This window comes from Aegilops tauschii, chromosome 5, assembly GCF_002575655.3.
Source record: "Aegilops tauschii subsp. strangulata cultivar AL8/78 chromosome 5, Aet v6.0, whole genome shotgun sequence".
Taxonomy (NCBI): Eukaryota; Viridiplantae; Streptophyta; class Magnoliopsida; order Poales; family Poaceae; genus Aegilops; species Aegilops tauschii.
The window spans coordinates 160267835-160339923 of record NC_053039.3 but is presented as its reverse complement, the minus strand read 5'-3'; the positions used below and the strand labels follow the sequence as shown (position 1 = coordinate 160339923).

Genomic DNA, 72089 nt, shown 5'->3' with positions numbered 1-72089 from the left:
CTATTTAGGTACTAACAATTGGAGAAAAAGGTATAACCAATCGATGGCCGACGAAGCACAAGGATTTTCTCAGATCTCATGACATTCGTTTGATGATAATAACGTTGGAAGGATATGCATCCAACCATGCAGACACTAGCTTTGTCACATTCTTCATGTTGAATGCGAGGGCACTATTGTCCATGAGGATTGAGTTTTTTGACAAAAACTTACTCACAGGTGGACATGTTCAACAACATAAAAAGAAGTTTCAGGTGGACATAAGGGCTTCTGAACATGCTCGGCTTCTATGTACAACAACTTGTCGTCATCATGGACCAGTAGAATTTTTGTCCGATATCTTGATTTTATGGATCAAACCGATCCATTTGATTGATTGCCCAAAACTTCGGTGTAGTTAGATGTTATTTCCCTATTCAATCTGGGTTTTGTCTAAACCTGATGAACAATTAATCCTCGTGCTTTTGTACCTTATGTAAGCTGGAGTTAGATATTGGTGCCCTTTTCAACTTGGCTTTGACCCATATTTTCTTTCATACTTGGCCAATGGATTACCATTTCTTTAATTAAGACATAAATATTATAATCAATCACAACATAGGAAAAGAACATCACTCTTGCGAGATCCTTGAGATCATTGTTCATTATAGAACCCACAAGTTCTTAGCGCCCGCCAGCACCCACAGACTTATTTTTAGCTAGCGCACCAAATGGGATGTAATTCTTAATAAGAAAAGCTGCATGGTAGTGATAGTTTTGGATTCTAACATTTGGGACCCACGAGGAAAAAGCCTATCCAAGGTGGTGTCGAGTAGATAGTAAACATTGATAAACGTGGTTTTAAATTTACTTTAAATCCAAAACTCGCTTGAAAATCATGAAACTTGGTATTGTGTTATGACATGGCAACAACATGTTGTGGTAAAAAAATTAGTCCAATTTGGGACAAGTTTTGGTATAAACTTCATACAAACCGGAGTTTCTCTCAAGAAGCCTCATGGTTCGAGAGGGAACTTGTCACCTATGTGTGCAAAACGACATACGATGTCTCTTCCTGCCTTGATTTATTTTACAAAGGCAACATGCAACTATAGGAGGGTCTTCCTAAAAATATGAAATTATTCGGGGTTTGTTTTGCCTTTTTATACATTATTTTAGTTTTCTAGGCATTTTGGAACATACTTTGGTGTGTGCAAATGTCATGTGTGTACTACCCACCGTTGTAATTGGATGTTCAATTTGGGATCAAGTGCTTATAAGTTATAAGTACATATGTTGCTCTCTATGCAATGACATCCCACACGGACCATACTAGGGAACCCGTCGATGATGAATTCATCAATCGTTGACAATTGTATACCAGCAAGCGTTTGCCCACAACACACACAGCTTATTAGCAGCAATCGTCTATGTTATCGGTCTTCGCACACATTTCTGATTACGAACCTGTTTGCCACGTATCACAAACATCTTGTTAAGTTGAATCGTTTCTGTTGTCTCCACTCATGGCAAATAGTTCATCCGAGTGAAATGTATGCCGTCAACCGCACACACACCTTGATCTACCTGATCGTTTCTATTGTGTTGCCTAATCATAAACAGTTCATCTAGGTGAACGGTATTGCCGTATATCGCACACACCTTCATCTAGTTGCTCGTTTTCTGTTGTTAAGCTCATCGCAAATAGTTCATTCGAGTGAACTATATGCCACACATCACACATGCAACTATAATCTGAAACGTGTTTGTTGCCTCCGCCATCGCAAATGTTTTGTATCTTTTTTGACGGTTTTATTACATCGTTGTTTGCGATTAATGCATCGCACACAGTTTCATCGAAGGGTCTCTGATTGCAGTGTCGCATTTGGACCATCCTGCAGTATTGCATGACATCCTTTGGTGAGGTAGCATCCAAATTCCATCCATATCCATATCAATCTCATAGAGGAGTGAGTTCACCTCATTTTCGATGGCACGTGTGCGAGCTCTTGTCATAGGTCTAGTGGTGCTTGATGAGTCGGTGTAGTGTCCATGGGGATGACCAAAAGATGCTCCGCATCAACACGCGAGCCAGAAGATGGTGTCGCGAGATGCAAGAAGAGTGTAGATGGTAAGCTTGTCGAACTCATTTCTGTTGTCACTTTGCAAAGCATGAATGGATCATCTAAACTGTGTAGACACATAAGAAAAAATATGGTGAGTGTAGACGGAACATCGGATTTTTTGCAAAGAGGAAAGATCCACACAAAATGGAAAAAACCATCCAAGATCAGAAAGATAATGAAGATAATCAGAATTGGTGGGAATAGGTGAGGTCCATACATCACTATGAATTAACTGAAATGGAAAATAGGCAACTGTGGAAGATGGACTAAATGGAAGATGAACGTGCTTGCCGACACGACATGCATGACAAGTGTGGTTGTCAGTTTTATGGCAAGAGAAAGAAAATCCTTGCATGATTGTACGAAGTGCGGCGGATCTTGAATGGCCAAGGCGCGCATGCCAAAGATCAACCCCGGCGGAGAGAGCGTCATGTCCAACGGTGGAAGATGATGATGGTTGGACGGGGTATAGATCACATGGACTGTCACATCGGTGCAGAACCATCCGAATACGAGCATCCTTAACAGAGAAACCAAGTTTGTCAAATTCCATAGTTACGGGATTGTCACGAGTAAAGGAATGGACGGAGACTAAATTTTTGATTAGGGCTGGTGAAATGACAACATTATATAGAGATAAGGGCATGGAGTTAGAAGGGAACGGAACGGAGCCGACATGTGTGATAGGGAGAGAGGAGCCATCACCTATGATGATTCGGATAGTGGTGGTAGTGCGGTAGGAAGATGACAAGTTATCAAGATTGGACGACATGTGAGCGGTCGCACCGATGTCCATGAACCAGTTGCTACCGGCACTGCACGAGCTCAAAGGTGGTGCGGCCTAGAGCGTCGTCAGTAATGTGGGACTCCGTAGAGATGGCACTGGGTGACCCAGCGGGCCAGGGGTGTAGGCGGTGGGTCCTATGGGCACATCGTATGGCAGCGGCAACGGCGCTGCGAAGAAGGCCTAGGGCCCCGCCGGACAGGGCCATGGACACCAGCGAATGGCGCGCGCGACACCGGCATAGAGGGGTCGGTGGTGGTGGTGCTCCACGGGCCGTTGCCCCCCGCTGGTGTTGTCGGCTACGGTCCAGGGCCACCGCGGGCACTAGGGGTGCAGGGTAGTGCGGCAGAGGTGGCGCTGTGAAGAAGAGGCCCCGCGTGAAATCCCATTGGTGAGGACGGTGACCGAAGAAGGGGAATAGGCGAACTAATGGGTGTGAGTGCCAGAAGGGTAGGAGACGGGGAAGTCCGTGTAGTGCATGGTGGGGACCGGCAGCCGCCTAGAGAAGGAGGTGGATGCGGCGACGGCTACAAAGGGTGGTAGCGGTGGCGGCAGGGGGTTAGGGTATAGGTATATGGGTGGTGGGAGAGAGAGGGGGGAGAAAGCGACAGCGGCGAGGGCTAACAACGGCGGTGATGGTCAAAGATGATGGCGGTGGCGAGGGCTAGCGACGGTGACGACGGCTGCCAGAGATGATGGTGGTGGTGGTGGCAATGCGTGAAGAGGATCGAGAGAAGGCTGATACCATGTAGAGAAAATATTTGATGCAACACACTTTGATTAATCGTATGCCACAACATATATAGAGTACAAGAGTCGGCCAATATCTCAACCGTATCCTCAATACAAGGAAGATATCAGGAGATATGGCATGCTAGGAAAGAATATGAACAAATCCTAACATGCCTAATGTACATGCGATACATATATATTCAACATGATGTCGTAACAAAAGTAGGGTAAAGTTGAATATAGATTCCAGCGGAGTTTACACTTGATAGCAACACATGAATATATCACCTATCTTATTTACCTAAGAAAATCATCTCAACTAACTTATTTATCTCAACATGAAAGCATGACACCTCACCATATAATTATGAATGGGATAAGACCCACCCCAAGATGCAGTCATGCATCGAAAAAAGACCCATCACAACATTCAACCATGGATGGTAAAATGTTTTCATTCAATTATTCTATACATTCAATAAATACCGTTAGAACTATACATAATCAAATATATAAATCATATGTATTATTAACTTTTGTCTTCATGCTTTCAAACCAAAATTTCATCAGTCAATTCTAGCAGGAATGAGTGGGGTACTCTGGTACATATAAATAAGTGTTCCCCATTCGAATGCTCGGGTACTCATCCAGTGTATATACTAGTTAAATACATGTGTGTTACATGATGAAACAATACTAAAGAGTGGTGATGTGTGACCAATTGTCCCCAGCCACGGTGGCATCTACTGTTGTGGGATCAAAAGGGTAGGTCTTGAGGGGGTGAATAGACTAGAACAAGGCCAAACTAGCAATTTTAATTCTCTTGAAGTTCTAGGCAGATTTTAGCACAAGTTAGGAAACAAGGAATGCACCCTACACATGCATATCTAGAGTATGGGCAGCAGAAAGTAAACAACATGCACGTGCGAGAAAGTAAGGAGTATAGTTTAGGAGGTTTGACAAACGAAGGTTGACACAAAGATTTTTCTCGTGGTTCCAATAGGTGGTGCTATCGTACATCCACGTTGATGAAGGGTTCAATCCAACGGGATAGCGGTTCTGCGAGTCCACAGAAGGCTCCACCCACGAAGGGTCCACAAATAAGCAACCTTGCCTATTCCATAATGGCTTACATCAATGAAGGACTAGCCTCACTCGGGGTAGATCTTCATGAAGTACGCGGTGTCCTTGCCCTTACAAATTCTTTGGTTCACTCCGTAGGATTTGGAGGCTCCCAAGTGGCACCTAACCAATCCTGGAGACACCACTCTCCAAAGGTAATATTTGTTGTTGATGATGATGGACTCATTGCTCTTGTGCTTCAAAATATAGTCTTCTCAACACTCAAACACTCTCTCATGGATTTGGCTATGTGGTAGGAGAGTGATTTGGGTGGAAAGCAATTGAGGTGGCTAGAGATCAAAATCTATGGTTGGAGTGGAATCCCTTTGATCTCAACACAAGGTTTTGGAGTTCTCTCTCAGAAAATGGATATTGGAAATGTATGCTTCGCCCTGGTTGCACTCCGAAAGTTGGTGGAATATGGTATATATACACAACACCAACAATGCAGTCGTCACACACCTTTATGCACACTTTGGTGGGACTGGGTGAAACCACTCGATGAGACCGACATGTGCAAAAGGTTTGAATTTTAGGATTTTCGATGAGACCGGATAGAACCTCTCGGTGAGACCGAGTCGTTTTGACCTAAGCACTCTCAACACTTCGGTGAGACCGATTGACACTGATTGAAAATTCCGAGTCAATTTCAATTGGCCAAAGGTTTGCCAATGCTCTTCGGTGGGACTGAAGGGTCAACTCGGTGGGACCGAGGTGCTAGGGTTTAGGCAATGACTATGTTGAGTGTATCTCGGTAAGTCCGAGTGTAAGCTATTCGGTGGGACCGAGTTTTGGACATAGTGGAAATGAGAGTCTGACAGAGGTTTTTGGAGCAATATCTCTAAGCACCCTAGAAGTGAACTCATATTCAAAACCTCTTCCCCTTTTAATAGTATTTGCTTTCCTATGGACTCAATGTGATCTTGGATCACTTAAAGACGGATGTAGGGTCTTGAAGCTTTGCCAACACTTGTCCTTCGTATCATGAGGGGTCCTCTCACATTCCAAAGGTTTGCCTAACTTGAACTTATCCTAGAATACACTCAAGGAAAATATCAGTCAAACAACATGTATGTTGACATGAATTACCAAAACCACCAAGAGACTGGATGTGCTTTCAACTGTGTTGTTAATGACCTTGATGGCTACCAGCTTCTGCTCGGCATAGGGTGGCGAGATGAGAGGTGAGGTCGGGTTTCAGATCCTATCCTCGATGGTTGTCGTCCGACCTAACTACCCATGTCTCTTTGGGCTCTGTCGCACGCCAACAACGGATGGGGACGCTACTATGTCATGTCGCCTGCTCATTGATGGATAATAAACCCGGCCGCGTGAATAGCACAACCGCCGACGTAGGTGGCAAGGACGTCACGTATACTCGTCGTGGGGATCCACCTTTATGTTTATGGTCGATGAGCAATCAATGTATCACCTCTAGAGCCGACCGGTGACCACAGAATAGAGGGAGATGGGGTGGCTGCGTAAAAGCCCTACCCTAGAACCCTTGCTACTGGTTGATCATTTGATTATTTAGCTGGACAACTTAATTCTGTTACAAGTAAACAAATTGGTTGACATATTTGTGTATGTAAAGAAAATTATAATCGGTAAAGTTGCTCCCTCTGTTCGGCTTTATAGGGTCGGCGAGCCACGAAACATCGTCCCTTTTATTAGATCATTAGAAAAAAAATCCCTATTTAAACAAACTTAATTAATTGCATCACTAATTAATCGTGTTAATGGCTCGATTTTCAAACTGATTTGGCGTGAAAAAACCTATTTAAACAGACATCATTAATTACACACCTAATTAACTCTCTGACATTAATTGCAGAGGACGAAACAAACACGTAGATACTCTTCTAAACATACTATGTTACCATATGCCTCTCTTTTCTCATTACTTACTTGCCACATCACCTATTTTTGTTTAGATATGTATGATGTTATCATTTTTATACTTCCACTATGGATAGTCTTAACACTTCAGCCGTTTCAAAATAGCTGGAGTTATAGGATTGCTCTAAGTCAAACTTCATTAAGTCTGACCAAGGCTATATAAAAATATATTTACATTTACATAACCAAATCTATTCCATTAGATTCATTATGAAATGAATTTGAATACTATATATTTGATATCATAGATCTTTTAGTATTTTTTATAGATTTAGATCAAACTTAAAAACAGCTAACTTAGGAAAATCTTTGAATTTCAATTCTTATGAGATGGAGGGAGTAGTATAGAGATACATAGAGGGAAATACCCCGTGTCAGCGCACCGTATCTGCACAAAATAATTTAGTAGTTGCAAAAAAGTCAAAAAATATTCGAAAAGTTAAATATGAGCAAGTATTGTACTTGATGTAGGGTGGAACCCTATAAGGCCGATCTTTCACGAAAGGAGCGGATCCCACGATGAACACGAAGAACACACGGAGAAAACACGAAGGGAAACACGAGAGAATCACTCAAACCAACGAGATTAGGTCACACATATGCTAGATCCTCGAAACACAAAGAGATACATGATCTGAATCCAATAAAGGATGATACATAGGTAACCGGTTATTCTCCGAGAGGAGGTCTTGAGGTCTTCCCGTTAGGGGTCTTGAATCCAAGTGGATCTTCTCCGAAGAGGTGACGGTCCCTCGCGATGGAGTAGATCCGGATGGATGAGCGAAGCTCTATCTCATATATGAGCTAACACAACGCTAACCCTAGAAAGAGGGAGGAGGAGGTCTATTTATAGTCTATAGTCACGAAAGGGTAAGTGGGCTTCGGCCCAACACGCGGGCGGCATACAGGCGTCGGACGTCCGACGGTCACCGGTCATCCGATGGCTCGCGAGGGTCCGGACGTCTGGTGCTCATCGGAAGTCCGATGTTTTGGCTCGGGTGTGCTTTGGTCGGACGTCCGGTCGGGGTCAGATGTCCGTGTCGGCATTCTGGGAACGGGGGTCCCCAGACTTGCCTGCCTACGGCCCACGGCGTGGCTTTGCTAGCAGGCCTGTACGGCCCATCTTCATCAACAAGGCGTACAAGACCCTCGCGAGGGGCCAAGCCTCGCGAGGCGGGCAACGCAGGACCTCCTCAGGAGCGGCCTCTCCAGGCAGGCTCGCGAGGAGCGGAGATATCAAGGCGGGGCAAACCTCACGAGGCTCTTGTGACGTGAGCCATGACGATCGACACCAGGCAGGCGCTAGCGCGCGCAACATCCTTGTTTCCTCTTTGGTGCCAAGGGGGCAAGCGCAGGCGTGGAGTACCGAGGCATCAGGCAAAGGTTTCCATATCAGTGCAACGAGACCAAGACCAGCAGGCCAGCAGGACGGGGGTCACCGTGGAGCCCAAGACGGCGTCATCACCAGAGCCCTTTCGCAGGCGAAGACTGCTTTTGTCAGGATAGCTTGTACTAGCTGTCCACTTTCAAATTGGCCGCCGTTGTTGGCTCCCTTCCCGCTCAATATTTGGGAAGAGGACCAGGGCCTCTATAAGTAGAACTAGCCACCACCAAAGGAGGCAACTTGATCTCATCTGATCGAGAGCCAACCCTCAGCCACACCGAACACAAGAACACCCCAACCTCAGGAGGCTATTCTTCCCCTTGTACTGTTCTTCATCAGCCCAAGAGGCAATCCACCACCACACTGGAGTAGGGTATTACACCAAGACGGTGGCCCGAACCAGTATAAATCTTGTGTCTTTGTGTTGCTAGTTCGTCGAGTTCGTACGCAAGATCTTAGCGAGCTAGGGCGTGGATCGGTAGGAGGGAAAGAGCTTCACGCGCGCCCCAGAGTTCGAACCTTAAGGGTTTTGCCGGAACCCTAGATCCGACAGTCCATGACGTCGGTCGTCCGGTGATCTCCATACTTCCGATGTTTTGGCTCGGGTGTGGTGATGCCGGGTCGTCCGGTGTTGCTAGGTCATCCGGACGCTGGGAGGTGTCGGTCGTCCGATCGGCGTCGGTGACCCGAACGCTGGAGCGTGTGCGGGCTGGGACTTGGCTGGCTGGTTGGAGCCTCCAGGTGTCGGACGTCCGATGACTGGGAGTTTCAAGCAGTCCTTCTTCTTGTCCCGGCAGCAGGCAGGCGCCAGCGCACGCAACATCCTCGTTTCCTCTTTGGTGCCAAGGGGGCAAGCGCAGGCGCGGAGTACCGAGGCATCAGGCAAAGGTTTCCATATTAGTGCAACAAGACCAAGACCAGCAGGCCAGGTCACCGTGGAGCCCAAGACGGTGTCATCACCAGAGCCCTTTCGCAGGCGAAGACAGCTTTTGTCAGGATTGCTTGTACTAGATGCCCCCTTTCAAATTGGCCGCCGTTGTTGGCTCCCTTCCCGCTCAATATTTGGGAAGAAGACCAGGGCCTCTATAAGTAGAACTAGCCACCACCAAAGGAGGCAACTTGATCTCATCTGATCGAGAGCCAACCCTCGGCCACACCGAACACAAGAACACCCCAACCTCAGGAGGCTGTTCTTCCCCTTGTACTGTTCTTCATCAGCCCAAGAGGCAATCCACCACCACACTTGAGTAGGGTATTACACCACGACGGCGGCCCGAACCAGTATAAATCTTGTGTCTTTGTGTTGCTAGTTCGTCGAGTTCGTACGCAAGATCTTAGCGAGCTAGGGCGTGGATCGGTAGGAGGGAAAGAGCTTTGCACGCACCCCAGAGTTTGAACCTTAAGGGTTTTGCCGGAACCCTAGATCCGACATTTGGCGCGCCAGGTAGGGGTGCGCCGGAGCCTCTTCGCCGCTGATCGATCCACCGACGCTCCGCGCCCCGATGTCCGGCAAGCCAAGGCCAGACTCCGACCGCTGGGCAGCTTGGCCAGCCCGAGCAGTGTCACCTGCCCATAAAGACCTCGACCCCGCGTTCCAGGCGGCGCGAGCGCCGTCCAACGCTGCAGGGCGCGGGCGGTGCGGCCAGGCATCGTCCACCCTCACTCCACGGCAAGTGTGAGCCGCTGCAAGGGCAGCAAGCCACGCCGCACTCACGGCGGGAGCAGGCGAACATGAGGGCACGCTCACGGTGGCACGAGAGCTGCTGCGGTGCCGGCTGATGGAGAGCGGCCGGGATGCACTGCTAGAACGCGTCCCCAAGCTGCTGGATGCGACGGCATCGGGAGCGCCGCCCTTCTGCTATCAGCTTCCTTCTCAGGCCACTACGGGGTCTCACGCCGGGCCTCGCCGCAACCACGCACCATCGGGCGTGCCTGGGGGCTTCGTCAACACCAGCACAGCCGGCGGCGCCGAGGGCTCCATCGCCCCCATGCCGCCCGCGGCAAGCATGGGCACGAGCGTCGCCTCCCATGGTCCCGGTGAGATGCCGCGCTACCATCCTCAGGACGCCACGCTGGGCCGGGCAACATGGAGTGTGGGGCACTACGGCGAGGTGTTCGGGGTAACAGCCCTGGAAGCCTACGTGCCCCGCATGATGGACCAGGAGTACGCACCGGAGGACGACCCTGGCTCGTTCCTCAGAGAAGATTGGGGAGAAGGGACGCTAGAAATTGAAGCCTTCCAGGAACCGACGGAGAACCGCAACGATCGTGCCAGCAACAACAACTACAGGGTACCACTAATCTCTCAGGAGTAGGCTGACGCTAACCGTGGGCTACAAGTGAATCAGGTCACAGCGTCGGTCGACGACCCCGCGCAGCAGCATCCCTTCCGCCGGGGGAAGCACACTCGGGGCCACGAGGAGGGGGCCAGGAGCAAGGCCCCCCACTTCGCGCGAAGCCAGGCAACGCCCAGAGGTAGGCACCCTCTGCCGGGGAGGTGCCGGCGAGCCTTCCCCCGGCAGGGGACCCGTGGTCGCCGAGGGCAGCGTTGGCGTCCCCTTTTCCCCCTTTGTGTCGTCCAGGTTGCCGATCGGCTCAAAGGTGGCCGAGGGTGGCGCAAGGCGGGGCCCTCGTCTGGCGATATGAAGCAAGGCCGGTTCCTGTGAAGAAGGCCCAGTGCCTGTGAAGCTCGCCGCCCGTGACACTCTCACGTAATAATGAGTGGGGCTCTACACGCCCCGGAGTCTCAGGGGTGCCGGCCTCAGGCCTTGGGGCTCCCTCCCACGCCTAGCGGCAGCACTTAGCTCCGCGCTGGTGAGAAGACTCGAAGACCAGAAGACTAGACTAGGCACCGGACGCGGCCATTTGCTTTGGAACTCTTCTTCTGTAGTCTTGCTTTCTGGATTTGGATTTAAGTCGAAGTCGAGCTTTTGTCGATGCGTGTGGGGGGTGTATTTTCTTGATTCAAGCGATTTCTTGCCATCTGGTTCTTGCCTTGTTCTGGAGCTCACGCTCGCCGCCTCCCCCTCGCGGGCCCCTCACGAGCGGGGCTGGGCACAGCACGCGTGCCACTCGTGCCGATCGGCGCAGGAACCTCGCGAGGCCCTCTCGGGCGGGTCAGCAAACCCTTCAGGAGCCCCGTGGCGACTCTCGACCTTACAACCCGATTCAGGGCCCGCTCCAGCTAAGGTAAGCCGCAGTGGCAAAACTTGCTGTCAGACTCATGACTGGCCAAAACGCACCCTCGGTTCGGCATAAAGGAGTAGAAATCATGATTTGCTTACATGAGGGGCTCCCCCTCCCAAAATTCTCTCACAATCTTTAGAGGCCATGCCCGAGTTTTTGCATACAGGGTGAAGCAGTAAAGAGATCAGGAATTAGCCAGATATGTCGCTCGCCGCGTCCTCAGCGTTGTCTTCGGACGCGCCGCTCGCGTCGCTATCACCATCGTCGGTGTCGCCACCACCGTCATCAGCGTCGATGTCCCCATCATCGACCACGTCGCCTCCGTCTGTAGCGACCACCACCGCGTCGTCCTCTGAAGTGAAGGCCCTGACCAACGCGTCCACGTTGTCCTCTACCCACCGCGCCAGGTCATCCCGGACGACCGTAGGTACGGGGGCGATGGCGGCGTCAAAATCGAAGTCGGGGTTGGCGTTCAGGAGATGGCTGAAGACACGGGAGAAAGCACGCTCGAGCAGGCCGCGACTCCTCTCTTCCACGAGCCTGCGAGCTTCGTCAGATCAAGCCTCCTGGCGTGTCACCACGTCGGTGAAGAAACGGAGGTGACTGGCGTAGTCATTCACCTGAGGATGGGGGGCGTTCGCATCACAGACATGGCCCAGGGCAGTGTTGGCCCTGTTCCGAAGATCCTGAAGCATGGGAGCATGAACATGCTCCAGCATCCGCCTCTCCAGCACCTCCTCCCCACTCTGCCGCGTGACGGACTCGGCGTCATCAACCCACCTCCGGAGGGAGAGCAATTCGGCGCGGGCGGAGGCCAGCTCCGCCTGCATCGCATCCAGGGCGACGGTCGTGGCCTCCGCGCGCCTCTCTGCATCAGCGAGCCTGGGCCTGAGGGTAGCGGCCCTGCCCGCACCCTCCGGTCCCGTGAGCTTCAACTTAAAGTCATACCTACCCTCCAGATCTGCGCGAGCTTCGGCCACCCGACGATCAACCTCCTCCTGAGCCTTGGCCTCGCGTGCGCCGACGGCATCTTCCGCTTGAGCAACTTGGCGCTCCCTCGTCTCCAGCTGCTCAAGCTCAAGGCTGCGCTCCACGGCCTCCAGAGCCAACGCCTCCTCGCGCTTCTGGACCTCTTCTTCCTCGGCGGGCATCCCCCTCAGCGATGCAAGGGCGGCTCTGCGTGCCTCCACCTGCTGCTCGAGGGACGCACTCCAGGCCTGGTGCTCCCACGTGCGCTTCTCCGCAGCCTCGCGACAGCGGTCGGCCTCGCGAGCCTCCTCCAAGGCTCGGGAGCAAGCTTCACGGGAAACCTTGAGGGACGCCTCGACCTTCGCATTGTCAAGATCATGCTGGTAGCGGCCCAGGTTGACGGCCACCCTCAGCTTACGCCACTCCTACGCCGGCCGAAGACCTTCAGCCTCAAGACGCGAGTCGACACCCGCAAGTTCGAAGAGCTCATGACGAACGACGCTCCGCCCGCGCTCGGACTCCAGCGCACGCCCCACCTCGTCCTTCGTCGATGGGGCTGCGGAAGGGGCGTGCGGTGGCGCCCCCCCCCCCCTTCTCGGCAGGGGCTGGTGCCGCTCCAGGCGCCGGCCCGACCTCGCGAGGAGCCCCGGCCAGTCGGGGCCCGCCGCTTGAAGAAGAGCTGCAGGCCGAAGCCAACCAGCTGCCGTCCATGACCAGAGGAGGGGTCCGGGGGATGCCCGCCAAGCTCCAAGCTAGACCGTGAAGGAAGGACCATGGGGCTGCAGATTCAAGGCACCAAGAAGGCGAGCGCACCCCCTCGGCCGGCCCCGCTCCGGGCACGACGTGCAAGCTCGGGGTACTCAAGGCCGGCGGGGGTGCCGAGGAAGGCGGGGATTGCTTCACGAGGGACCCAACGGCCCTGGCAGAAGGTGTCCTGAAGAGCTAGCGTCAGGAAGGAAAACAGCAATCAAGAAATCGCAAGGTGCAGTACTTACTCTTCGACAGCGAAGTACTTTCGTCGCTTCAACGGCCCGAAGATGCTGTTGCCGCTCGGGGATCCTTTCCTCTTGCGGAGCTCCTCGAAGTCCACGCAAAGCCGACCGAAGCATTGGACGTGGCAACCAGCGCGGGGCGAGGCCGAGGAAGAGCTTGGAGGGACAACTTTAGGGGTGCCCGGCTGCGGTGAGCAGTCGGACGCCGTCTCACCATGACCTCCCGAGTCTTTTGGGGCTTTGACCTCGGGAACCGCATGCTGCGTCGCCTCAGTAACCGACGCCCCAGGGGAGGGATCGCGAGCTCCCAAGGATGACGCCCCAGGATCACCACCCGGCATGTGCTCCTCAGCACTTGGGCCACCGGCCTCCGTCGGAGCTCGCCCTCCTGCACCCTCACTTGGGGCGAGCTCGGCACCGGCGGCGAGGAAGGGAACCACATCGATGGGGTTCTCGCGGGGCCCCACCAGGCCGATCGGGCGCAGCCCCCACTCATCAAAGGAGGGCATGCTCTCGGCAAATTCGGCTTTGTTCTCGCAGCGGTACAACAGACAGCTCTTCCTGGGCATGTCGTCCGGCAAAGGGGCACCCGTCAGGACCGCAAGCACTGTTTGCCGCGTCTTAAGAGGAAGCCCGTCCTCCTGAAACCTCATATGGTCCTGACTACTGAGCAAGGCCCACATCGGGCGGGAATGGCGCTGAAGCGGAGCGACTCGGCGCTTGACGAACTCCTTCACCACCATAGGCGCAGTCACGCCGCAGTCCTTCAACCTCCTCAGCCTGAGCCAGACGGGGACGAGACGTGGGCTCGCAAGCCTCTGGTGGCCCCAACTGGAGTTGGGAACAGCAGGCCCTGGCGGAGCATGGAGCAGGGGGCTGAGCACGCCGGCGTCAACAAACACCCATCATGTTCGAAACTCGCTCGTGGATGGAGGAAGCTCAAAGTCGATCCCCGTGCCCGCTGTCGCGGCCATGGCCTGGAAGCTCACGCACCCCGAGCTCTGCCAAGGGTCAGTCAAATGCAATGAGAAGAAATGGCGGAAGAGGGCCACCGAAGGAGCAATGCCCACCATGGCTTCGCACACAAAGGCGAAGACGGCGAGAAGAGTCACAGATTGAGGGTCGAGATGTAGCATGTGGATCTGATAATGCTCGAGCACCGCGTTGAAGAAGGCAGAGAAGGAAGGAATCAGGCCAGCCCAGAGGGCATCTATGAAGATTGGGACCTCAGTGGCTGCCCGGGCAATGCGAGTACGAGACGCGGGCCAAGCCACTGTCTCTCCCCACTCATTGAAACTGGAAGCAAGCATGGGGCGCACCTTGTCCATGGCCTCGTTGTTGAGCACCAGGGGTCGGCCGAGCGCAGGCTCGAAGGATGGAGGCGCGCTTGGCGAAGGCGGGGGCTTCTTCCCCTTGTCTGCTTGTCCCGGCGCCATAGCGATGAGGCAAGCAGGGCGCAGATCAGATTGGAGGGGAGGAGCAGAGTCTCGAGAAAGCAGAGAGATTGGGGGAGCCAGGCGAAGGAAGAATAACTGTGTGGGCTATGGGGGTCGCATAGCCAGGCGGATTCAAAGGCATCGTGGGGAAGTGGAGACGCCCACGTCCAATCAACCGCCATGCGTCAACTGAGGCCGCAGGCTTTTGGGGCCCGCGGCACTCCGCGCTTGACCTTTAGCTTCGCCTCGAAGCCAAGCCCGAGCGCACCTTGGGCCCGGGGGCTACTGTCGGCGTTCTGGGAACGGGGGTCCCCAGACTTGCCTGCCTGCGGCCCACGGCGTGGCTTTGCTAGCAGGCCTGTATGGCCCATCTTCATCAACAAGGCGTACAAGACCCTCGCGGGGGGCCAAGCCTCGCGAGGCGGGCAACGCAGGACCTCCTCAGGAGCGGCCTCTCCAGGCAGGCTCGCGAGGAGCGGAGATATCAAGGCGGGGCAAACCTCACGAGGCTCTTGTGACGTGAGCCATGACGATCGACACCAGGCAGGCGCCAGCGCGCGCAACATCCTTGTTTCCTCTTTGGTGCCAAGGGGGCAAGCGCAGGCGTGGAGTACCGAGGCATCAGGCAAAGGTTTCCATATCAGTGCAACGAGACCAAGACCAGCAGGCCAGCAGGACGGGGGTCACCGTGGAGCCCAAGACGGCGTCATCACCAGAGCCCTTTCGCAGGCGAAGACTGCTTTTGTCAGGATAGCTTGTACTAGCTGTCCACTTTCAAATTGGCCGCCGTTGTTGGCTCCCTTACCGCTCAATATTTGGGAAGAGGACCAGGGCCTCTATAAGTAGAACTAGCCACCACCAAAGGAGGCAACTTGATCTCATCTGATCGAGAGCCAACCCTCAGCCACACCGAACACAAGAACACCCCAACCTCAGGAGGCTATTCTTCCCCTTGTACTGTTCTTCATCAGCCCAAGAGGCAATCCACCACCACACTGGAGTAGGGTATTACACCAAGACGGTGGCCCGAACCAGTATAAATCTTGTGTCTTTGTGTTGCTAGTTCGTCGAGTTCGTACGCAAGATCTTAGCGAGCTAGGGCGTGGATCGGTAGGAGGGAAAGAGCTTCACGCGCGCCCCAGAGTTCGAACCTTAAGGGTTTTGCCGGAACCCTAGATCCGACAGTCCATGACGTCGGTCGTCCGGTGATCTCCATACTTCCGATGTTTTGGCTCGGGTGTGGTGATGCCGGGTCGTCCGGTGTTGCTAGGTCATCCGGACGCTGGGAGGTGTCGGTCGTCCGATCGGCGTCGGTGACCCGAACGCTGGAGCGTGTGCGGGCTGGGACTTGGCTGGCTGGTTGGAGCCTCCAGGTGTCGGACGTCCGATGACTGGGAGTTTCAAGCAGTCCTTCTTCTTGTCCATTGAAGTTGGTGTCCTCGTCGTATTGTCTGTTGGGTGTAGCTGATCCGTGGCTTTCCTCCAAGTACCTGATCACACATAGGGTCTCCGCATGAGGTAGTAGCCATGTCTCATATGTAGGAAGTGGAAGTTCGGAGAGGAGCGAGTTCACCTTATCTTGGATAGCCTTTGCTCAGGCTCTTGTCATTGGTCCAGGTGGTGTCATAGGAGACGTAGGTAGGTCCATGGGGATGACCTTGGGATGCTCCGCATCATCTCCCCCCCCCCTTGGGAAAGATCCGACCTCGGATCGAAATCTTCATCACCATGGTATGGCGAGAGATCCTTGACATTGAAAACATCGCTCACGTTGTACTTGTCGCGGGGGAGGTCGATCTTGTAAGCGTTGTTGTTGTAGCGTGCGAGCACCTTGAAGGGTCCATCGGCTCGTGGTAGAAGTTTGGACTTACGTTCGTTGGGGAAGCAGTCCTTGCGAAGGTGTAGCCACACAAGATCTCTAATGTTGAATATCATGGGTTGCTTGTTGACGTTGAGCTTGGTCGCGAGTCATTGTACTTGGTGCTCGATTGTGTGCCTTGTATCTTCATGCATCTTCTTGAGATAGTTCGCTCGTGCACTCGCGTCCATATTGATGCGCTCTTGTAGTGGTAGAGGAAGAATGTCCAATGGGGACAATGGGTTGAAACCGTAGATGACCTCGAAGGGGGACTTGCCGGTAGTCGAATGTCTTGCGCGGTTGTAGGCATACTTGGCGATCGGTAGGCATTCTTCCCACTCCTTGATGTTCCTCTGTATCAACACGCGTAGTAGAGTGGAGAGCGTTCAGTTCGTCACTTCCGTTTGGCCATCGGTTTGTGGATGGTACGCCGTGGAGAATAGTAGCTTGATTTCGAGCTTGGCGCATAAGGTCTTCCAAAAGTAACTCAATAACTTGACGTCGTGGTCCGAGACAATCTTCTTTGGTACTCCATGTAGGCGTAAGATTTCCCTACAAAAAAGGTTTGCAACATGTGAAGCATCGTCTATCTTGTTGCAAGGAATGAAATGAGCCATTTTTGAGAATCGGTTCACAACAACAAACACAGAATCTTTGCCATTTCTAGTCCTAGGCAAACCAAGCACAAAATCCATGCTAATATCTTCCCATGGGTGATATGGAATTGGAAGGGGTGTATATAGACCATGGGATTGAGCTTTGTACTTAGCTTTGTGACATGTCGAACATCGGGTGGTGAAGCGTGAGACATCGCGGAACATCTTGGGCCAAAAATAGTTCTTAGAGAACGTAGCAAATGTCTTGTCGCATCCAAAGTGTCCCATTAGTCCTCCATGAGATTCTTGCGAAAGTAACAAACAAAGAGAAGACTCGGGGATGCAAAGTTTGTTAGCTCTAATAAGATAATCATCTTTGATGTAATAGTATTCCCAAGATGTATGCGTCAAACACTTGGCATAAGGAATAGCAAAAGTAGGATCATGCGCATACAAGTCTTTTATGTGCTCAAAGCCAATGACATTCAATTCAAGTTTAGTAACAAGCATGCATTTGCGGGAAAGCGCGTCCGCCACAACATTTTCCTTGCCTTTGATATACTTGATGACATAAGGAAAAGACTCAATGAATTCACTCCATTTAGCATGACGCTTGTTAAACTTAGTTTGACCTTTAAGATACTTAAGCGTTTCATGGTCGGTATGGATGACAAATTCATGCGGGCAAAGATAATGTTCCCATTCATGCAAAACTCGCACTAAAGAGTACAGTTCTTTGTCATAGATGGGATAGTTGAGTTGCGCTCCGGAGAGTTTTTCACTAAAGTATGCTATGGGGCGCTTCTCTTGCATTAACACACCTCCTATGCCATTACCTCTAGCATCTCAATGGATCTCAAAAGGTTTGTCAAAGTTTGGTAATGCAAGCACGGGCGCATGAGTAAGCAAATTCTTGAGTTCATTGAATGCGGTGTCTTAGGATGGTCCCCAAACAAACGGTGCATTTTCTTACTCAAAGCATGCAAAGGTGAAGCAATGGTGCTAAAATCCTTCACAAATTTATGATAGAAACCGGCTAAACGAAGAAAACTACGCACTTGTTGCAAGTTGGTTGGGGCCAAGTTTTAATAGCATTGATCTTAGATTCATCTACATGAACACCCTTAGAAGATACAATGAAACCCAAGAAAACAAGCTTATCAACACCAAAAAGGCATTTCTCCATATTAGCATAAAGGCGTTTTTTTCTAAGAGTTTGCAACACGGTTCTAAGGTGGGTGACATGATCTTTGAGAGATTTGCTAAAAACAAGAATATCGTCAAAGTAGACCACAACAAATACACCAATATAGGGTCAAAGAACAAAATGCATGACTCGCATGAAAGTACCGGGTGCTTCGGATAAACCCATTGGCATAACAAGCCATTCATATAAGCCAAATTTGGTCTTAAATGCGGTTTTCCATTCATCACCTTCTTGGATGCGTATTTGATAGTAGCCACTTTTAAGATCAATTTTAGAGAAAATTGTGGCCCCGCTAAGCTCATCTAGCATATCATCTAAGCGTGGAATAGGGTAACGATAACGCACGGTAATAGCATTGATAGGACGACAATCGGAACACATGCGATATGTACCATCTTTCTTGCAAAAGCAGCAAACAAAGAGAAGACTCGGGGATGCAAAGTTTGTTAGCTCTCATAAGATAACCATCCTTGATGTAATATCGTTCCCAAGATGGATGCGTCAAACACTTTGCATAAGGAATAGCAAAAGTAGGGTCATGCGCATACAAGTCTTTTATGTGCTCAAAGCCAATGACATTCAATTCAAGTTGAGTAACAAGCATCAATATACGGGAAAGCGCATCCGCCACAACATTTTCCTTACCTTTAATATACTTGATGACATAAGGAAAAGACTCAATAAATTCACTCCACTTAGCATGACGCTTGTTCAACTTAGTTTGACCCTTAAGGTATTTAAGTGTTTCATGATCGGTATGGATGATAAATTCATGAGGGCGGAGATAATGTTCTCATTCACGCAAAACTCCACTAAATCATATAGCTCTTTGTCATAGATGGGGTAATTGAGTTGCGCTCCGGAAAGTTTTTCGCTAAAGTATGCTATGGGGCGCTTCTCTTGTGTTAACACACCTCCTATGCCATTACCACTAGCATCGGAATGAATCTCAAAGGGTTTGTCAAAGTTGGGTAATGCAAGCACGGGAGCATGAGTAAGCAAATTCTTAAGCTCATTGAAAGCGGTGTCTTGGGATGTTCCCCAAACGAACGGTGCATTTGTCTTACTCAAAGCTTGTAAAGGTGAAGCAATGGTGCTAAAATCCTTCACAAATCGACGGTAGAAACCGGCTAAACCAAGAAAACTACGCACTTGTTGCAAATTGGTTGGTTGGGGCCAGGTTTTAATAGCATTGATCTTAGATTCATCAACATGAACACCCTTAGAAGATACTACAAAACCCAAGAAAACAAGCTTATCAACACCAAAAAGGCATTTTTCCATATTAGCATAAAGTTGCTCTTTTCGAAGAGTTTGTAGCACGGTGCGAAGGTGGGTGACATGCTCTTTGAGAGATTTACTAAAAACAAGGATATCATCGAAGTAGACAACAACAAATTCACCAATATAAGGGCGAAACACATAATGCATAAGACGCATGAAAGTACCGGGTGCTTCCGATAAACCCATAGGCATGACTAACCACTCATACAAAGCAAACTTTGTTTTCAAAGCGGTTTTCCATTCATCACCCTCTTGTATGCATATTTGATAGTAACCACTTTTAAGATCAATTTTGGAAAAAAAATAGTGCCACCGCTGAGTTCATCAAGCATATCATCAAGGCGTGGAATGGGGTACCTATAGCGAACGGTGATAGCATTGATAGGTCTACAATCGGAACACATGCAAAAGCTACCGTCTCTTTTTGGCACAAGAATGACCGGTACGGCACAAGGACTCAAACTTTCACGCACATTCCCATGATCTATGGGATGCTTTACTTGCCTTTGTATTTCTTTGGTTTCTTCGGGGTTGACGCGGTATGGGGCCTTGTTTGGAAGTGGTGCTCCGGGGATGAGGTCGATGCGGTGCTCGATGCCTCGTAGTGGGGGTAGACCCGGAGGTAGCTCGTCGGGGAAAACATCTTGGAATTCCTGTAATATAGAAGATAACACCAAAGGTAGATTGTGAGGGGTGTTAGTTTTTGGTGCCTCGTCCTTGCACAATAGGACATAGTGTAGGACACTTGATGGGTTCTCACACACTTCTCTCATCTCACGTTTGGTGGCAAATAGAACTAAGGTTTTCTTGTCGCTCATCATGGAGGCACTCAATTTTGGCTTGTGGCGCTCACTCTCTTTTTGGTGGTTCGCTCTCTCACTATTCTCTCCATGATGGGTGGCTTGCTTGTCCACGATCACTTGGCTTGGAGACATAGGGCGTAGCACGTACTCCTTCCCTTTCATCTTGAAGCTATAGTGGTTTGTACGCCCGTTGTGGATGACACCTTGGTCAAATTGCCATGGTCGTCCAAGAAGAAGGTGGCAAACGGTCATAGGGAGGACATCACACTCCAAAGTGTCTTCGTAAGCTCCGATCTTGAAAGAAACTTGTACTCTATGCTCGACTTGGATGGTGTCATTGTCGCTTAGCCATTGAACCTTGTATGGGTGCGGGTGCTTCATCTTGACCAATTGGAGCTTGGAGCATAGTTCTTCACTTGCTAGGTTATGGCAACTCCCTCCATCGATGATGACCTTGACGGACCTTCCATTGATGCCGGCCTTGGTGTGGAAGATATGACATCTTTGGTCTTCGTCTTGTTGATGTTGAAGAGTCAAGACCTTGGAGACAACAAGAGCGGGGCTCGAATCTTCATCACAAAAGACTTGATCGTCTTCATCTTCTTTGTTCACTTGCTGGTGCATGGCCACTTGCTCAAGGGCTTCCATTTCTTCTTCACTCATGGAGTCGTAGGTTCCGTCGTCGTTGAGAATCATGGTGCGCTTGTTTGTGCACTCAAAGGACTTGTGGCCTCGACCGCCGCATGTGAAGCATTTGAAGGAACTTGTCTTGATGGTCTCATCGGTTGGGGTAGATGATGATGAAGCTTTCGGCTTGAAGTTGCTTGTAGTAGGAGGACGACTTGAGCTTGTCGAAGTTTTCTTGTAACTTGACTTGTCGCCGTTGCTTGTAGGTGGCTTGGTTGAGGTAGAAGGTGTTGGAGTCGTTGAAGCTTGGGTGTTGGATAAGCCATAGGACTTGGATGAGAACTTGGCATACTTGAAGTCATCTTGCACTTGGCGTTCCGCTTTGGTGGCTTGGTGCACTAGCTCGATGAGGTTTGAGTATGGTTGGAAGTCGACAATCTTCTTGATAGGGTGATTGAGTCCATTGAAGAAACGTGCCATAGTTTGCTCCTCATCTTCCGTGACATTGGCCCTTATCATGGCAATCTCCATTTCCTTGTAGTAGTCTTCAACGCTCTTGGTTCCTTGCTTGAGGAGTTGGAGTTTCTTGAAGAGGTCGTGGTTGTAGTAGTTTGGCACGAATCGTGCTCTCATGACATCCTTCATTTGTGCCCAAGTAGTGATGGGCGGTTCACCTTTGACCTCTCGGTGCTCAATGACTTGTTCCCACCAAATGAGGACGTAGTCTTGGAATAAGGGATGCCATCGCGATCTTCTTCTCTTCTTCGTAGTTGTGCAAGCGGAAGATTTTGTCAACATTCAATGGCCATGATATGTACTCTTCGGGGTCATTGCTTCCGGTGAACTTGGGCATTGTGAATTTTAGCTTGCCGTATCATTGCTCTTCATTGTGTTGGGGTCGAGGATGATGACGCCCATGTCGTTGAGGATTGACAAACTCATGTTGCTCTTGGCGAGGATGGTTGTCGACCTCATGTTGCTCTTGTCTTGGAGGATTTCCATTGTCTTCACGCTCTCGATGAACTTGATGTTCTTGTCGAGCTTGAGGAGGCGCTTGTCGATCTTGATGAGGAACTTGACGATGCACACGTGATTGATAAATCCGTTCTTGAACTTCATCGCGAAGTGCTCCTTGTTGCCCACGAGCTTGCCGGTTGCGCGTGGCTACGACTCGACTTAAATCTCAGAGGGCACGTTGCGCCTCAAGTGCTTGAGCTTCACGTAGTTGTTGTTCTTGGTGTTGTGCCTCGGCATCTTGTGCATCTTGGTGTTGGCACGCTCACTCCTCTTGTTGTTGTTGTTGTTGTTGTTGTCGTTGGCGTTGCCGTTCTTGTGCTTGCGCGAATGTAGCTTGGTTTTGACGGTGTCGATGCTCTTGAGAGTCGGTGTCGTGTAGAGGATTGCGGTTTGCTTGACGATCTTGACGCGCGGCACGACGAAGAGTGTTCGATGTCGGGGTACTTGAGCCGGAGATAGTGTCATCGGAGTGTCGACTCGAGCGGCTCCGTCTTGAGTAGGACGAAGTGGTAGAAGAGCAGTTGACCAACAAGGCACGAATCTCGTCCATTCTTGCGTCATTCTCGTGCTTGTGTTCGTTGAGCTTATGGTCGAAGTAGTCTCTTGTACGTTGCTCGGAGAGTCGCAAGTCGGTGGTGAGGTTGTCGATGCGGTCGCTCATTGCTAGTTGCTCTTCATGCAAGCCTCGTTGCGTTCCAAATATGATAGAGGCAAAGGTATCCCGTCTTTCGATGAGAAGGTGGCTATCGTTTTGGAGGAAGTTGACTTTGACGATCCGACTATGAACGTGCGAGGACGTCGCGCCTTAGCAATCGCTAAACCAACTCCGAGAGGTTATTGACCACGCCGGAGCACGTTCAACCTGACCACGAAGGTCTATTTCCTGCAGGCAAACGAAGAACAAGCAAGAAACTAAGATTGCAATCTGGATATTGCGAATATAAGAGGAAAGCTTTATTGATCAAGGCGGGGTTCTGTGACGCCTTTGTCTGGTCGTTGAACACAAACGAAGTACGCGAAGTTGCAGCTATGGCAAACTTTTAATCTAAACAAAACCCAAAGTCTAAACGGTGCCCTAAGGGCCGTGTATATGGGGGAAGAGGGGGGAATTTCGTGGCCCTTGGGGAAGGGGTCCGAAACCAACCCTATCTCTTGTTGATACGGGCTCTAAAAACAGCCTATACTTATGTATTTCGAAATTACATGGGCCTGGCCCAATAATAAGGTGACGCAGCACCTAGAATAGCCTCTAGACGAAATTTATGAAGTGGCATCTTGTATATTTCGTCCAAGGCTTCATTCACTCCTTATGGTGGCTTCAAAGTCCTGAAATCATCACTTGTAACTCCGTTCTTGTTCCCCTTGCGCATGCCATCAACTCCATGCTTGTTCTTGCTCCAATGTTCATCCTTCTCCAAGCTAGGCCCTTCATTTGTAAGCAAAACAAAAGTATCCAATTTAGGCAGCATCATATTCTCATGAACATTAGAATCATTACCAAGAAACGAAAGTACCTGGTAATTTAATTGGCATGCGCGAGCTCTAGTAATTGGTCCATTATATGTAACAGTAGGGGCTGTGGGTGTAACAATGGTATTGATGTCCTCATCATCCTCCCCTTCTTGAAATGAAGTCATCCTCGATGGAAGCTCATCTTCCTCACCCAAATAAGGCTTCAAATCTGCAATGTTAAAAGTGGGACTAACCCCAAAATCTGTAGGTAGCTCAAGTTTATATGCATTATCATTTATTTTCTCTAACACCTTAAAAGGACCATCAACACGTGGCATTAGCTTTGATTTGCGCAAATTAGGAAATCTATCCTTACGTAAATGTAACCAAACAAGATCTCCAGGTGCAAACACAACATGTTTTCTACCCTTATCTCCAGCAAGTTTATATTTAGCATTCATACGCTCAATGTTTTCCTTAGTTAACTCATGCATTTTTAAAATCAATTCAACACGTTCTTTAGCATCAAAATTAACCTTCTCCGAAGATGGAAGAGGCAACAAATCAATAGGTGCATGAGGTAGGAAACCATACACAATTTCAAAAGGGCACATCTTAGTAGTAGAATGCAATGAACGATTATAAGCAAATTCAATATGAGGCAAGCATTCTTGCCACATTTTCTTATTATTCTTCAAAAAACAGCCCTAAGCATAGTAGACAATGTTCTATTGACAACTTCAGTTTGTCCATTAGTTTGGGGGTGACAAGTAGTACTAAAAAGCAGTTTAGTCCCCAACTTAGCCCATAAACATCTCCAAAAGTGGCTAAGAAATTTAGTATCACGATCTGAAACAATAGTATTTGGCACACCATGCAAGCGAATAATTTCATGAAAGAACAAATCAGCAACATTAACAACATCATCGCTTTTATGACATGGTATAAAGTGTGCCATTTTCGAGAATCTATCCACGACAACAAATATGCTATCCCTCCCCTTCTTTGTTCGAGGTAAACCTAAAACAAAGTCCATAGATATATCCTCCCAAGGAACACTAGGTACAGGCAAAGGCATATATAAACCATGAGGATTGAGTCGTGACTTAGCTTTTTGACATGTAGTGCAGCGAGCAACAAAATGCTCAACATCCCGTCTCATCTTTGGCCAAAAGAAATGTGTAGCAAGTATATCCTTCATCTTCTTCACGCCAAAGCGTCCCATTAGTCCTCCTCCATGCGCCTCCTGCAACAACAAAAGACGAACGGAGCTAGCTGGAATGCATAGCTTGTTAGCACGAAACACAAATCCATCGTTAACAACGAACTTGTTCCATGTTCTGCCTTCTTTACAATTCTGCAATACATCTTTAAATTCAGCATCATGCGCATATTGATCTTTGATGGTCTCCAAACCAAATATTTTAAAGTCAAGTTGTGAAAGCATAGTATAATGACGAGACAATGCATCAGCAATAACATTTTCTTTACCCTTCTTGTGTTTAATGACATAAGGGAAAGTCTCAATGAATTCAACCCATTTAACATGTCTACGGTTCAGTTTTGCTTGACTTTTAATGTGTTTCAAAGATTCATGATCAGAATGTATAACAAATTCTTTGGGCCATAAATAATGTTGCCATGTTTCTAAAGTCCGAACAAGAGCATATAATTCTTTATCATAAGTAGAATAGTTCAGACTAGGCCCACTCAATTTTTCAGAAAAGTATGCAACAGGTTTGCCATCTTGTAATAACACACCTCCTAATCCAATTCCACTAGCATCACATTCAAGCTCAAAAGTCTTATTAAAATCAGGAAGTTGGAGTAAAGGAGCATGTGTCAACTTATCTTTCAATACCGTGAAGGCTTCTTCCTGTGCGGTACCCCAAACAAAAGCCACATCCTTCTTTGTAAGCTCGTTGAGAGGTGCAGCAATGGTGCTAAAATCTCTCACAAAACACCTATAGAAACCAGCGAGTCCAAGAAAACTCCGCACTTGTGTGAACGTTTTGGGCTGCAGCCAACTCTCAATAGCTTCAATCTTGGCTTTATCAACTTCAATTCCCTGTGGAGTAACAACATAGCCAAGAAAAGATACTCGGTCGGTGCAAAATGTGCACTTCCCAAGGTTACCAAACAAACGTGCATCACGTAGAGCAATAAAAACAGCACGTAAATGTTCCAAATGTTCTTCCAAAGATTTGCTATAAATCAGTATATCATCAAAATAGACTAACGCAAATCGTCCAATGAAAGCACGTAAAACTTTGTTCATTAGTCTCATGAAAGTACTAGGTGCATTTAGTTAACCCAAAAGGCATGACTAACCACTCATATAAACCAAACTTAGTTTTAAATGTTGTTTTCCATTCATCTCTCAATTTCATACGAATTTGATGGTATCCACTACGCAAATCAACTTTGGAGAATATTGCAGAGCCACTCAATTCATCAAGCATATCATCTAGCCTAGGAATAGGATGACGATAACGAATAGTAATATTATTAATGCCTCTACAATCAACACACATACGCGACGTACCATCCTTTTTAGGCACTAGTATAATAGGAACAGCACAAGGACTAAGAGATTCGCGTACATAACCTTTGTCGAGCAGCTCCTGTACTTGACGCATAATCTCCTTCGTCTCCTCTGGATTGGTACGGTATGGTGCACGGTTGGGTAGCGATGCACCGGGAATTAAGTCAATTTGATGCTCAATCCCTCGAATAGGTGGTAATCTCGGTGGCACGTCTTGTGGGAAGACGTCAGCGAACTCCTGCAAAATGTTAGTGACAACAGGGGGCAAAGAGGAAGGCACGTCCTCGAATGAAAATAATGCCTCTTTGCACACAAAAGCATAGCAAACAGATTTGCTAAAATCTAGCTCATCAATATCAGATTTGGTGGCAAGTAAACATGCACTTTTCAATTTAATTTCAGAAGCAACACTAGATGGTTTATTATTAGGCTTCATTTGTTGCTCAAATTCTTTTGCCACAATCTGATTTTCACTCTTATTTTTCTCCTGTTTTGCTTTATTAGCTCTATTAATATCATCTTTCAAAATGGAATCAGGAGTCATAGGAAGCAAAGTAATATTTTTATCCTTATGAACAAGAGTATACTGATTGTTTCTACCATGGTGTACAGAATTTTTATCAAATTGCCATGGTCTACCAAGTAATAAGGAACATGCTTGCATAGGTACCACATCACAATCAACATAATCAGCATATGTAGAGATACTAAAATGCACACGAACAGTACGTGTTACCTTAACCTTGCCGCTGTTGTTGAACCATTGGATGTAGTAAGGATGTGGATGTGGTCTTGTGGTAAGAGATAGCTTCTCCACCATCTCCATGCTAGCCAAGTTGTTGCAGCTCCCTCCATCTATGATGACGCGAATAGAACGTTCCTTCACAACTCCCTTTGTATGGAACAAATTATGCCTCTGATTTTGCTCAGCTTGTGTAACCTGCACACTCAAAATACGTTGAGCAACTAAACATTCATACATGCAGCATCTTCAGCAGCCATGTATTGCGTCTCATGATCAGAATCATCTCCACCGTGTTCTTCATGTGTAATAAGAGCCAAAGTCTCCTCATCATAGTCACTAGCGGACTCATACCCACCATCCTCAGTAGCAATCATCACACGCTGAGATTTGCATTCTCTCGCAAAATGTCCTCTTTCCTTACAACGACGGCAAATAATATCACTTGTGTGCCCTGTTGACGCCATGGAAGAAGAAGAGCTCTGTGCAGGCCCGGCAGGTGTGCTCTTGGCAGATAGTGGTGGTTGTGCCTGCTTTCTTGTATCACGGTTGGAGGTGGCACCTGAAGGAGGTGATGGTACAGTGGAAGTAGATGATGCACGTGGTGTCCATGATGAAGGTCGACCTGCAAAAAAGTTAGTTCGCGCCAATGCCTGTCGATCCTGCACTTCACGTTCAGCTTTACAAGCAAGATGGAATAAACGAGTGATATTATTATAATCCTTATACTCTAGAATGGTTTGAATCTCTCTATTTAATCCACCCATAAAACGTGCAATCATAGCTTCATTCTCCTCAACAATACCACATCTAATCAAGCCAGATTGTAATTCCTGATAATAATCTTCTACAGAATTTTTTCCTTGTCTTAAGCGCTGCAATTTTTGAAGTAATTCACGTTGATAATATGGTGGAACCCAACGAGTACGCATAGCAGTTTTCAAAGCAGCCCAAGTAGCTGGAACAGGATATAATCTACAATGTTCAGACCACCAAACACATGCAAAGCTAGTGAAAGCACAAACAGCAGCAGAAACACGTCTCTCCTCAGGATATTGTAAACATGTAAATCGTTGTTTAGTTTCTAACTCCCAAGTAAGATATATATCAGGAACATATCTACCCTCAGATGGTGGAATATTCAATTTCAGTTTAGGGAGATGGTCATGTTCGTACCTGAGGGGAGCCCTAACATTGCCATTATTTGCATGTGGACGACCTGGTGGTTGTGGTACTGGTGGTTGCACGTAGTTCTGATTTTGATGAACCTCATCCTCGTAATCTCCCGCATAATCATCCTCCTCCACATCAGCACCAGGAGCCACAGAAGTATCAATAGCAGCACCAGCAGTTTGGCCAGGCTGAAGAGGGACACGACTCGCTCGGCGGAGGGCTGTTTCTCGACGTGGAGGTAGTCGTTGTTGTTGTTGTTGCAGAGGTGCGGCAGGTGCAGCCGGTGGTGGAAGACGCGCAAGCAGTTCATTAAATCTGTTATCGAGCTTTGTTTCGAACGTCTTCTCAAGGCCAGTGATCTTCTCCATGGCCTCTTCAAAATTGTTCAGCACATCTTGCACCTGTTCAGTCATCATTTGCTGAAATTTATCATGAAGCTCCTTGTTCGTTAAGTTCTCCCAGTCAATCTCGTCGGCTTGTGATCCTGGCATGGTTAGCAGCAATAGAAACACACAAGAATATGATCCTATAGACTACTAACAAGTGGTGGTGGTGGGTGTCACAAATCCGTCAAGCAAATCTCAAATTCTTACCAGTTCTTACCCAGCAGCAGGCGGTGATCGGCAACCGATGTAGTCAAAACTCTCAAAGCTTGGATAGAGCGATTACTAGGGAGAGTCAAACACACGATGTAGATGTATGTGGAGCTGGGAAGGCTTATAATATGGTAGCAAAAAGGGTCAGCAATAATCAATTCAGAGATGCAAAGTTGAATAAACGCTCAATGACGGTACTGTGCTGGTCCTAGGCTAGACCGTACTAGAGACGCGAGCCTAGAACACTAACAAAATCACGGCGCTGAACGTAAACAAGGGAGGAGCACACTCTGAATTTTTGTTTTTTTCACTTTTTTTTTCCTTTTTTTGCTCCGCAACAATTTTTTTTTCGAAAAAGTCTACAAATGTCCTAAAAACTGCCTAGCCAGAATTTTCCAGACTTAGTTTTTTTTTGAAACTGGAACTATTTTTCTTGTGCGGATGGCTCAGAAGTTGGGGAGTCCTACTCTGTCACGACTCGGAGTATCGCGTGATCTGGAAATCGAGAACAAAGCAATAATTACTGGACTCGGACTAGGACTGGTGGCGGAGATGAATCTGGTGGAAACTCGGACTAGTGGCGGATATTTGCAGGGCGATGGAACACGGACTGGTGGTGAATCTGTGATGGAGGTGGACTCAGATTAGCGTGATGGCGGTGGATATGTGGTATATGGTAGCGGCGATGACGATGGTAGTATATGGCAGCGGTGATGACGATGGTGGTATATGGCAGCGGTGATGATAATGGTGGTATATGGCAGGGGTGATGACGATGGTGCGACGGCGGCGTGAAAACTTGTGAACAGAACTCGAAACTCTAAAGTACTAGACGCTAGGACCAGCAACTTGACACGACGATGCAACTGCAAATTCAACAAAGCAAATACAGAAAATATTATGCAAAGGCTCAGATTGGTTCGGATAAGATGAACTAACCCTAATATTTTTTTTCGCTTTTCCGTGGACTATAGGTATGAAGAACAGACTTGATCTAAACTATGAAAAACTGTAAAATCTCACCGAGCAACCTGGAAATCTGATACCACTTGATAGAGGCAAAGGTGTCCCGTCTTTCGATGAGAAGGTGGCTATCATTTTGGAGGAAGTCGACTTTGACGATCCGACTACGAACGTGCGAGGACGTCGCGCCTTAGCAATCGCTAAACCAACTCCGAGAGGTTATTGACCACGCCGGAGCACGATCAACCTGACCACGAAGGTCTGTTTCCTGCAGGCAAACGAAGAACAAGCAAGAAACTAAGATTGCAATCTGGATATTGCGAATATAAGAGGAAAGCTTTATTGATCAAGGCGGGGTTCTGTGACGCCTTTGTCTGGTCGTTGAACACAAACGAAGTACGCGAAGTTGCAGCTATGGCGAACTTTTAATCTAAACAAAACCCAAAGTCTAAACGGTGCCCTAAGGGCTGTATATATGGAGGAAGAGGGGGGAATTTCGTGGCCCTTGGGGAAGGGGTCCGAAACCAACCCTATCTCTTGTTTCCCCACACATACGGACTCTAAAAACAGCCTATACTTATGTATTTCGAAATTACATGGGCCTGGCCCAATAATAAGGTGACGCAGCACCTAGAATAGCCTCTAGACGAAATTTATGAAGTGGCATCTTGTATATTTCGTCCAAGGCTTCATTCACTCCTTATGGTGGCTTCAAAGTCCTGAAATCATCACTTGTAACTCCGTTCTTGTTCCCCTTGCGCATGCCATCAACTCCATGCTTGTTCTTGCTCCAATGTTCATCCTTCTCCAAGCTAGGCCCTTCATTTGTAAGCAAAACAAAAGTATCCAATTTAGGCAGCATCATATTCTCATGAACATTAGAATCATTACCAAGAAACGAAAAGTACTTGGTAATTTAATTGGCATGCGCGAGCTCTAGTAATTGGTCCATTATATGTAACAGTAGGGGCTGTGGGTGTAACAATGGTATTGATGTCCTCATCAAAATAGGTTTAGCTTGGTGACGTAGTTGTTCGGATCGTCATCTTCTTCAAGGAAGAGTGGGTTTGTAGAGGTACTTGGCCTATCCATCATTCCAAACAAAGATATGTGAGTGGGAGAAAGAGAAGAACCTATACCAAATGTACCTTGACCGATGTTGAAGATGGATCAAAGATCACTCCAATGTGGAATAAGGAAATAGCACAATTGTACCAATTCTTGTCGGTTTCTCACACCTACACATGTAAAAGCTTATGGTGGAGCTTAGTAAGGATGGTGGCACAAAATTTGATGCAGTTGTTAATGAGCTTCAACAATGTTGGAAACGATTCACAAATTTGCAAATGCAACAAGTAGACCAATAGCAAGATAAGGTACACGGAAACACACATGCAAATAGGATAAGTGGGGCCGTGCAACCAAGGGTGAGCCAAAATGTGGAATCCACAAAGATGCTCTTGTTGCACAACACTAGAGAGACGCTAGCACGATTGCACAATAGGCGGATACGAACTTGTGCACAACCTACTAAGCAAAAATGCAACGACTTCTATCCCAAGTATGCTATATGTATGATATTTCTATGCTATGATCCAAGATGATCAAGTATGACAATCTTAACGTTGTATGATGCTATGGTTCTTGCTTATAATCTCTTTGCTTATCTTTCCCTTTTGCTTAAAAGCTTGTTTGGCTCTTTGTATGTGAGCTCTTTTCTCATGCAATGTTTCACGAACCAAGATAGCAATTGTGTATGCGATGACAACTTTGTGACACAAGAGATGATACCAAGATATGCACCACGATGATATGGTGTTTATGCTATGGCAAGTATGATCACTAATGTGCACAAGTCACATTGCCAGCAATACTCAAAGGCTAGTCTCGATGGGTAAGCTACGCAAAAAGTAAGGCTACGGGGTTATCAATGCAATTGCGAGAATGTATGATGATATCACGATACCGAGATAAGGTTACCGATGATGACGAGTCCGTGGCGAAGATGAGTGGCGGTGATGTCGATGTCGAGCCGTACCTAGATAGCCGAAACACAAAAGGACACGGTCACCACAATTCAAATTCTCCAAGACCCAAAACGTGTCAAAATCGTCCGAGTTGGGTAGCGGAAAAGCGATGGAGGTGGTATGCGGAAATGGTGGAGGTATAGGAAGGTGTATGCGGAAGTGGTGGATGTGGCTGATTTTTTTTGGGAAAATTCAGTTTCGTCAGGGTATTGCGGACGTCCGGGGTTTTACGGTCGTCCGGTCGTCGGACGTCCGGAGGCTGTCGGACGTCCGGTGCCTGGGCGATTTCGGGCACATGATGAACTACTAGGGTTCGTGGTGGAAGTGGCGAAATTGGTCAAATCCGGGTGATTTTGTGGATGGAAATGGTGGAGATGATGGGGGAAAGCTAGATCCACTCAAGGCAAAGCAAATCCATGGATCAAATCCAACAAAACTTCATCACACCAACAAATCACAAAAAAATTTGGGGCTATTTTTGTGGGGAATTTTCGAATTAGGGAAGAACACAACAAAGTCAAGCTAGAAAACAAAGAGGATAGGCTCCGAAATCGTGATCAACGTGGCTCATGATACCAAGATGATGTAGGATGGAACCCTATTCGGCCGATCTTTCACGAAAGGAGCGGATCCCGCGAAGAACACGAAGAACACAAGGGGAGAATCACAAAGGGAGACACAAGAGAAACACTGAAACCAACGAGATTAGGTCACACATGTGCTAGATCCCTCGAAACACGAGATGAGATACAAGATTCACGATCAACAAAGGACGATACAAAGGGTAACCGGTTCTTCTCCGTGAGGAGGTCTTGATGGGGCCACCCAAGAGGGGGTCTTGAATCCAACATGGATCTTCTCCGTAGAGGGGTCGCGGTCTCTCTCGTGGAGTAGATCCGTATGGATGAGCAAAGCTCTATCTCACATATGAGCTAAACCAATGCTAACCCTAACTAGGAGGAGGGAGAGGTCTATTTATAGTCTTAGTGGAAAAGAGGGGCGAAGTGGAGGGGTACATGGGCTTCGGCCCGAAACTGGACACAGCCAGGGCTCGGACGTCCGCAAGGCGCCGGTCGTCCAGAGGCTCGCGGGGGTCCGGATGTCCGTAGATCTTCGGATTTCCGTAGTTTATGTTCTGTTGCCACGACATCGGACGTCCGGTCTTCCGCTAATTTTGTTCTGTTGGCGTAGGCCGGTCGTCCGTGGGGGGGGGGGGGGGTCGGTCGTCCAGAGCCTGGAAGGTGTCGGACGTCCGGTCCTGGACGGTCGTCCGGTCGCTGCAGCGTTTGCAGGCCTGAGTTCCTTGGGCTGTTGTGACCTCCAGGGGTCGGACGTCCGGGCTGGGCCGGTCGTCCGGAGCCTGTAGCTTCCGTGGCAGCTCTTCATCTTGACCTTCGCGCTTGGTGTCCTCTCCATCTTGTCCGTTTTATGTAGATGTTCCGTGGCTTTCCTCCGAGTACCTGATCACACATAGTGTTTCCACTTGAGGTAGCAACCATGTCTCATGCATAGAAAGTGGTAGTTCGGAAAGGAGCGAGTTCACCTTATTTTCGATAGCCTTCACTCTAGCTCTTGTCATTGGTCCAAGTGGTGTCGTTGGAGGTGTAGATACGTCCATGGGGATGATCGTGGGATGCTCCGCATCAGGAGAGGAGCGAGTTCACCTTATCTTCGATAGCCTTTGCTCGGACTCTTGTCATTGGTCCAGGTGGTGTCGTAGGAGACGTAGGTAGGTCCATGGGGATGACCTTGGGATGCTCCGCATCAGTACTTATATAAAAAGTTTAGGCAAGGAGTAGATCGTGTTGACTTCATGGCAAATATTTTTTCAACGACAAGTAGTGTGAACAGTAACTCGTATATGGCGTTCAATTTTTTTCTCGAAATACCATGAAAGTCATTCTTTGACAAAACTTTTTATGCGAGTAAAATACTTGACTATATTTGATTCTAATTTTTTCACTACTCGTTTCGATCCAAATGAATTGACACTACTTTAGTATAAGTTTAACACTAGTACAAATGGATGCCAATTTTAGCGGCAAGTAATATGATTTAGAGGGAGTAGAATGTTTTAAACTTTCCTATGTTACTGTACTATTTTGTGCATATATATGGAGGGTGAGATGTTACCCGAGAGCCATAAGTTCCGTTCCGATATATAGAAATCTATTTTATGAATTATAATTCGGCGAGCAGATAACACCCACCCACCCCCTCCTCCTTACTTGACCTAGAACCTGGCCTCGGGCCGACGCCTCCTGCTCCCTCTCGCTGTCGCGTCTCCCGGCGACCTTCTCCGTCGACGCCCCGGCTATAGGCTGCCGCCCATCATTTCCCGGCGACCAGATCGACGGCAATCCTATCCTCCTTGATCTCCCTCTCGGGCGTCGGGAGATCTACGCGGGGACCATGGTAAGCTCCTTTGCCTCCCCTTTACATACATATTTTCCTGCCGTGTAAACCGTGGCCGCCTGATTTGGTCAGCAAAGGAATCTATGTCTAGGCCAAACTTGGAGTAAGATCCTCTTTTGAATTCTAGGTTTTTCATGTGTGGATTGCATAAAGTTGGTGGATTATATAGATTGAGACCGTGAACATGTATCTGAACTCTAGATTTTCCATTTTCCCATTTATTAGTGCCGAGGATCATATTTGAGGTGCCATTTTCATGTTTCAAGCTTATGTCGTACCAGTGTAGCATAAACATTTTAAAACAGATATTACATCACATATATTTGATATAGCATTTCTGCTGTTAAAAACTGCTGAATCCCTAATCCCTGTGGCACTAAGCTTTCCTTTCCTCAAGCTCATGTGATTACAGTATACCATCCAATAAAAGGCTATCTGTGCAATCTAGGCTGTGGGATTTTGTTTGACTCATTATTTTCTATCTGTTGCAGCATAAGCTGGGGAGAGGAAGCCGCGACAAGGTGCAACAGTTCATGGCCATAACTGGTGCAAGGTGAGATTCGAGTATAGTTATCTCTATTACGTAGACTCTCGCTTTCTAAGAACTATGTGATATGATACATTAATTTCAATATTTGTACTGCAAAGCAAATTTATGATGTACTCCCTCCGTTTCTAAATAGAAGCCTTTTTAGAGATTTCAATACGGACTACATACGGATGTATATAGACATATTTTAGAGTGTAGATTCACTCATTTTGCTCCATATGTAGTCCATATTAAAATCTCTAAAAAGTCTTATATTTAGGAACGGAGGGAGTAATTGCTGCTCTTGGTCTAAAGGTTGAATTTAGTGACTGTGTCTTAATCTGATGCTCTATTTTGTGCTCCCAGCAAATTGTGATGTTTGTGATGCCTTACCATATATTCCCCCCGTTGCTAAATATAAGTCTTTCTAGAGATTCCAATATGGACTACATACGGAGCAAAATGAGTGAATCTACACTCTAAAATATGTCTATATACATCCATATGTAGTCCGTATTGAAATCTCTAAAAAGACATATTTAGAAACGGAGGGAGTAAATCTTATTATCAGTGGAGTTTAACTTCTGAAAAAAAGTTTGTCATCTCGTTGCAGATGATCATGATGAGAACATCAATCCATTACAGCTATGCTGTTAAATTGTTATTTTTGTAATAGGCAAACCCCGTTGTTACATTGTAGAAATAAGAAATGAGATGGACTGAATCCTGAAGAAGTAAAACTTGTCAGTCTAGGATCTTCTTGGAGCTAGGGCCTAGATGAATCCAATCATTGTTTAGACTCCTATTCAAAGAATTCAGCACTGTGATTCTTCAAGTGCATAGTTCACACCAAGTTACTGCCCAGGAATATGAAACTAAATGGTTCCTCTAAATGCTTAAAACAGCATCTATTAATTTATATTTGGATGCTTACATAAAATAAATACTTATGAGCTTACCAAACTCTTCTACTCACTTGTTTTTATTAAGGACCAAGGAGTTCAGTTGTCGCAGTTTTATTTGGCGTTTCTTGTCCCTAGAATAGCAAATGATTCTGTTATCTGATGATGCAGCGAGAAGGTCGCCCTTCAGGCACTGAAAGCTAGTGATTGGCACTTAGAAGGGTCTTTTGATTATTTCTACAGCCAGCCACAGATTTCTGTGACCAATTCTCGACATCTTGAAGATCTTTACAGCAGATACAAAGGTATCATTTTCATGTCATTTACCAACCTTTTAAGTTTTGAGAATGAGTTTTGACTTCTGACTCTAGCTTTTGTTCATATGGTTTTGATTTATCCCATCCCCCTTTCTTTTTGCTTCTCTACTCAATGGAAGCATGTTCTCTCTTGTCCTGCTGTAAGTTGTTTACTTCTTAATTGGTGTTGTATCTTGTTTTGTTTCCAGAACGTGATGCTGATATGATCATGGTGGAGGGCACATCTCAACTTTGCAACGACCTGTTGGTAAGGACTAGCTTTTTATCTTTCAGTTTGCACCTACATCTGGGCATATCTAGTCCACACTTAGTAGCAATCAACCATATAATTCTTATATGACATTAGCTGCAGCTATTATATTCTGTTCCAAGTGTTGTAATTTGTCTGACTGGTTAGGAAATGTTGAATATTATTGGTTAGCAGGATGCTGTTTACTTGTAATATTGGAATGGTTTCTAGATCAGATATTAGCAAATTTAGCTTCCCTCTTTATGTGTTTGTCTGTTGGATTACATATTGTGGTTGTCTGTGCAAGTGACCAGACTCAGAACTAAGAGGTGCTGTTATTTTTCTACTGTCCATTTCCATGGTGTGTAGGGGAATCTTCACTCTGTGGGGATCAAACTAAATATTGCTGTTATTTTTCTGCTTCATTATATATTTTCTGTTGTCTTAGGATAGAGTCCTAGTGGTGTATACCTTTTGCTCTGTATGTTAGCAACATCATATTGGCCCTACAAATCTCTAACCGCAGTTGCTATTTGTTTGTTTTCCAGGTGGATCCTCAGGATGTTGTCATGGTATGTGTTTCAGTTCTTCTGTACTAACCAGCTGTGTTCACTTACTGTTTGAGTGGAAACTAGTTCACTGTTTTTTGCGGTACCTGCTCCTGCAGCTGCCATCCTCTGAAGTTAATTCATTATCTATTTGATATTTGAAATTCACACATGTTCTTTTCTCTAATTTGCAGCGACCTGCCTTTTCATTGTATTTAAGTGAATACTGCGATCTGTAGATCATCATTGTTGTTAACCATCTATTTATGCTGTTAACAGCTTGTCATATCATGGCACATGAAAGCTGCCACAATGTGTGAATTTACTCGCCAGGAATTCATTGATGGTCTGCAGTCAATTGGGTGAGTGCTATTTGTAGTCATGATAGTTCAGTATGCAACTAATAAAGGCCCTTGCCAATTACACATGTAATTTTTAGGGTCATATTTCCTGGTACCATACTACCATTGCAAAATCACCAAACTTGAAAATATTATTCGAATACAATGCGTCACAACATGTCATTGTCTCAATGGATAGTATTTCCCAGTACATATTTTTGCGACACTTCTCTTTTCTAATTATACCATTTCATTATTTTTAGGGTTGATTCAATTGAGAAGCTCCGTGAGAAACTTCCATCACTGCGAGCTGAGATAAAGGACGATAGTAAGTTTCCTTTTTTGTGTGAAACTGGATATTTGTACATGACTACCTAGTTTAGCCACTATCCAATTCCAGTTTGCACGTAAATTGGACTGCCTATCAAAAAATATATTGAAAATTGCTTCTATCTTCTACTCCCTCCGTTCCAAAATAGATGACCCAATTTTATACTAACTTTGTATAAAGTTGAGTCATCTATTTTGGAACGGAGGGAGTAAGTTCTAACCTATCCGTTATTCTTTCGTTTTCCAGATAAGTTCCGTGAGATATACAACTTTGCGTTTGCTTGGGCTAGGGAAAAGGTTATCCTTGAGAGCAAACTATTTGTTCCAATATTTTCAATTGTCATTGTCTTTATTGGCACATCTGTTTTTCAACCGGTGTTATCTATGAAACTTTCCTACAACATTCCCTTGATTTTACAGGGTCAGAAATCCCTTCCACTGGAGACAGCTATTGGAATGTGGAGGTTGCTGTTTGCTGAAAGGCATTGGCCCTTAATTGATCACTGGTGTCAGTTTCTACAGGTGTGCCTTAAATGGCATTTCTGTCTAATCCCATTTTCTGATCATTGAGCTGTTCCATTATGTTATTGTTGTAAGATGGTACTATTTTGCTGCAACTTTTATTCTTAAAATTTCAGGTCAGGCATAACAAAGCCATCTCTAGGGACACATGGTCTCAGCTGTTGGAATTTGTCAAGGTAAATCTTTCATCCTCGCTTTTCTCATTACACTCGTACATATGCCCGTGCTTTGCAATGGGATATACATATTCCAGTGGTCCAACACCAGTGCCCTCATACACATCAGCATTATCAACTTTTTCATATACTTGGCAGGAAATGGGTTGCAGGCAGGTTTCTAGGAGCAAGCAACCAAGAATGTCTTGATAGAATACACCTTACGCTCCTCAAGAAACTCTTTAAATTTCTTTCCCCCATTTTCCTGGGATCTCCATGTTTGTAGTTACCCTGCAAATCACCTGCTTAGTTAAGCTTCTTCTACCATTTCATCTAGCCCCAACCTATGTAGCAAAACAGTATACAGGGCAGGCAGGACTGATATATAGCATGCCTTTCAGTTCATAAGACAGGAAAAAAAGGTACGCCAGAGCCCACACAATATCAGTCTTCATCCAAATGCGTACTACACTCTCCGCTCACATGAAAATAATGAACTTAAATACATCTACTTCTGCACGCCAAGTAACCTTGTGAACTAACAGTAAGTTCACATTACTTTTTGGCATTCATCTCTTCTAAGCAGCACAATGAACAAGGAATACATTTGGCAATAAAAACTTTGCGTAAGATTCTACTGTAATTGATGATTATCTAGGGTGGCAGTTCAGGTAGAGCAGGTACATTTTGATGCTTGTTTGAGGAATCCTAGCAGCATGCTAAATGCCATCTGAAGCTATCAATACACTACATATTTATGGCTATGCAGATCAAAATTGTAAGCACCACACACCCACTTCAGAACAGAACAAATATGGAATATCAAGTACTCAACTACGATGCATGTGCGAACAGTTCGGTAGCAATTTCAAGCAAAAACAAGCACTCTTTGAACTTTGAACTATCACACTGAATTTCTATCTGGTTCTGTAATCTCAGTAGGCACTCTTACTCTAGGTAAAGGCAAAAAGGAAAAAATATTACTTCCACAGAGAACTTCAATATCCTGTGGTAAATGCAAGAAACCCGCAAGAAACCCACATAACGAGGAAAACTGCATAAAGCCAATTAGTTGGACTGGATGTGGGTCAGCAATAAACAAAAAGTTTCAAAGCTCGCAATCATCCTCCAAATTCTAGAACAACATTAACATCACAGAAGTAAACTTGGGGATCAAATGAATAAACATAAAGCTATATTTACCTGAACATGCGTAAAATCAAAAGAAAGGCAGGCATTGTTGTCCCTACTCTGCACATAGACGCAGGAGAGCCCCTCCTGCTCCACACCGCCGACCTGGTCACAACCTCCATTGCATGAGCGCACACTAACACATGAAGCGTAAGCATCCGTTACAAAGAACAAGAATTGGCAAGAGACAACTGGATCAGAAAACAGCTAACCTCAGGACGAGTGATGCAAGCTGGCCACGCAGTCGGAGCAAGCCGTTGGACGGCGATGAAGGAGCCGGCGTTCGTGTCCATATCTAGCTTGCCCACGGCAACATTTCTCTTACCTATCGGCTTCCTCTACCTACGCTATCCGCGCGCCAATGCAGATCCATATGTCGACCGAAGCTCCAATTTCAGCTAAGGGATTGTGTTGGCGGATCCCAAGGAGTATCCCTATGGAAGGAATTGGTTGAAGATGCAGTAAATTGCGGCCGCCCTGTTCTTCCTCGCCTCAAGCGGAACTTTGCCGTGGTAGATTCGCCGCACAACTATTGACAACGAAGACCTCGCTACCCTGCTCGTCCCTGTTCTGTCCGACCGGGCGCATTTGTGGTGAGCTGTCGCTGCTCATGTGCCTCTTCCCGAGCTCCCTTTCTTACCGGCGTAGTGTGGAGCCAGGGGTGACGACAGGGTTAGGACCACACCGCTCATGAGGTCCACGGGGGAGAGAGAGGGGAGTTGGGATCAAGGTGTGAAGCGATGCGTGCGTGCCCTTTTCTCGGGCCTTGTTGCCGTTGGGCCTGCGAAAAAACGTAGGAATGTTGCTCTGAACCGCTTTTTCCCTCTTACGGGTGACATTGAGGGGTAATTTTTAAAAAGTTCAGAGCAATTCTGATGATGGACGGGTAGAAACATTCCTCCCTTTAATGTTAGGTATATAGATATGAATGCCCAGATTTTGCGGGACTTGTATGCCCACTTAATCAGCATGACAAATAAACTTTGCTTGGGCAAATGAGACAGGTTAACTGGTGTGCCTAGGTTGTAGTCTCTAGGTAGTTTGTGATCTGTCGCCTTCAGTGATTCGTCAATAATCTGTTATCTTTCAGTTCTTCACTAATTGTGTATCTTGTTAAACTAGGTGTCAGTTTTTTGTTGGATGTCCGGAAGGGACTAAGATGGCTCTTTCTATGACTTGCATGTAGAAAGAGCTCATAATTGTGAACTTAACCAATTTCACTGTCGTGTTATTGCAGACAATTGATCCACAGTTATCCAACTATGATGAAGAAGGTGCTTGGCCCTACCTAATTGATGAATTTGTGGAGTACCTAACCGAGAATGGATGCGTTCAGCGTAACAAGTGAACTGTTCGAGGCTGCATTCTGACTTGGATATCATGATTTGGTGGTACAAACATGATTCATGTCGATCAATAGAATATTTATCTTTGGATGTCGGCATTGTTCCCGCTACCCTTCACAAAGCAGATGGTGTCGTTTGGTGGAATCTACTTGCGCAGGGGTGATTTCACTGGCTAGGATTGCAAACTATCAATCTAGTTTGTATTTTGTGCTGCCCCTATCTGCTACAGCATACCCAAAACAGTTATTGGTTCACTGCCGAATGGGCGATGGGTCTATAGTTCATGTAGGTCCAGGTAGGAGGTAATGCGAACTTGTGCTATCGGTATTGATCGATTGTTGCCAGATGGGGCACCTTGCTATGAGGTAATGCAAACTTGTGATATCTTTCTAGGGACCGTTGGTTTGAACTTCGAATCGTCCCTGCTTTTTTACGATGATTGCTGCTTAGTTGGCTGCAGTTAACTTGTGCTATCGGTATTGATCGATTGTTGCCAGATCGGGCACCTTGCTATGAGGTAATGCAAACTTGTGATATCTTTCTAGGGACCGTTGGTTTGAACTTCGAATCGTCCCTGCTTTTTTACGATGATTGCTGCTTAGTTGGCTGCAGTTAACTTGATGAGCCGATTACTCTAGGTGATGCTCACTCTGTAAAGAAATATAAGAGTGTTTAGATCACTACTTTAGTGATCTAAGAGCGTTTAGATCACTACTTTAGTAATCTAAACACTTATATTTCTTTATGGAGGGAGTACTTGTCATCTTTTACTTCACCAGAGATGTGATTGCTTGCCCAAAGAAAATAATTGTTAGCATTTCTTTTTGTTGTTGCAACGAATTTGATTTCTTATGTCACAAGATGCTTATTTGTTGGACCATGATAAGTGCCACATGTGTTGCACGAACACATGGCAATTTCGAACGTTTTTTAGGCGAGTTTAGTGATGCGAGGATGGCAACTTTAGTTGTCAAGCATGTCAGCATCTTTTTCGAATGACAAGTTTCAGTTTTTTTTGGTTTGTAACATGAAGGACGGGGCGTCGATCCGTTGGCTGGGCAGCTGAGGTTGCTGCCAGCCCACCCAAGTTCGAGTCCTGGCACGGACACGCGGTGCTCACGGAGTTTCTAACAACAACAACAACAATAACAAAGCCTTTAGTCCCAAACAAGTTGGGGTAGGCTAGAGGTGAAACCCATAAGATCTCGCAACCAACTCATGGCTCTGGCACATGGATAGCAAGCTTCCACGCACCTCTGTCCATAGCTAGCTCTTTGGTGATACTCCAATCCTTCAGGTCTCTTAACGGACTCCTCCCATGTCAAATTCGGTCTACCCCGCCCTCTCTTGACATTCTCTGCATGCTTTAGCCGTCCGCTATGCACTGGAGCTTCTGGAGGCCTGCGCTGAATATGCCCAAACCATCTCAGACGATGTTGGACAAGCTTCTCCTCAATTGGTGTTACCCCAACTCTATCTCGTATATCATCATTCCGGACTCGATCCTTCCTCGTGTGGCCACACATCCATCTCAACATACGCATCTCCGCTACACCTAACTGTTGAACATGTCGCCTTTTAGTCGGCCAACACTCCGCGCCATACAACATTGCGGGTCGAACCGCCGTCCTGTAGAACTTGCCTTTTAGCTTTTGTGGCACTCTCTTGTCACAGAGAATGCCAGAAGCTTGGCGTCACTTCATCCATCCGGCTTTGATTCGATGATTCACATCTTCATCAATACCCCCATCCTCCTGCAACATTGACCCCAAATACCCAAAGGTGTCCTTCCGAGGTACCACCCGACCATCAAGGCTAACCCCCTCCTCACACCTAGTAGTACTGAAACCGCACATCATGTACTCGGCTTTAGTTCTACTAAGTCTAAACCCTTTCGATTCCAAGGTTTGTCTCCATAACTCTAACTTCCTATTTACCCCCGTCCGACTATCGTCAACTAGCATCACATCATCTGCAAAGAGCATACACCATGGGATATCTCCTTGTATATCCCTTGTGACCTCATCCATCACCAATGCAAAAAGATAAGGGCTCAAAGCTGACCCCTGATGTAGTCCTATCTTAATCGGGAAGTCATTGGTGTCGACATCACTTGTTCGAACACTTGTCACAACATTATCGTACATGTCCTTGATGAGGGTAATGTACTTTGCTAGGACTTTGTGTTTCTCCAAGGCCCACCACATGACATTCCGCGGTATCTTATCATAGGCCTTCTCCAAGTCAATGAACACCACATGCAAGTCCTTCTTTTGCTCCCTATATCTCTCCATAAGTTGTCGTACCAAGAAAATGGCTTCCATGGTCGACCTCCCAGGCATGAAACCAAACTGATTTTTGGTCACGCTTGTCATTCTTCTTAAGCGGTGCTCAATGACTCTCTCCCATAGCTTCATTGTATGGCTCATCAGCTTAATTCCACGGTAATTAGTACAACTCTGAACACCCCCCTTGTTCTTGAAGATTGGTACTAATATACTCCGTCTCCATTCTTCTGGCATCTTGTTTGCCCAAAAAATGAGGTTGAAAAGCTTGGTTAGCCATACTATCGCTATGTCCCCGAGACCTTTCCACACCTCAATGGGGATACAATCAGGGCCCATCGCCTTGCCTTCTTTCATCCTTTTTAAAGCCTCCTTCACCTCAGACTCCTAGATTCGCCGCACAAAACGCATGCTGGTCTCATCAAAGGAGTCGTCCAGTTCAATGGTAGAACTCTCATTCTCCCCATTGAACAGCTTGTCGAAGTACTCCCGCCATCTATGCTTAATCTCCTCGTCCTTCACCAAGAGTTGGCCTGCTCCGTCCTTAATGCATTTGACTTGGCCAATATCCCTCGTCTTCCTCTCTCGGATCTTGGCCATCTTATAGATGTCCCTTTCACCTTCCTTCGTGCCTAACCGTTGGTAGAGGTCCTCATATGCCCGACCCCTTGCTTCACCAACAACTCGCTTTGCGGCCTTCTTCGCCATCTTGTACTTCTCTATGTTGTCTGCACTCCTATCCAGGTATAGGCATCTGAAGCAATCTTTCTTCTCTTTAATCGCCTTCTGGACATCATCATTCCATCACCAGGTATCCTTATCTTCGCTTCTCCTTCCCCTGGACACTCCAAACTCCTCCGAGGCCACCTTACGAATGCAAGTCGCCATCTTCATCCACACATTGTCCGCATCCCCTCCTTCCCCCCAAGGGCCCTCCTTAATGACCCTCTCCTTGAACACCTGAGCTACCTCCCCCTTGAGCTTCCACCACTTCGTTCTAGCAACTTTGGCACGCTTATCCCGCTGGACACGAATCCGAAAGCGGAAGTCAGCAACCACCAGCTTATGCTGGGGTACAACACTCTCTCCAGGTATCACCTTACAGTCTAGGCACGCACGCCTATCTTCTCTTCTCGAGAGGATGAAATCAATCTGGCTAGAGTGTTGGCCACTACTAAAAGTCACCAGATGCGATTCTCTCTTTCTAAAGAGGGTGTTAGCTACAATCATGTTGTAGGCTAGAGCAAAGCTTAAGACATCTTCTCCTTCTTGATTGCTGATGCATAGCCAAAGCCCCCATGCGCCCCTTCAAAACCCGTGTTAGATGTACCCATGTGGCCATTGAGGTCTCCTCCTATGAAGAGCTTCTCACCAATCGGTACACTCCTAACCATGTCTTCCAGGCCTTCCCAGAACTCCCTCTTGGTGTTCTCATTGTGGCCTACTTGCGGGGCATACGCGCTGATAACATTGAGAACCAAGTCCTCAACTACCAGCTTGACCAGGATAATCCGGTCCCCACGTCTCCTGACGTCTACCACTCCATACTTGAGGCTCTTGTTGATCAAGATGCCTACGCCATTTCTGTTTGCAGCCGTCCCCGTGTACCACAGCTGGAAGCCGGTATCGTCCACCTCCTTCGCCTTCTGTCCTCTCCATTTGGTTTCTTGGACGCAAAGGATATCAACCCCTCTCCTCATCGCTGCATCAACTAGCTCCCGAAGCTTCCCTGTCAGAGACCCTACGTTCCAGCTACCTAAGCGAATCCTCCTAGGCTCGGCTAGCTTCCTTACCCTTCGCACTCGTCGAGTCAAATGCGAAGACCCTTGCTCATTTTCCACTACATCCGGGCGCCGATGTAGCGCGCCACTAAGGATGCGACGACCTGATCCTCGCTCACTTGCCACCGTATCCGGATCAAGATACGGCGCGCCACTTGGGGGGTGACGGCCCGGCCCTTGCCCATTTTCCACCACACCCGGGTTCCGATGTGGCGCGTCGCTGAGAGGGTTACGCCCCAACGAAAATCTTTTGGGTTTCATCTCCATAAGAGTGGCTGAGTTTTTACGTTGGCTCGCCAAGCCTATCACAACCCTCCTCCTTTACCCGGGCTTGGGACATGCTATGTTGAGACAACATAGGCGGAGTTTCTCCTATAAAGAAAAGCCAACGAGGGTTAGCCCTTGGGTTGGTCTCATTTTTTTCTTTTTGGTTTGTAACATGTAAAAATATTATTTGCAACATCATCGTTTTGGTTTTGGATTATGTAGTCTTTCTTTTGGCTACACAGATCTTTTTCTCATCTCTTGGTGCTTTGGTGAATTCGTTTAAGCACAGTGGTATTGGGAATTGGTTACAACATATACCGAGAGTAGTGTCTGTACTAACCCTGTCACTGCTACATATACCGAGGGCTGTGGCTTGCCTGAAAAAATAATGCATGTCTGGCCACGCCATTCATGTTGCATTGGCTATTGGTCAGAAACTATATATTCTTTTTATTGAGGAAAGGCCATCATAGCTAGCTTTATTCAATCTGGAGGCTTGTCCACCCAAGAACTAGAAGTCTTACTAAAAAAGAAAAAAATAGCTAACACATGCGCCGATTGATTAGTGGATCGATAACAATGCTTAAGATTGACCTTTCGAATTAAGACACTAATGTCAACACACTGCGAATAAAGCTGCAGCTGGATCCCACCATCTGTTTTGCCCATTGCAAAAATCAATCACGTTTAGAGAGTCCGAGGTTATTTGCCAGGTTAAGTCCATCTCTCATTGCCAGCATAGGTTATGAAATTGCATTGAGTTGCTTGGAATGTACCTTTCTCATCTCTAATGGCTGCTGGTGTAGCCTCCATTCCTTCCTTACACCTCAAGGGTGGGCACGATTCATTTTGTGTGATGCGCCGCCTAGTCCACCAAAGATACCAACAAACTGTAACAACCACCTATTTAACATCTAGCATATGCATTAACTGAAAAGGTCGGTCAGGAAGTAATAAGATGTGTTCCATTACCACTGACCCTGACCGGCCAACTCTTATAGCCTCCTGTATGAACTCGCTAAGGCCGAGTTTCTCCCACATGTGTTGGGCATGAATACATTGGAAGAAAAGATGTCGTATGTCCTGTGACTGCTGGTGACAAATTGGGCAAGAACCAATTGTCCCAACATGCCTATTGGTGAGTATGCCTTTTAGCGGTAGAATTCCATGGAGCAATCGCCAACCAAAGATGAAAACTTTACGTGGGATTGTGAGCTTCCATAATTTAGACCATATTCCCGAAGTTGCAGATCCCCCTGCATTTGCTAAGGCACTTGCATGGGCTCAATATTTATGTAACCACTCAGTTTTGTATGCAGACCAAACTGAGAAAATTCCTCTTATCTGGATGCTAGGCTATAAAATTGTCAAAACTTCGATTGTGTAGTGGAATTGACAGAATTCCCCGGACATCCACTGGGCTAAACATTATGGAGATCAAGTTCTCATCCCACTTTCCTGAGATTGGATCAACTACTTTGGAGCTCAAGGTTTGTCCTTGTGGAGTTATAAATCGCCGGTGTGGGCTAGTGGGGATCCAAGGACCTATCCAAATGTTAACTTCCTTGCCAGTCCCAATCCTCCAAATGTAACCTCTCTTGAATACTTCCAGCCCCTTCATGACACTTTGCCAAGTGAACGAGGAGCCATTCTTCAAGCTAGCCTCGAGGATGCTTCCATTAGGATAGTATTTGGCTATCAATACCCTTGCACACAACGAATCCAGATTTACTATCAGCCTCCAACATTGTTTAGCAAGCATTGCCAGGTTAAAAGAATACAAGTCCCTGTTGGGGAACGTATTAATTTCAAAAAATTTCCTACGCACATGCAAGATCATGGTGATGCATAGCAACGAGAGGGGAGAGTGTTGTCCACGTACCCTCGTAGACCGATAGCGGAAGCGTTATCACAACGCGGTTGATGTAGTCGTACGTCTTCATGATCCGACCGATCAAGTACCGAACGTACGGCACCTCCGAGTTCTACACACGTTCAGCTCGATGACGTCCCTCGAACTCCGATCCAGCCGAGTGTTGAGGGAGAGTTTCGTCAGCACGACGGCGTGGTGACGATGATGATGTTCCACCGACGCAGGGCTTCGCCTAAACTCCGCAACGGTATTATCGAGGTGTAATATGGTGGAGGGGGCACCGCACACGGCTAAGAGATCTCAAGGATCAATTGTTGTGTCTCTGGGGTGCCCCCTTGCCCCCGTATATAAAGGAGCAAGGGGGAGGCAGCCGGCCAAGGGGAGAGGCGCGCCATATGGGGGAGTCCTACTCCCACCGGGAGTAGGACTCCTCCTTTCCTTGTGGGAGTAGGAGAAGGGAAGGGGGAAGGAGAAAGAAGGAAGGGTGCGCCCCCCTTCCCTAGTTCAATTCGGACCAGACCATGGGGAGGGGTGCGGCCACCTTCTGAGGCCTTTCTCTCCTTTCCCGTATGGCCCAATAAGGCCCAATACGTATTCCCGTAACTCTCCGGTACTCCGAAAAATACCCGAATCACTCGGAACCTTTCCGAAGTCCGAATATAGTCGTCCAATATATCGATCTTTATGTCTCGACCATTTCGAGACTCCTAGTCATATCCCCGATCTCATCCGGGACTCCGAACTTCTTCGGTACATCAAAACTCAATAAAACTGTCATCGTAACGTTAAGCGTACGGACCCTACGGGTTCGAGAACTATGTAGACATGACCGAGACACGTCTCCGGTCAATAACCAATAGCGGGACCTGGATGCCCATATTGGCTCCCACATATTCTACGAAGATCTTGATCGGTCAGACCGCATAACCATACGTTGTTCCCTTTGTCACCGGTATGTTACTTGCCCGAGATTTGATCGTCGGTATCTCGATACCTAGTTCAATCTCGTTACCGGCAAGTCTCTTTACTCGTTCCGTAACACATCATCCCGCAACTAACTCATTAGTCACAATGCTTGCAAGGCTTATAGTGATGTGCATTACCGAGTGGGCCCAGAGATACCTCTCCGACAATTGGAGTGACAAATCCTAATCTCGAAATACGCCAACCCAACAAGTACCTTTGGAGACACCTGTAGAGCACCTTTATAATCACCCATTTACGTTGTGACGTTTGGTAGCACACAAAGTGTTCCTCTGGTAAACGGGAGTTGCATAATCTCATAGTCATAGGAACATGTATAAGGCATGAAGAAAGCAATAGCAACATACTAAACGATCGATTGCTAAGCTAACGGAATGGGTCAAGTCAATCACGTCATTCTCCTAATGAGGTGATCTCGTTAATCAAATGACAACTCATGTCTATGGCTAGGAAACATAACCATCTTTGATTAACGAGCTAGTCAAGTAGAGGCATACTAGTGACACTCTGTTTGTCTATGTATTCACACATGTATTATGTTTCCGGTTATTACAATTCTAGCATGAATAATAAACTTTTATCATGATATAAGGAAATATATATAATACTTTATTATTGCCTCTAGGGCATATTTCCTTCAGTCCCTAAATACCCATTCCTCCTTCGGCCTTTGGGTAACACAATTTCCACCATGAATACCAGTGTGTTTTCGTAGTTTCTTCATCATCAACCCACCAAAATTGAGCAATGAGTCTGTGATCTCTTTACAAATTCCTTTGGGCAAGCAAAATACCGACATAGCAAATACTGGGATAGCTTGGGCTACAACTTCAACAAAATTTCTTTACCTCCTACAGAGAGTTGCTTTTCCATCCAGCTTTGGATTATCTGCCTGATCCTCTCAATGAAGTGTCTAAAGCAGTCACTTCTGTCTGCTCCCACCATCGCCTGACATAGCAAATATTTGGACCTATGAATGTATTCCCAGCTCTCTTATTCTTGATTTTATGAATGCATTCATAGGCAATAAGAATATTACTTGTGATAAGTCTAGCAGGAACAAACACACTCTGAGTTGGGGATATGATCTCTCGCAAAATACTCTTCAATCGGGCTGCCAACATCTTGGATATAATTTTATATAACACATTGCATAAGCTAATGTGTCTGAATTGTGTTACCATCTCATGAGTGTCGATTTTGGGGATCAAGACGATTGTTGTGTCATTCCATTCCTCCGGAATTTGCCTGGAGTTAATTGCCAACACCACCTCTTGGGTAATCTCATCACCTAGAATATGTCAATATTAAAAAAACACTACATGGAGGCCATCAGCTGCCGCGGCCTTTAGGTCGCCAATGCTGAAAACAACCTTATGAACATCATCAGATGAAAAAGGAGATATTAACATATCATTCATTTGGTGCGTTACTTTTGCATCCACTTTTCCCAAAACAGAGGGGTTAGTATTTTGCACCTCAGATGTGAAAAAATGATATTCTAGTGATACTTGTGAGCTTTTACTTGACAAGAAATCTGTTGGGTGATCGTTCAGTTTTAGGGAGTGACATGTGCGGTGTGACTAATTGTGGAGGAAGAGGGTCGAAAGGAGGCAAGGTTGGGCCTGTTCTAGTGAAGGGGGACGAACAAGGGTGGGTAGTGAAGAGGCTCGTCTAGGGGGTGGTTATGGAAGAGCCTGGCCAACAACTAGTGGACTCGTAACTACATTGGTCACTCGTCAACCGGAAGTAGTAGGTTGAGGGAGGAGCGGTAATTCATTGATGAGTGCAGGCTCCTTTACTCCCGACGTGTTGCTGCCATGGTAGTGAAACCGCCGCCAGCCAGACACGCCCAGGAAATGCTGCCATAGCAGCAAAACACGCTGCCCTAGCAGGCACGAGCGACGGGACCAATCAAGGGGAGAACCATGTCATCGGTCGATCAGTGAGGATCGTCTAGCCCAACCGCAGATTCTTGGCCCCCGAGTGAGGGTAGCTATTTAAGGAAGGAAGCACAACAACGTTCTCTATCCAGTGGATCAGGCCCGACAACTTACATTTTTCTTTTTTCCCCTTTCCTAAGCTGTAACAAGAGACAAACTCCTTATGTAATTTGTATATATGAGAGAGTGAGGGGAACCTAACATCGTGGTATCAGAGACCACCTACCACCCTTCTACCGTCGCCGTTATGCTGGATACACGCCACCGGAAGAAAGCGCGTGACTACCTCGTCGCCATCATGAACCCCGACCTACATGCCCACCTCGACAAGATGAATGAAGACGTGGCTGCTCGCGCTGACAAGATGAACAAGAACCTCAAACTGCTCGGACTGACTCCCTCGCCAACTGGAAGCCGGACCTTGAGGTGTGCTTCACCAATCTGGAGCTCTCGGTCGCGACTCTCCAACAACAATGGATCACCGTCGCCCTTGTCGCCTATCACGACAGTGAGCGAATTCCACAGGAAATCAAGCCACGACGCGTAGCTCCACACTGGCGGTCTCCGTCGGTGATCCTCAAGTCACTGACGATTCCCTCGGTCACGGGTATGAACATGACCCCCTCCCATTTGCGTCCCCGTTGTCCTCCCAAGTTTTCGCCGCTCTCGGTCATCCGCCACTGCCGATGACATTTCCAATTTCATTGGCTAAAACCCACATGTCTGGAAGACACTCCGCAAGTAGTACTTTCAGATGTTCACGGTGCACAAATCGTACTGGGTTCCTATGGCAATTTTGAATTTCTCGGGTCTCACAGGAATTTGGTTGCAATCGGTGCAATGCAAACTTGCTGGCTGCTACTTCTTGAGCTTGTGTTGTTTTTTCCTTTGAAGAGGAAAGGGTGATGCAGCAAAGTAGAGATTAGTATTTCCCTAAGTTAAGAACCAAGGTATCGATACTTAGAACAAAATATGACTCTATATGAATGCCTCCAGCGGTGTACCGGGATGTGCAATGATCTAGCATAGCAAATGACATCAAAAAACGGACAAGCCATGCAAACATCATGCTAGCTATCTTACGATCATGCAAAGAAATATGACAATGATGGTGCGTGTCATAATAAAACAGAATGGTGGAATTTGCATGGCAATATATCTCAGAATGGCTATGGAAATGCCATAATAGGTAGGTATGGTGTCTGTTTTGAGGAAGGTATAAGGTGGGTGTAAGGCACCGGCGAAAGTTGCGCGGTACTAGAGAGGCTAGCAATGGTGGAAGGGTGAGAGTGCGTAAAATCCATGGACTCAACATTAGTCATTGAAACAAAGTACTACACGCATGCTCCTAGGGGGATAGATTGGTAGGAAAAGACCATCGCTCGTCCCTAACTGCCACTCATAAGGAAGATAATCAATAAATAAATCATGCTCCGACTTCATCACATAACGGTTCACCATACGTGCATGCTACAAGAATCACAAACTTTTAACACAAGTATTTCTACAATCCACAATTAGTCACTATCATGACTCTAATATCACCATCTCTATATCTCAAAACAATCATAAGGAATCAAACTTCACATAGTATTCAACGCACTTTATATGAAAGTTTTTATTATATCCCTCTTGGATGCCCATCATATTAGGACTAAATTCATAACCAAAGCAAATCACCATGTTGTTTAGAAAGACTCTCAAAATAATATAAGTGAAGCATTGTAAGTGCATCTAGTGCCCCTTAGTGATTTTGGTGTATTGAAGACTTATAGGTTAAGGGACTAATGTGTTTATGAGTGTACACAAGTCTATAAGTCTATGAGGAGTTTGATATTTACAGAGAAAGTCGACCCCTAAAAATGAAGTTCTTCGACTGAAGACTTTGGATTTCTGAAGACTTTCTGAAGACTTTGAAAGTGAAGAAATTGGTGTGACCTTGAAGACTTGGTATTCATTTGAGGAACATGAAGCGTGAAGACTTTTGTTTTCGTAGTTTCATTTTCTCTTTCTTGAGTCATAGGAAACACCGTACTGTTAAAGGGGGTCGAGGAAATACTAAGGAAAATTTTCCATGTGATGCTCAACTCAAAATCCTACACCTACCAATCCCTTCGAGTGAAGCCATTGGAAATCTCATATAGTTCCGTCATATTCTTCAGTGACAGAGATGAAGTTCTTCTAGTCTCTGAGGAATTTGTTCTGACTGAGGAGTTAAGAATTCGCCAGTGCGGATTGCCTACACAGTGAGGAACATGATAGCCCTGAGGAATTTGATACTCAAATTTCCGACCGTTGCTGTGCTATGCGCCAGCTGTCCCAAAATATCTACCCACCTAACGGTCATATCACTGAAGGGCATTTATGTCTTATCATGTCGGGCTGCTCCCTAGGCTATAAATAGCCACCCCCTACAACCACTAGCTGGTTGGCTGCTCCGAGAGAAACTGACACTTGTCATTTGAGAGCATCCCATCCTCCGAGGACTTTGAGCGAAAATCATCAAGTGAGGAAAACCAAACCCAAACACCTACAAACCCAAAGTGATTGAGCATCACTGAAGAGATTGATCCTGCGTGGATCTGACGCTTGTTACCTTTGAAGACTGTGCTTCTTCCAGACGGTTAGGCGTCATGGTCTAGAGCATCGAAGAGGAAATTGTGGATCGCCGAGTGACCGAGTTTGTGAAGGTTTGGAAGTCACCTGAAGACTTACCACGAGTGATTGGGCGAGGTCTGTGTGACCTTAACTCAAGGAGAATACGGTGAGGACTGTGTGTCCTCAGGTTTAAATACCTAGCCGCTCCAACCAGATGTACAACTGCTGTTAGAACTGGTCTACCAAATCATTGTCTTCACCAAGCCAACTGGTTCTATTTCCTCAACTCTTTCATTTCCTCATAACTGTGTTGTGCACTTGTTCATATCTGTGTTTGAAGACTTTGACTGAAGACTTTCTCAATTTCCTCAGTTCAATTTCTTCAGTCTGTTTGTCTTCATCCTGTGTTATCCTGTGTTTACGCTTTCTGTACTCTGTGCTTGTCTTCATTTCATCATGATGACCATGCTTGTGTTCTGCTATGCATACTTTTGAGTACTTATTCCACTGCAAGTAGTTCTTCGCTAAGGAATTTTGTCACTGGAAAATTCCTCAGTGAAGAATTCATAAAAATCGCCTATTCACCCCCCTCTAGTCGATATAACGCACTTTCAATTGGTATCAGAGCAAGGTACTCCCTTGTTCTGTGTGATTTTGGTTTAACCGCCAGGAGTTTTAGTTATGTCGACCGCAGGTATGATCAAGGTCTCTGCTGGGTGTCCTACCTTCGATGGGACGGACTACCCCTACTGGAAGAATAAGATGCGAATGCATCTTGAGGCAATTGATAACGATCTCTGGTATGTGGTGGAAAAGGGTGTTCCCTCTGTCTCACCCTCACTAAACGCTGCCGATGTGAAGAGATTCAAGCAACTCGATTCTCAAGCGAAGAATATCATATGTGGCCATCTGAGCAAAGGACAGTATGGAAGAGTGAGTGCTTTGGAAACTGCTAAGCTTATCTGGGATAGGCCGTCCAAAGTGAATGAAGGAGTCTCAACTCAGCGTGACTCTCGAGTTGATGTTCTTCGTAATCTCTTCAACCGCTTCAAAAGACTCGACAATGAAAATGTTCAACAAACCTTCGATCGCCTCACTGACATCTCAAATGAGCTTCAAGCGCTTGGTGCCACTGACATCACCGACCATGAGGTGGTGAAGAAATTGTTGAGATCGCTTGATTCCTCATTTGATACTCTGGCATTGATGATACAAGAAGGTGCTGATTACAAGTCACTTGATCCCGCTGATATCCTCGAAAGGCTAAATACTCATGAGTTCCAGCTTGCTGAAAAGAGAGACCTCTATGGTTCGAGCTATGGCAGATCACGTGCACTGAAGGCCAAGGCAGTTTCTGAGTCTGAAGATGAAGACTCTGGCAGCAGCCTTGGTGATCCTGAAGAACCGAGCCAGGAACTAGCACTGCTCGTGAAGAAATTTCAAAAGTTCTCAAGACGTGGTCGCTTTGGAAGATCCTCAAGGAGTAATGATTCCTCATCCAGTGACTACAAGAAGAGGCTTTGTCACAAATGCAAGAAACCTGGACACTACATTCAAGATTGTCCTCAGTGGGAAAAGGAATCAAAGAAGAAGAAATACAAGGATTACAGTTCTGATGATGCAAAGAAAAAGAAGAAATCCTCAAAATCTTCATCATCAAAATCCTCAAAGTCTTCATTTCACAAGAAGAGCAGCTCCAAGAAGGCTCGGGCATTCATTGGCAAGGAAATGGACTCTGAAGCTAAATCCGAGGAACATGAGGAAGAGGAGGCATCTGAGGAGTCCAAGTCTAGAGTAGCGAGTCTAGCTCTCGCTACTGCATTCGTCAGCAAGTCTATCTTCAACTCTGAAGAAAATGGCTTCACCAACAAGGCTGATGAAGGCAATGATGACTACGCTCCCACCTATTGCTTCATGGCAAAGGGTTCCAAGGTACTCAAATATACCTCCTCTGAATCTAGTGAGAATGAATCAGATGAAAACCTCAAGCCCAGCTACTCTAAACTTGCTAAGATTGCTGTGAAACAACAAAGAGCTTTTGAAAAGGTTCAAAACATGCTAGACAAAACTGATGATATGTTGGGTGAAGAAATGGATCGTACTAAAACCTTGACTGAAAATCTTCAGAGACTTCAGACTAGGTTTGACAACCTTCAAGGTCATCATAACACTCTCTTATCTGATCATGAGAAGCTTTCTTATGAATTTCTTCAAAGAAAGCAAGATCTTGAGAAGCTAAGAGTGAGTTATGAAGATCTTCAGAAGGAGCGCGATTCATTACTTGCTCAACAGATCAACGCTGCCCAGGAAGAATTTGTTCCTCCATGTTTGAAATGCATTGAACGTGAATCTGCTAATTCTTCACCTAAATGTTCAAATGCTTCTGATGCTACAAATTCTTCAACTGTATCTGCTATCACTAATTCCTCATCTGAGGACATTGCTAGTATCACTGACGATGCAGGGCTGAAGAATTGTACATGACAGGCATGTACAAAAGCCTCAAAGGGCATCCGACTCTTTGTGATGTGCTTAAAAAGCAGATCCTCAACAGGAACCCTAGGAAAGAGGGTATTGCCTTTGAGAGGAAACTCAATGCTGATGGTACATATTGGAAGCCTGAGCAGTACCCCAAAACCTCATGGGTTGCTGCAAAGGGACCTCCAGTTGATCCATCTAATTTATCTGGCTTTACATGTGAATCTTCTCATTCTTCTGATGAGTCATTTGACTCCAACTATAAAATGTTTAAAGATCAGAATGGTGAAGTATTTGCTAGATATGTTGGCACTAACTGCAGGAACAGTTCTCCTATGAAGAAAATTTGGGTTCCCAAAAGGTGCCTTGAAAGTCTTCAGGTGAATGTCCTCGTGACACCACCTGTGAAGAATAGGAACCCCAGATCAAATTCTTCATATGGACCAAATTCATCATATTCCTCAAAAGGATCAAATTCCTCATATGAACATCATCGTGCTAACAACTCTGTTTCGCAGGGAAGAGCTAAGGGCTATGAATATGAGCATTATTCTTCTAATCATTATGTTCATAAGTCCTCGAAGAATTTCTCTGCTTATGAATATGCTTACCCTAACTCCTCTTATGTGAAACGAAATGGATTGGCTTCTATGCCACCTTTCTCGCATTGAGCTCGCAGAGTGATGAACTCTTTGCCACCCCTTCAGATGTGGGTGGTGAAGAAAAAGAACTAATCTTTTTATGCAGGGTCAGGTCTCCAGACGTACTTTAAACGTCTAAAGAATTTGCTGGAGACCTGAAACGTGCCTGAAAGGACGCAGGCTAATCATGAAGAAATAAACTTCCATTTCTCACGTCCTCATACTGTTTTTAACTGTTGCATTGCTTGATGAAATTGGTCTGATGAATTGTGATGTCATATTCTTCACTGATGAAGTATATGAAGTTCATAAGCTGCACTAATTCATCTGCAGGATGATCAACCCAAAGCCACTAAGTGGGTCCTCGATAGTGGATGTACAAATCACATGACTGGTGACAAGAATCTATTGATGGATGCTCCCTTATCACCATTGCATCTGAAGCATATCATCTTTGCTGACAAAGGCAAAAGTCAGGTATTGGGTCTAGGTAAGGTTGCGATCACAAAGGATCGACACATGGACAAAGTCATGCTTGTCGAGTCCTTAGGATACAACCTCATGCCTGTCTCAATGCTTTGTGATCTTGATATGGTAGTTGTCTTTGGCAAGTATCGTTGTGTTGTGGTTATGGAAGCTGACAATTCCAAAGTCTTCGAAGGCTTTAGGAGAGGAGACTTGTATATTGTTGATTTCTCTACATGACCGCAACCAGCCGTGTGCCTACTTGCAAAAGCTTCAGAAGGCTGGCTATGGCATCGATGACTTGGTCATGCAGGCATGAGGAATTTGCACACGCTTGGGAAGAAGAAGCATGTCATTGGCATTGAGAATGTCAAATTCCTCAAGAATCACTTGTGTGGAGCTTGTGAAGCTGGAAAGATGACCAAGGCTAAGCATCCAACGAAGACTATCATGACCACTACTCGACCATTTGAATTGCTTCATATGGATCTCTTCGGTCCTAACCATTACTCAGCAGTCGCAAATGACACATCTCTCTATGGCTTTGTTATTGTTGATGATTACTCTCGATACACATGGGTACACATTGTTACTTACAAACATGAAGTGCAGGAAGTCTTCAAACGATTTTCCTCGAGGGCTTCAACCAACTTTGGTGTGAAGATCAAGCACATCAGAAGTGACAATGGAACTGAGTTCAAGAATTCTGGTCTTGATGACTATCTTGATGAACTTGGTATTACTCATGAGTTATCTGCTCCTCATACTCCTCAGCAGAATGGCGTCGTGGAGCGCAAGAACAGAACTCTTGTTGAGATGGCTCACACTATGCTTGATGAGTAGAAGACGCCTCGTCACTTCTGGATTGAGGCAATTTATACTGCGTGCCATATCATCAACAGGGTATATCTTCACAAATTCTTCAAGAAGACTGCCTATGAACTCCTCACTGACAAGAAACCCAATGTGAGTTATTTCAAAGTCTTCGGTGCTAAATGTTGGATTAGAGATCCTCATCACAATGCTAAATTTGCACCGAAAGCACATGAAGGTTTTATGCTTGGTTATGGAAAGGACTTGCACACCTACAGAGTCTTCAACAACGTTCTTCACAAGGTTGTTGAAACTGTAGATGTGCGGTTCGATGAAACTAATGGCTCGCAAAGAGAGCATCTACCCTCTGTGATAGATGAACCAGCACCTGAGGAAACTATCAAGTTCAAGGCTACTGAGGATGTCATTCCTACCGAAGAATCTGCTGAAGAATTCATTCCAGAACATGAAGAACGTCGAGCTAATGCACCTGAAGAAAATGCTGAAGAAATGGTGCTGAAGAAAATGCTGATCAAATTCCTCGACGACAACCAGCTCATCCTCGCGTTGCAAAAGAAGTGCAAGTTGAAAAGATCATCGATGACATTGAAGCACCAGGTCCTCTCACACGCTCAAAAGCTTCACATTTATCTAACTTTTGTGGGCACTATGCTTTTGTCTCTATCACAGAGCCCACTAAGGTAGATGAAGCATTTCTGGAGCCTGAGTGGATTCAGGCCAAGCAAGAAGAATTACATCAATTCGAACTCAACAACGTCTGGGAAGTGGTTAAACGTCCAGATCCTCGCAAGCACAATATCATTGGCACAAAGTGGATCTACCGCAACAAGCAAGATGAAAATGGCCTTGTGGTGAGGAATAAGGCACGACTTCTAGCTCAAGGCTACACACATGTTGAAGGAATTGATTTCGATGAAACTTTTGCACCTGTTGCTAGACTTGAAGCTATTCGCATATTACTTGCTTATGCTAACCATCATGATATCACTTTATATCAAATGGATGTGAAAAGTGCATTCCTCAATGGTAAGCTTGAGGAAGAAGTATATGTTGCTCAACCCCCAGGTTTCACTAAATCTTATGATGATGAATTGCACCAATAGTTCTAAGGTAAGGTCTACCAAGAATAATATGACAAATAGGATTGCAATCTATATCAAGAACAATGAAATCTATGGGCACATAATTCCTATTTGCAACAACAAGAACATCATTAATTATTCCCATAGGTTTCTTAATAGTGGAATCCGCAAGGTGCAAATTTAAAGAACAATCATCAAATTCACGGAAACCTAACACATCACATAAAGTTTTTGGAATTATGGAAACGCTAGCACCCAAATAACACAAAGCATGGCACTCATAATCTTTAATCTTAATCTTAATAGTAGGTTCCCACTCATCATAAAGTTTTCTAGGGATAGAAACTTCCAATTCAAGCTTTTCTTCAAAATATTTCATCATAGCATCAACGATATGTTTAGTAAAAGCTTTATTTTGATTATAAGCATGAGGAGAATTCAACATGGATTGCAACAAGGAAATACAATCTATCAAAGAACAATTATCATAATTAAAATCCTTGAAATCCAAAAGAGTGGGTTCATCGCTAGTTAAAGTTTTGACCTCTCCAATCCCACTTTTATCAATTTTTGCATCAAGATCTATAAGCTCCATATCACTGGGACGCCTTTTAACTAAAGTTGACTCATCTACAGTCCCATCTTTATCAAGATTTATATTAGAAAACAAAGATTCAATAGGATTCACATCAATCACTTTAAGATCTTCATCATTATTTTCACAAAACTCCGGTTTAGCGGCCATCTTATTTACCAAAGTGGTTTGTTTATCAGAAATTTGGCCTACTAAATTTTCAAGATGAGCTTGAGATTTAAGACCATAAAATTCTTTAGACATATCATCGAGCTCTTTATTCATATACCCCATCAAAGTTTTTTGCTCCTTAAGCTCGTTCCTAAAGAAACTGTTATGCTCAAATTGTAAGAACATGAAGCTCCTAACATATTGTTCTCAACTTCTTCCAACTTCCTATAGTAAGGATAAAAGTTCTTGGGTTGAGCCATAAAGGAAAGAAAGAAATCTATCACACGAGCAAACAAAAAGCAAACAAAGAGACGAACGAAAGAAGGGCGAATAAAAAGGCAAATCTTTTTGTATTTTTCTGAAAACGTTTTAGAAGTGGGGGAGAGGAAAACGAGAGGCAAATGGCAAATAATGTAATGCAAGAGATGAGAGTTTATGATGGGTACTTGGTAGGCTTGATGTAGATCTCCCCGACAACGGCGCCAGAAATTCTTCCTGCTACTTCTTGAGCTTGCGTTGGTTTTTCCCTTGAAGAGGAAAGGGTGATGCAGCAAAGTAGAGATAAGTATTTCCCTTAGTTGAGAACCAAGGTATCAATCCAGTAGGATAAATACACAAGTCCCCAATATATGCACCTACACAAACAATCAAACACTTGCACCCAATGCCAAAAAGGGGTTGTCAATCCCTTCATGGTCACTTGCAAAGGTGAGATCTGATAGAGATAGATATAAAAGATTACTAAAACGTAAAAGTAAATAAATTGAAGCAAGGTATTTTTGGTATATAGATCTGAAAATATATGATGGAAAATAGACCCGAGGGCCATAGGTTTCACTAGAGGCTTCTCTCATGAAGGCAAATAATACAGCGGGTGAACAAATTACTATCGAGCAATTGATAGAAAAGCACAAAGTTATGATGACATCCAAGGCAATGATTATGAATATAGGCATCACGTCCGTGTCAAGTAGAACGACTCCTGCCTGCATCTACTACTATTACTCCACACATCAACTGATATCCAGCATGCATCTAGAGTATTAAGTTCATAAAGAACGGAGTAACGCCTTAAGTAAGATGACATGATGTAGAGGAATAAACTCAAGCAATATGATGAAAAGACCATCTTTTTATCCTTGATGGCAACAATGCAATATGTGTCTCGCTACCCCTACTTTGTCATTGGGTGAAATCACACAAGATTGAACCCAAAACTAACCACCTCTCCCATTGCAAGAAAAACCAATCTAGTTGGCCAAACCAAACAGATAATTCAAAGAGAAATACAAAGATATTAAATCATGCGTATAAGAATCCATAGAAGATTAAAATAATATTCATAGATAAGCTGATCATAAATCCACAATTCATCGGATCTCGACAAACACACCGCAAAAAAGATTACATCGGATAGATCTCCAAGAACATCGGGGAGAACATGGTATTGAGAATCAAAGAGAGAGAAGAAGCCATCTAGCTACTAGCTATGGACCCGTAGGTCTGTGGTAAAGTACTCATGCTTCATCGGAAGGGCAATAGGGTTGATGTAGATGCCCTCCATGACCGAATCCCCCTCCGGCAGGATGCCGGAAAAGGCCCCAAGATGGGATCTCACGGGAACAGAAGGTTACGACAGTGGAAAAGTATTTTGGTGGATGCCTCCAAGGGTTTTGGAAATATGTGAATTTATAGGAAGACGAAGTAGGTCAGGGGACTCCCGAGGGGGACATAAGGTAGGGGGCGCCCCCCTAGGGCGCGCCCTCCACCCTTGCCGCCGCCTCGTGGTTCTTCTGGCTTGGACTCCAAGTCCTACGGGTGTCTTCTGGTCCAAGAAAAATCATCATAAAGTTTTATTCCGTTTGGACTCCGTTTGATATTCCTTTTCTGCGAAACTCAAAAACAAGGAAAAAACAGAAACTGGCACTAGGCTCTGGGTTAATAAGTTAGTCCCAAAAATAATATAAAATAGCATACTAATGCATATAAAATATCCAAAACAGATAATATAATAGCATGGAACAATAAAAAATTATAGATACGTTGGAGACGTATCACTGGCCTGAATTGGGAATCGTTCACAGCGCTGCTGTGCACCCGATTTGGTTGGAACAAACACCAACTCCTCATTAAACAATTCTATGCCATCAATCAGATTACTTCAGTTGCAAATTTTATTGAACAATTTTAAACACTAATGAATCATCTGATTTCTTACTTAGAGTTGACACATCCTTACTTTTTCCTCACGTGATTCATCGAAGGACTTCACACTGACATTAGAGCAGCGGTGTTAATTCAACGCACACCGAACCTTGACACAACTTGTTCCTTGACACTGATTGAGGAGGAAGTAGCTGACGACGAGGTTTCAGCTCACGGCTCGTCCATGTCAAATCGGCCATGCATACTGTGTCTCTCGGCGCCAAGCACCGCAGCGTTGACACTATATCTTCCCCAACCAGTGACTCGGAACTATACTGCCGAAGATCGCCGAGCCACTGACGCGGCAAGGGAAACTTCAGAGAACAATAAGTTTGCTGCTCTACACACATTCTAGTGCACCTAGGGCCTATATTTCAAATAGGGTGAGTGATGGGGGTAAGGATCACACCCGTCCTCGAATGGTCCAAATGCACATTGTAGAAGAATTTCTAGATCTGTTTGGTACTGATGAAGTGCTTGGCAACACATCGAAGATTATAGAACATGAGGAAAATCTGTGCATTATAACCAAACACGCAGTGGATGGATTAGATGGCCCTGGTGTCATGCAGTTGGAAAATGGTGCAACGTCCAGTTTATTTTGTCAGCTCTCTATTCCAGGGAGCTAGGTCAAGATATTGTGGAGTGCAAAAAATGCTTTTTGGTCTCCTCATGGCCTCTCGCAAGCTGCGTCATTACTTCCGAGTGCATCAAGTTACCGTCATTACTTCCGAGTGCATCAAGTTACCGTCATCACTTCCTTTCAATTGAAGCATATCTTGAGAAATCTAGAAGCTACAGGTAGGATTGTGGAGTGGGCGTTGGAATTTTCAAGCTCTGACTTGAAGTTTGAGAGCACATCAATAATTCAGAGCAGAGCCTTAGCGAAATTCATTGCAGAATGGACTCCAACGCCAGGAGAAGAAATACCGGAAACTTCTCTTCCTGGTTAAGAAGATACGAAGGACTGGATCATGTACTTTGACAGTGCTTTCATGCTCCAGTGCGCCAGTGCCGGCGTGCTGCTTGTCGTGCCCACTGGAGAACACCTCAAGTATGTCTTCAGATGCATTTTCCCAGTGACACTACAAAAAAAAGACACAACCATGACATTTTGGGCCTAACGAATTTTTTTGTCATGCTTATGACACTTCTATGACGATAATTGTGATAAAACCCGGTATCATCATAGACATGGTGGGCTCCTACTTCTATGACAAAAAATCATGACAGAAAATGGGCTTTTCGTCCTAGGCGGGCCGAAGATGCAGCTGCATGACATTCTTTGGGCCGTCCATGACAGAAAAAACCATGGTGGAAGCGAGGGCGAGGAAATATCGGAGAGTTCCCGGTTACGGTGGGTGGTCGGGGGCCGAGCGATGCATGTTTCTCTCGTACACGTGCAATGCGTTGGGCTCTAACTGAACCCGAGTGAGGCGTTCGCCTACTGAACCCGAGCGATTGCACTGCAGGCTATGCGTTATTGAACCCGAGCGATCAATCGATCGATCTGGCTGTTAACTAAACCCGATCGAGCGATTCCTTCGCTACTGCTGCTAACTGAAGCCAATCGAACCTGCTGCCTCCTTCCCTTGATGAACAGTGAGTGTTGTTGGGGGGGTTGGATGAACAGTTCCCGGTGGGGGCTTGGATGAACAGGACCCCGTGGTAGTAGAGGCCTTTGCCGCTGAATTAACAGGACCCCGATCGGTCGAGCCGGTTGGGGGTGGATGAACAGGACCCCGTGGAGGGCTGGATGAACATGACGACCCCGTGGAGGGCTGGTTGAACAGTAGTCGGTGGAGGGCTGGATGAACAGTAGCCCGTGGAGGGGTGGTTGAACAGGACCCCGTGGAGAGGGCTGGTTGAACAGTAGTGATGACCCACAAGTATAGGGGATCTATCGTAGTCCTTTCGATAAGTAAGAGTGTAGAACCCAACGAGGAGTAGAAGGAAATGACAAGCGGTTTTCAGTAAGGTATTCTCTGCAAGCACTGAAATTATCGGTAACAGATAGTTTTGTGATAAGGTAATTCGTAACGGGTAACAAGTAACAAAAGTAAACAAGGTGCAGCAAGGTGTCCCAATCCTTTTTGTAGAAAAGGACAAGCCTGGAAAAACTCTTATATAAAGGAAAACGCTCCCGAGGACACATGGGAATTATCGTCAAGCTAGTTTTCATCATGCTCGTATGATTCACGTTCGTTACTTTGATAATTTGATATGTGGGTGGACCGGTGCTTGGGTACTGTCCTTCCTTGGACAAGCATCCCACTTATGGTTAACCCCTCTCGCAAGCATCCGCAACTACAAAAGTAGAATTAAGGTAAACCTAACTGAGGGAGTCCTGGATTAGGGGGTCCTTGGACAGCCGGACTGTATCCTTTGGCCGGACTATTGGACTATGAAGATACAAGATTGAAGACTTCGACCCGTGTCCGGATGGGACTCTCCTTGGCGTGGAAGGCAAGCTTGGCAATACGGATATGTAGATCTCCTCCTTTGTAACCGACTCTGTGTAACCCTAGCCCCCTCCGGTGTCTATATAAACCGGAGGGTTTAGTCCGTAGGACGAGAACAATCAGACCATGGGCTAGCTTGTAGGGTTTAGCCTCTACGATCTCGTGGTAGATCAACTCTTGTAATACTCATATCATCAAGATCAATCAAGCAGGAAGTAGGGTATTACCTCCGTCGAGAGGGCCCGAACCTGGGTAAACATCGTGTCCCCCGCCTCCTGTTACCATCCGCCTTAGACGCACAGTTCGGGACCCCCTACCCGAGATCTGCCGGTTTTGACACCGACATTGGTGCTTTCACTGAGAGTTCCACTGTGCCGTCACCGTAAGGCTAGATGGCTCCTTCGATCATCGGCAACGATGCGATCCAGGGTGAGGTTTTCCTCCCCGGACAGATCTTCGTATTCGGCGGCTTCGTACTGCGGGCCAACTCGGTTGGCCATCTGGAGCAGATCGAGAGCTACGCCCCTGGCCATCAGGTCAAGATTGGAAACTTGAACTATACTGCCGACATCCGCGGAGACTTGATCTTCGAAGGATTTGAGCCCATGTCAGGTGCACCGCACAATCACGACGAGCATGACTTAGCTCTGCCGTCGGACAGTGTTCGGGAGATCACACCTGCAGCTACTCCGGCCCTCAATCCGGAACAAATTGCGCCATCTGAGGACGGGCGGATGGACCCCGCCACGGAGGCCGCACACTCAGTGGCGATAGAGCCGAATACTGACTTCACCTCCTACGAGACCCGTGTTGCCGAACCGTTGGATTCGTCCCCGGCCATGGGCTCCGAGCCGCCTGCGTCCGTGCCTATCGAATCCGATTGGGCACCGATCATGGAGTTTACCTCCGCGGATATCTTTCAGCACTCGCCCTTTGGCGACGTGCTAAACTCGTTAAGGTCTCTCTCCCTGTCAGGAGACCCTTGGCCGAACTATGTCTGGCTAGAATGGGATGCGGACGACGAAGAAATTCGCTCCCCACCCACCACCCACTTAGTAGCCACTGTCGACGATTTAACCGACATGCTCGACTTCGGCTCCGAAGACATCGACGGTATGGACGATGATGCAGGAGACGAACAAGAACCACCGCCCACAGGGCACTGGACTGCCACCTCATCGTATGACATATACATGGTGGACACCCCCAAAGAAGGGGATGGGGATAAGACAACGGAGGATAATCCCTCCAAGAAGCAATCCAAGCACCGACGTCAGCTAGCCCTCCTGAACAGGCAGCAGATGGAGGATCAGAGGATGGCAATTACATGCCTCTCTCCGAAGACGAGGTGAGCCTCGGCGACGAAGAATTTATCGTGCCTGAGGATCCCGTCGAGCAGGAGCGCTTCAAGCGCCGGCTTATAGCCACAGCAAACAGCCTGAAGAAAAAGCAACAACAGCTTCGAGCTGACCAAGATCTGCTAGCGGATAGATGGACTGAAGTCCTGGCGGCCGAGGAATACGAACTCGAGCGCCCAACCAAGAGTTACCCAAAGCGCAGGTTGCTACCCCAACTCGAGGAGGAAGCATTGAAACCTACATCACCAGCGTATGATGCGGCTGATCGGCCACCTCATGGCCGAGACAGAGAGGCATATCAGCCCGAAGTCCAGCCCGCACCCCGCCGCCATTCAAACAAAAATACCAAGGCCCGAGGCAGCACGCGGGACCTGCGAGACGTATAGGAAAACAAAGCAAAACATGCAAGATCGATCTACGGATCACGGGGGCGCGCCCCAACGCGGGACGATGATCGTCACGCCGGATACACTAAAAGCAAATCCGGCCGGGCCGAATACAGCAGACAGGACTCGCATGAACTACGTCGTGACATAGCCCGGCACAGAGGCGCTGCACACCCCCTATGCTTCACCAATCAAGTAATGGATCACGAATTCCCAGAAGGGTTTAAACCCGTCAATATCGAATCATATGATGGTACTACAGACCCCGCGGTATGGATAGAAGACTTCTTCCTCCACATTCACATGGCCCGCGGGGATGATTTACATGCCATCAAGTATCTCCCGCTAAAACTTAAAGGGCCGGCTCGGCATTGGCTCAATAGCTTGCTGGCAAACTCCATCGAAAGTTGGGAGAGCCTGGCAGATGCATTCCTAGACAATTTCCAGGGCACTTATGTGCGACCGTCGAATGCTGACGATTTAAGTCATATAACTCAACAGCCAGGGGAATCGGCCAGGAAATTCTGGACCCGGTTCCTAACTAAGAAGAACCAAATTGTCGACTGTCCGGATGCAGAGGCCTTAGCGGCATTTAAGCATAACATCCGCGATGAATGGCTCGCCCGGCACCTCGGCCAAGAGAAGCCAAAATCCATGGCAGCCCTCACGATACTTATGACCCGCTTTTGCGCGGGCGAAGATAGCTGGTTGGCTCGTAGTAATAATACAGCAAGAAAACCTGGCACATCAGAGGCCAGGGATAGCAAAGGCAAACCACGACGCAACAAACACAAGCGCCGCAAATATGGTGAAAACGCCAAAGATATGGCAGTTAATGCCGGGTTTAGGGGCTCAAAGTCCGGTCAGCAGAAAGGGCCACTCAAAAATAACAATTCGGGTCCATCCAGTCTGGACCGCATACTCGATCGCCAATGCCAAATTCATGGCACCCCAGGAACGCCAGCCACCCATACCAACAGAGAATGTTGAGTCTTCAAACAAGCCGGCAGGGCAGGCGCCAAAAACGGAGAAGGGGGGTCTCAAAGCGATGATGGCGACGAGGAGCCCAGATCACCGAACACAGGAGGGCAAAGGAAATTTCCCCTGCATATTCAATCGGTGAATGTGGTAAAACCACCCAAATTCCCAACTCGGACCGGATATGCACCCTTAGGGATGCCGACTCAATGGAACTAGTCGTTCCACAATATAAACTAGGGCCGGTCACCTTCAACCGAACGGATCGTCCGGTTAACGCCAGTCAGGGCAATCCAGCCGCACTAGTCCTCGACTCAATAATTGATGGGTTCCACCTCACACGAGTCCTTATGGATGGAGGCAGCAGTCTAAATCTGCTCTACCAGGACACAGTGCGCAAGATGGGCATCGATCATTCGGCGATCAAACCCACTAAAGCCACTTTCAGAGGCATTATACCAGGTGTGGAAGCTAGCTGTACAGGCTCCATCGCCCTTGAGGTAGTCTTCGGATCACCAAGAAATTACCGTACCGAAGAGTTAATCTTCGAAATCGTCCCTTTCCGCAGTGATTATCAGGCACTGCTCGGACGAACCGCGTTCGCCCGATTCAACGCAGTGCCACATTATGCCTACCGTAAGCTCAAGATGCCCGGTCCACGCGGCGTCATCACGGTTAATGGAAAGGCCGAACCTTCCCTCGGCACCAACAAGTACATCACTGCCTTAACAGCAGAAGCAACGAGCAGCACCTGGCAGCCGAACCTTGAGTCGACGTCCAGGCTCCCGAACACCGTCAAGGGACTCCGAACTACTTCGCGGAAGGATAGCTCGACTCGTCCAGGGCTCGATTAAACGCTCTGGCGAAGGCCAGGACAGGCCACACTTGGCGGCTCAACCACTCTCCGGCACGCAAACGTTTTTTACATTTCCTTCGCAGGTTCACCTTTGCGCCGACCAGGGCGGGCGATACGGAGGCAGCTTGAACGCGCAAGGGAATCCTTAGACATTCCCCACAATGACCATCCGGCTATACTCCGGATCCGCACTCAACTTCTTCCCCCTGGTCTCAGCAGGTTCCGCAGTCATATTCCTTTTTTACCACATTACCTGTACTCATACGCATAGACGTGCTATTCAAATGCAACATGTGGATTTATATGACGCTTACCTGCTGTTATTTCTTATTGAAATTCTTTTGTCAAGTGGCATCCGTACACAGCGATATGCCTTAAAATATGCCAGGGGCTTCGTTTTACCCATAACACGGCAATAAAAGCCCGGACACCTTCATGGAAGTTCGGCACCCCGAACTTATATCATTATATGCATTAGCTCCGAATCATGTCTTGGGTCAATAGTTGGGTTTGCCCGGCTCCCATGTATTGGTACCTTACGTTCCGCTATATCGGCTAAGGTAGCACTGGGAGAACCACTGCGATTGTGTCCTGGTTCTTCCGGACGAGCACCTCAGTAGAGAAAGCCGAAAACTGACTGTCATGATACGACGTGAGCTGGTCAGCTGTTCGAGAGGTCACAAAATCTTTAAGGATTTCTCCCGCATAATGCCATAACCAATGCAGCGTGCGATGGATCGGTTTTTCTTCCGATCAGGTGCTTATAGAGCCCCTAGTACGGTCTTCCGAACACCAGGGGATGTGCCTACCATACTAAAGCTCCTATGGCTAAGTGAGAGTGATAAAGCCCTATAGTCCGATTGCCTGGTTCGTTGTGCTGAGCACCTCCTTCGAAGGACCCAAAACTGGGATAAAGAGTGGCCAGGTTTATCCCGAACACCCCCGTACTTATTACATGGGGGCAGAAGCCGACGACTGGCCAACTCTCAGGTTTAACATATAAAACGGCCGCACAGGAGGGTAAACTTTTATATAACAGGCAATAAATAAATGACCTTGTTCAAACATTACAAAGGAAAACATGATTGGCATTCATGGAAATATAATGTCCTTGGTGCATAGCTCCGCTGCAAGGTAGGATCCTTTTAGGACACTTTCATAATATAATTAGGGCTTGCGGTGCTCCTTCCCCTCTGGCGGCCCTTCGGTCATCAGCTTCTCAGCATCCATCTTCCCCCAGTGCACCTTTGCGCGGGCGAAGGCCATTCGCGCACCTTCTATGCAGACCGACCGCTTGATGACATCAAGTCGAGGGCAAGCGCTTACAAGCCGCTTCACGAGCCCGAAGTAGCTGCTTGGAATCGGCTCGGCAGGCCATAGACGGATAACCAAATCTTTCATGGCCAGTTCCGCCGCCTTATGCAGTTCGATCAGCTGTTTCATTTGATCGGCAAAAGGCACCGCATAATTCGGTGCCAAATACTGCGACCAGAAGAGCTTATCCGCAGTTTTCCTTTCTTCGGCTCGGTAGAATTGGGCGGCATCTAATATGCTGCGGGGCAGCTCGGCAAATACCCCTGAGAAATCCGAATTCAAAATTAGAAACATAATTTTCCCCTCAAATACTTGCTTTACATGGAAAAAGCCTTACCCGCCGCGATCTTTCTCGCCTCTTGGATCCCCTGCAGGGCGCTTTGGGTTTCCCCCCAGGCATCATTCGTGGCCTGATGTGCCTCGGCGAGTTCGGATTCTTTCTTCGTTAAACTCTGCTCCAAGGTCTCGCATTTCCTCACGGCCTCTTGCAGCTCCTGCTCAGCTTTAATAACCCTGGCCTCGTGCTTCTCACAAAGAGCCTGCTCTGTGGCTGCCTTTTTCTCAGCCTCGGCCACAGCCTTCTTAAGAGCCTCGACTTCGGTCACCATCCCTAGCGCAAATCATGAAGCTTATTTCATCATACTGAAAATTCATTCGCAATAAACGCGAACAAGACTTGTGCATACCTTGTTTATCCCCCAACTGCATTTTTAACTGGCCAAGTTCTTCTTTGGCCGCTCCAGATTTTGATTCAGTCCGGAGATCTCCGCAGTATGAGCGGCAGCAGCCGCTACAGACGCCTGCTTATACAGAAGAGAAATAGATGTCATTCAATGAGTCTTCCTGCGAACATAAATTTGATCCTCTGTCCGGTTCTTTCCTTTCACCGAACAGTGTATCAGGGGCTACTATCCATACCATGACACTCTTCGAAAAACATACCTCAAAACCTTTTATAAGGCTGATACAGGCTCCATTCAGTCCACTCTCAGCATACCGAATCTTCTCAATCACCGCACCCATAAGGGCACGGTGTTCATCGACGATGGAGGCGCTCTTCAGCGCCACCAACAAAGCATCTGGCACCTCTGGTTGGACAGAGGTTGCCGGTATGCCCCCTCCAGCTGGGAGAGGCCGCCTGCCTGATTCTGGAGCCGTATTGGTCTCTGAAACTACACCCGGCTGGGAGCCGAATTCAAGATGGCCCCTGCCGTCAGCTCCCATGGGAATTTTCTCCCCCATGTGTTCGGCCCCTGAAGTTTGACTTCCAGGCACCGCCTTCACGGTCTTTTCCTCTCCTCCTTGGCCGGGGTCCTTCTGGGATGAAGCCTCGGTGTTATGCACCTGTTTGGAGGAAGGGGCCTTTGGGGGCGTCCCGCTCTCCATAGCATCTGAGCTGAGCGAATCCTCTGATGAGGATTGTTTGGTACGGGACCTTGCCGGACTACAAAAAATATGGCTTAGGTTAAAATACTATGCCATGATGAGTCTGGACGCATAAACGTACTCGAATTTTATATACTCACGAGTTCACCAGGGGCTGGGCCCTGGGATCCCACGCCGGGCCGCTGTCGGCGGCGGCAGTGGGCTCCTCCAGAAGAGGAGCCTTTCCCCTTTTGGGCGGCTCGGCCTCCAAGTGTACGGAGGCCGTCTCTTCTTTCTTCCCCCTGCAGGGGATTCATCTTCCTCCTCCTCCTCGTCCTCTTCGGAGGCAGAACGGGCATCAGAGCCTTCGGATATTGTGTCCGAAGTGCCACGGTGACGAAGGCCGCCCCGGGTCATTTTGGCCTCCTTCTCGGCCGTCTTCTTCGGCACCTTGTAAGGCGCCGGGACCAGCATCTTCGTCAGAAGTGGGACGGCCGGTTCTTAGGGCAGCGGGGCCGGACAATGGATCCGCTCCGCCTTCTTCGTCCAACCCTGGGAGAGTGGTATGGAACACGTTAACCGCTTCCTTTGGGTTACGCGGATAAAAAGTTTGATGACTTACCGAACTTGCAGGGAGGGACAGTTGGTACCCGCGGTCCTCGGCGGAGTCCGGCCATGATTTGCTAGACTTGAAAAGCACCTTCCAGATGTCCTTGTGCGAGGAGCCGAAAAGCTCTCGCAAGGTTTGGTGCCTGGCCGGATCGAATTCCCATAGATTGCAAGTCCGGTGTTGACAAGGCAGGATCCGGCGAACTAACATCACCTGGACTACATTGACAAGTTCAATGTTCTTGTCTCCCATATCTTTAACGCGCGCCTGGAGCATCGAAAGTTCGTCGGACGAGGACCAGTCCAGGCCCTTCTTGACCCAGGATGTAAGCCGCAGGGGGGAACCGGATCGAAACTTGGGAACAGCGGCCCATTCTGTGCCGCGCGGCTCAGTAATATAAAACCACTGCTGTTGCCACTCCTAGACAGAATCATTAAAGGTTCCTGTTGGCCATATGACATTGGGCATCTTGCTCACCATAGCACCCCCGCACTCGGCGTGCTCGCCGCCCACCACCTTAGGCTTCACATTAAAACTCTCCAGCCATAAGCCGAAGTGTGGCGAGATGCGGAGAAAAGCCTCGCACACGACAATGAATGTCGAGATGTTGAGGAAGGAATTAGGGGACAGATCGTGAAGATCGATCCCATAGTAATACATGATGTCGCGAACGAACGGGTGGAGGGGAAACCCTAGCCCGCGGACAAAGTGAGGCAGGAATACAACCCTCTCATGGGGTTCCGGAGTAGGGACGATCTGTCCCGCCGTCGGGAGACGGTGGCTGATTTTCTTGGCCAGGTACCCGGCCTCCCGAAGCTTTTTGATATCATTCTCTCGGACGGTAGAGGCCATCCATTTGCCTCCTGCTCCGGATCTGGACATCTTCGGAAGGCCTTTTGTGGGCAGAGAAGATGAACGCTTGGGCGCTGGAGCTTGGGCGGAGGGGAATGAATCGGGAAGTAGAAAGCGTGGGTGTGAAAGGGAGTCCTTATCCCCTTATAAAGGCAGCAGGGATTCTGCGCCTCCCACTTGCCTGGTAAAACCGCTTATTCCCCAAGCGCCGTAATTGATGGCGCGGTTGGGTTACCCACACCCGTATTGATGAGAATCCCGTGATAAGGGGACACGATCTCTGCTTCGACAGGACGTGCCAATAAAACCGCCTCGCAATATGCGCAGTGGCTGGTTGAGAAAAACGGTTCGAATAATGACCGGGCCGTAGTATGATGTCATGCTGCAGAATGTGTCAACAGATTAGATTTGTGGAAATATTATTCTCTCTACGGTGGTATGTGGAATTTGTTTTGCAGAGCCGGACACTATCCTTGTGTTCAAAATCTTCTATGGAGTATTCGGAGGAGGAACCCGCCTTGCAATACCGAAGACAATCTGCGCGCCGGACTCATCGTCATTGAAGCCTGGTTCAGGGGCTACTGAGGGAGTCCTGGATTAGGGGGTCCTCGGACAGCCAGACTGTATCCTTTGGCCGGACTGTTGGACTATGAAGATACAAGATTGAAGACTTCGACCCGTGTCCGGATGGGACTCTCCTTGGCGTGGAAGGCAAGCTTGGCAATACGAATATGTAGATCTCCTCCCTTGTAACCGACTATGTGTAACCCTAGCCCCCTCCGGTGTCTATATAAACCGGAGGGTTTAGTCCGTAGGACGAGAACAATCAGACCATAGGCTAGCTTCTAGGGTTTAGCCTCTACGATCTCGTGGTAGATCAACTCTTGTAATACTCATATCATCAAGATCAATCAAGCAGGAAGTAGGGTATTACCTCCGTCGAGAGGGCCCGAACCTGGGTAAACATCGTGTCCCCCGCCTCCTGTTACCATCCGCCTTAGACGCACAGTTCGGGACCCCCTACCCGAGATCCGCCGGTTTTGACACCGACACTAACCATAGCATGAAACATGTGGATCCAAATCAGCCCCTTGCGAAGCAACGCATAAACTAGGGTTTAAGCTTTTGTCACTCTAGCAACCCATCATCTACTTATTACTTCCCAATGCCTTTCCCTAGGCCCAAATAATGGTGAAGTGTCATGTAGTCGAAGTTCACATAACACCACTAGAGGAAAGACAACATACATCTCATCAAAATATCGAACGAATACCAAATTCACATAACTACTTATAACAAGACTTCTCCCATGTCCTCGGGAACAAACGTAACTACTCACAAATCATATTCATGTTCATAATCAGAGGGGTATTAATGTGCATAAAGGATCTGAACATATAATC

General features: G+C 46.9%; 1 protein-coding gene across 4 annotated transcripts; it reads left to right on the top strand.

The window, feature by feature from the left end:
- The first annotated feature begins 33643 nt into the window (after positions 1-33643).
- Positions 33644-40716, top strand: LOC109760944 (uncharacterized). 4 transcript variants are annotated; one of them, XM_020319734.4, is made up of 11 exons: positions 33644-33914; positions 34406-34467; positions 35517-35650; positions 35851-35909; positions 36440-36463; positions 36719-36801; positions 37044-37108; positions 37358-37407; positions 37531-37632; positions 37749-37808; positions 40216-40716. In XM_020319734.4, the coding sequence occupies exons 1-11, from the start codon at positions 33912-33914 to the stop codon at positions 40324-40326; spliced, it is 753 nt and encodes a 250-aa protein (XP_020175323.1). In that variant the 5' UTR covers positions 33644-33911; the 3' UTR covers positions 40327-40716. The 4 variants fall into 4 exon arrangements, with proteins under 4 accessions (XP_020175323.1, XP_040245073.1, XP_020175322.1 ...); XM_040389139.3 differs by having other exon boundaries at positions 37947-40716; XM_020319733.4 differs by having other exon boundaries at positions 37358-37632.
- Positions 40717-72089: the final 31373 nt, after the last annotated feature.

Excerpts from the sequence above, each read along its gene's own strand:
- LOC109760944 (XM_020319733.4), top strand. Across the intron at positions 36,464-36,718 it reads ATCCTCAGGATGTTGTCATG|CTTGTCATATCATGGCACAT; the intron begins GTATGTGTTTCA and ends TGCTGTTAACAG. Across the intron at positions 37,809-40,215 it reads AGCTGTTGGAATTTGTCAAG|ACAATTGATCCACAGTTATC; the intron begins GTAAATCTTTCA and ends GTGTTATTGCAG.